General features: G+C 41.8%; 3 protein-coding genes and 1 pseudogene across 12 annotated transcripts; 1 reads left to right on the forward strand and 3 right to left on the reverse strand.

Moving 5' to 3' along the window:
• Positions 1 to 440: 440 nt before the first annotated feature.
• On the reverse strand, positions 441 to 19,524 carry LOC113587897 (tripartite motif-containing protein 16-like). 8 transcript variants are annotated; one of them, XM_035525132.2, is made up of 6 exons: positions 18,919 to 19,509; positions 17,942 to 18,037; positions 6,408 to 6,653; positions 6,071 to 6,230; positions 3,195 to 3,254; positions 441 to 2,682 (listed from the first exon to the last, which is right to left on the reverse strand). In XM_035525132.2, exons 1-6 carry the CDS (start codon positions 19,507 to 19,509, stop codon positions 2,156 to 2,158), a joined length of 1,680 nt encoding a protein of 559 aa, XP_035381025.1. In that variant the 3' UTR covers positions 441 to 2,155. The 8 variants fall into 8 exon arrangements, with proteins under 8 accessions (XP_035381025.1, XP_035381029.1, XP_081572876.1 ...); XM_035525136.2 differs by having other exon boundaries at positions 6,387 to 6,653; XM_035525131.2 differs by having other exon boundaries at positions 453 to 2,682; positions 6,420 to 6,653; positions 18,919 to 19,524.
• An 11,721-nt stretch (positions 19,525 to 31,245) lies between these two features.
• LOC113587906 (GTPase IMAP family member 4-like) lies at positions 31,246 to 33,127 on the forward strand (annotated as a pseudogene). Its single transcript, XR_014124342.1, has 2 exons — positions 31,246 to 31,355; positions 31,439 to 33,127. The product of XR_014124342.1 is annotated as a GTPase IMAP family member 4-like (transcript).
• A 244-nt stretch (positions 33,128 to 33,371) lies between these two features.
• On the reverse strand, positions 33,372 to 39,733 carry ccdc134 (coiled-coil domain containing 134). 2 transcript variants are annotated; one of them, XM_081716753.1, is made up of 7 exons: positions 39,542 to 39,733; positions 35,837 to 35,973; positions 35,636 to 35,757; positions 35,388 to 35,472; positions 34,867 to 35,048; positions 34,399 to 34,470; positions 33,372 to 34,203 (listed from the first exon to the last, which is right to left on the reverse strand). In XM_081716753.1, the coding sequence occupies exons 2-7, from the start codon at positions 35,943 to 35,945 to the stop codon at positions 34,078 to 34,080; spliced, it is 696 nt and encodes a 231-aa protein (XP_081572879.1). In that variant the 5' UTR covers positions 35,946 to 35,973; positions 39,542 to 39,733; the 3' UTR covers positions 33,372 to 34,077. The 2 variants fall into 2 exon arrangements, with proteins under 2 accessions (XP_081572879.1, XP_026882665.2); XM_027026864.3 differs by lacking the exon at positions 39,542 to 39,733 and adding an exon at positions 37,976 to 39,453.
• Positions 39,734 to 41,766: 2,033 nt separating this feature from the next.
• On the reverse strand, positions 41,767 to 55,593 carry mei1 (meiotic double-stranded break formation protein 1). The gene is made up of 29 exons (XM_081716752.1): positions 55,456 to 55,593; positions 55,096 to 55,216; positions 54,744 to 54,794; positions 53,909 to 53,982; positions 53,631 to 53,736; positions 53,164 to 53,367; positions 52,720 to 52,868; positions 52,462 to 52,576; positions 51,146 to 51,262; positions 50,096 to 50,195; positions 49,785 to 49,919; positions 49,488 to 49,596; positions 49,270 to 49,355; positions 49,039 to 49,180; positions 48,700 to 48,811; positions 48,387 to 48,447; positions 48,109 to 48,206; positions 47,808 to 47,967; positions 47,545 to 47,692; positions 46,885 to 47,154; positions 46,603 to 46,771; positions 46,390 to 46,494; positions 45,678 to 45,788; positions 45,320 to 45,489; positions 45,082 to 45,166; positions 44,530 to 44,708; positions 44,212 to 44,293; positions 44,005 to 44,111; positions 41,767 to 42,006 (listed from the first exon to the last, which is right to left on the reverse strand). The coding sequence occupies exons 1-29, from the start codon at positions 55,591 to 55,593 to the stop codon at positions 41,833 to 41,835; spliced, it is 3,678 nt and encodes a 1,225-aa protein (XP_081572878.1). The 3' UTR covers positions 41,767 to 41,832.
• Positions 55,594 to 72,089: the final 16,496 nt, after the last annotated feature.

Genomic DNA, 72,089 nt, shown 5'->3' on the forward strand with positions numbered 1-72,089 from the left:
TAGTCCAGACATTAATCTAATTGAGAAGCCACTTATTTTTGGTGTTTTTACACTTTTACAATACGCTAGGATCGCATTTTTCGCCACAATGTCAACATTTCTTTCAACATTAAAACAACTACATAATGTGTGCACTGCCAAAGCAAACCACTTGCAAGCTCGTTTGTAGCCAAGTTTACTTAGTCAACCCTTTAAATCACAGCAAACAAATTGTCTGAAGTTCACGCAGGTGTTTCAGATCTGTTCTGCACAACAGTTTATACAGACTGAATGAGCTAACAAGCCCCATTGAGCAGTGCGCCGATGGCTAATAAAATAACATTTTACCCTAACCTGATTTTTCTTTATCGGGTATCGTATGACAATTAGCTTGGCTCGCTAACTAGCGAGTTAACATGACTACCTCAGCTTGCATTTGCTGTTAACCTTAATAAATCGCAAGTTACGTTAATAATTTTAAAATCAGATGTTTTGTTATAAATGTTTGTTGTAATAAATTATTTATATTATTTGTGATAATATATATGACATTATTTAGTGTAATGAGAAGTGGTTAATGTGATCTATTCCAATGTGTAGGCTATGCCTTACCAAGCATGCTGTAAACTCTGATCGGTATTTATGAAATATTTAAGGAAAATGTTGCATATGGAGCTTGTATGTAAAGGACGTTATAAAATACATTTTTGACAGAGAATATGGACTCCTGGTTATGCCAGGAATCCAAGAGCTACAATGCACTCCACATTCTTGAAGACAAGGTTAACTGGAGAGGTGTCAAACTTTTCCCTGGATTACAACCTCACCCAAATATTTACTTCTCTGTATTGTATATTCATATTAAAATATGTATTTAGGTTATTTAGAAGTCCTATACAGGCTGTGCTTATATTACCATGATCTAAAGATGGTAACAGACGTTGCTGAAGCCTGTCCTGGTTCAAGAATTAGACGTCATAGTGAGGTGACTGTTCTTAACCGTGAGCAGTTGGACTCTTCTGACTGCGCAGTAGAAGAAGTTGAACTTCCAGAAAGTTTCCATGTCATTTTTGAGGAAGACATCACTGTTCAACGAGTGTGTATTACATATGAGCTGTATGCCATACAACCAGCCATGTGTTTTAATTTATTTTATTTTAGGTGTGTTCCTAAAAAGACAGTAATATAAACTGGGTTTGGCACTCCCAGTCTTATTTCCAAAGTGGGACGTGAGCCAGAGACACTTTGGCAGTCGACATTCTAATATCTAGCAACAACTACTATAAAGTAACTTTCGTTTAAGTTAATGAACATACGGCCTGTCAATCATTACACATTCTTCAAAGTACAAGACTACAAGACTGTTTTTTGTTTTAAAATCCTTTGCTGATTTCCTCCTATTTTTAGTCATTGCCAGCTCCCACCTGTCAGGTAAGAGAGACTGTCAGACAATGGCTGCCAACCAGGGAGAGTGAGGGCTATCACGTACTTGGTAACAGGCCTATACAGCCAATCACCACCTTCCTAACAGGCACGTATAGACAGTCTCCACTTACTTTCAAACTGTGGCTCATGCAACATTACAGACAAAGTAAGTAGGTTTTTGGTCTAGGTGAGCAGGATTTCCCAGTGAAGGATGAGCAGGTCAGCATTGGCAGCAGAAACTACAATCTGCTGGTAAAGAAACATTAAAGCTAACAGCCCCTCAAAGACTGGGAGCTGGACCAGAAGCCCAACCCATAACAAACAGTCTGAGGGACTGACTTGTATAAGCACACAGCTCTAGTCATCCAATGTCCAAATATTATTGTAGTATTTCCCAACAGTATAGTTCTCTAGTCTTTACTGTGGCAGACCAGTCCCTAGAATGTTCTCCTACAGTGATGTTGCTCTGTGAATGTACATCTGCATATCTGCCATTCTAGAAGTGAAAGTTGTGTAAAATATTACAAATTATTTCTGTTTTTTAAGAAAATCTATTTTCACTATTTATGTGCATGTTGTTCAGCAGAGTACCTGATTCTAGATAGAGTCTAAACCCAGACTAGAGGGGCTGACCTAGACTAATGAACAATATCAATTGTCTGAGGATCAGAGAAGGGTCACAATTAAGCAAATGAGCACTGAGCATTAATTTTTAAATCTCTCCATTATTAACCACAAAATACCATAAACATTATTTTACATCACATAACCTGACAGTTGAATTTACACCAACTTTGAACCCAGCATAGATGGGCTGAGTGAATGTGGCGTGGACTGTGTGTAGGACGGTCATTGTGTCAGAGACCCTGTAGAATGACAGAGTTCCTGCACTGTGATCCACATGCACTCCTATTTTAGAGGGTGGTTTTCCTGGGATCTTAGTCTCAATGTTGTTGTGCCAGAAAGTGAGAGTGGAAGCACACCGCAGACTCCAGGACTGAGAGTTGTGTCCAAACTTAGAATAAATGTCCTCTTGTTTCCTGTTGATGCCTTTATATGAGACTGATATACTCACATATCCCTTACTGCTCCATTCAACCTCCCAGTAACCTCGTCCACACACACTCTCCTTACTCAACACCTGAACACAGCGATCAAATCTCTCTGAATGATCAGAGTATCGCTGGACTCTCTCATTACGTGTCACCACTCTGTTCTGCTCAGACAGACTGAGGCGATGATGTGCTGTGTTGGGATCCAGAGTCAGCTGACAAAAATCTGAAACAAAGAGCATTCGAGATTTTATTTATAAAGTCTATTCATGTCAATAAAAATATACCTCATCTGCATCTGTCTCCCTTCTCATGTTTTAATAATGAAAATATAAAGATTTTACCATGGTAACAACTGCATAATAACATTAAAACCAGTAGTACAAATGTGTATCAGTGAGTGGTGCTTATACGTGCATGAGAGAGAGAGAAATTGTGTGTGTGTGTGTGTGTGTGTGTGTGTGTGTGTGTGTGTGTGTGTGTGTGTGTGTGAGAGAGTGAGAGAGAGTGGGAGAAAGAGTGTATGTTTATTTTTACATGTGTGCGAGAAAGAGGGAAAGTGGTGTGTGAGTATATGACGGCGAGTATAAGAGAATGGTGTGTGTGAATGAACATGTATGCATGTGTGAAAATGGTGAAGTTATTTAAAAGAGTCTAGTGGATTTTAGGTGTATGTCCTCATGTAAACAAATAGAATAAAACAAAAACAGTGCGTGTGTGTGTGTGTGTGTGTTTTACCTTTAACGAAATCTTCTCTGGTCTTTGGCTCTGAAGGTAAAATCATCTGAACTGCTACAGCTGTGGAGAAACAGAATCAATATGGTCCAAAAGAATGAATGAATGAGACCCAAATGATCCATCCAGAAAGACAGAAAATGATCAGAATAAAAGTGGGATTATACAGTGGTGTGAAAAAGTGTTTGCCCCCTTCCTGATATCAGATCAAACAAATTTAAATATTAGACAAAGATAACACAAGCAAACACAAAATGCAGTTTTTAAATGAAGGTTTTTATTATTAAGGGGGAAAAAATTCCAAACCAACATGGCCCTGTGTGAAAAAGTATTCTCCCCCCCCCTCCCCCCAAAAAAACATCCTCAAAAGCTAGACATCATGCTGCAATCCAAAGAAATTCAGGAACAAATGAGAAAGTAATTGAGATCCATCAGTCTGGAAAAGGTTATAAAGCCATTTGTAAAGCTTTGGAACTCCAGCAAACCAAAGGGAGAGCCATTATCCACAAATGGTGAAAACATGGAACAGTGGTGAACCTTCCCAGGAGTGGCCGGCCGACCAAAATTACACCAAGAGCACAGCAACGACTCATCCAAGAGGTCACAAAAGACCCCACAACAACATGCAAAGAACTGCAGGCCTCACGTGCCTCAGTTAAAGTCAGTGTTCATGACTCCACCATAAGAAAGAGACTGGGCAAAAATGGCCTGCACAGGAGAGTTCCAAGACAAAAACCACTGCTGAGCAAAAAGAACATAAAGGCCTGTCTCAGTTTTGCCAGAAAACATCTTGATGATCCCCAAGACTTTTGGGAAAATACTCTGTGGACTGACGAGACAAAAGTTGAACTTTTTGGAAAGTGTATGTTCCATTACATCTGGTATAAAAGTAACAGCATTTCAGAAAAGGAACTACATACCAACAGTAAAATATGGTGGAGGTAGTGTGATGGTCTGGGGCTGTTTTGCTGCTTCAGGACCTGGAAGACTTGCTGTGGTAAATGGAATCATGAATTCTGCGGTTTACCAAAAAATCCTGAAGGAGAATGTCCGGCCATCTGTTCGTGACCTCAAACTGAAGCACACTTGGGTTCTGCAGCAGGACAATGATCCAAAACACACCAGCAAGTCCACCTTTGAATGGCTTAAGAAAAACAAAATGAAGACTTTGGAATTGCCTAGCAAAAGTCCTGACCTGAATCTGATTGAGATGCTGTGGTATGACCTTAAAAAGGTGGTTCATGCTTGAAAACCTTCCAATGTGGCCGAATTACAACAATTCTGCAAAGATTAGTGGGCCAAAATTCCTCCACAGTGCTGTAAAGGACCCGGTGCCAGTTATCGGAAACACTTGATTGCAGTTGTTGCTGTCAAGGGTGGCCCAACCAGTTATTATGGTCAGGGGGCAATCACTTTTTCACACAGGGCCATGTAGGTTTGGATTTTTTTTTTCCCTTAATAATAATTTTCATTTAAAAACTGTATTTTGTATTTACTTGTTATTTGTCTAATATTTAAATTTGTTTGATCTGAAACATTTAAGTGTGACCAACATGCAAAAAAAAAAAAAAAGATATCAGGAAGGGGGCAAACTCTTTCACACCACTGTATGTGGATTGTGTGTTCATGAAGAAAACATTCTCTAATCTTTCTGTTAATTATGGATTTGGCAATCAGTAAATATCAGGAAGATTCTCTCTCTCTGTATCTCTATCTGGCTTGTGTTCTTTCTTTATCTCCATCCCTCTCTCACATCTCCATACAATTACTTTTGTTGTCTCTCTCTCAAACACACAGCATGCATTTGTAAACAAAATGTGTGTCACTGGCATTTGATGCAACAAATGTTGAAAATATTTACAAGACTACAACAGGATTTCATTCACACAATACCAAGAAAATACAACAATATTGTATTTTCTTGTGTGTAGGTAAGTAATAGATAATATGGTTCCTTAGTAACCATAGTAACTGTGCAAGGGCAAATCATGAATGAACATGGTGACACCATGAACAAATATAATAACTACTGGAAACTAATATTGTGTAATGGGGCAGTGGTTAATTCCCCTTGCCAATCAGACACCCTATACCGATATTAGTGACTTTATGGAACATTGAGCGTGATTGGCAGTTGTGTGCGCTCCCCAACATGGGGTGGTGCTTAAGTTAGAATCACCCCATTTGATGATCTTACCATGGCAATGTTAAGATGCATGTAATGGTAGGTAGTAATGCTGTATACAGATAATTATAATTCATTAAGAGCCTATTATCCAGTTATTTGTGTTAATATTTTGTTTACTTATCAAGAGGTTTTCGTTTCATGTTTTCATTTTGATCCTTAAAACAGGTCCTGGTCTGTGCTGTAAACTATCTAGCTAAATGATGATGCTGTAGTCTGCCCGGATATAACAGCATATAGCTAATGTCTGCCTCTACCTGATATATTGATCTCATCTTTAGCCTGAATACACAACAAAGACTGAGCACCAAGGAGCCACTTTCTCCCCCGACATCGCTCATCTCTTCATGTCCCTGTCCTTAATTAACTATTTCATCTTTCTCTAATCTTTTCAACTCTGCTATTCTGTGTGTGTTTGTGTGCACATGCGCATATTTGCATGACTGTTTTGAATATTAGGAACATTGAACACTAGAAATATTTGAAGATATTCAATGGTTTCAAACCATCTACAATATAAGTCCAAAGACAGAACTGCATGAATGATATTTACCAGCAAAGGGCAGCAGTAATGGTCCAACTTCAAAGAGATTAAATCCCTTCTATAAATTTAGGTAATCTTATAGCTTTCTTCACCCTGTCACTAAGTAGAGATTTCCAACATTATGTTTCAGAGCAGGACAGCTCCTCTTACCATGTGGAGGGATTTTGTTGAATTCCTCCATGCAGAATTCCTCTAGTCGCTCTTTCAGATCAGAGAGAGATTTCTTCACTCCATCAAATAAGAGATGTTGATGGACAGGGATGCTTGTAGAGTCCTCAGATCCAGAAGAGACAAGGAGAGACTGGAATTTCTACAAAAAGAAGAAAACATTAGAGAAAGATAAAGGTGTACAAGAGTAATGAATGATCTCACACCAAATTACAACACAAACACATTTGTTGTTAGACTGACAGTTATATTTATTGTGGTCTCAATGAGCTTTTGGGTAGAGTCATTATATAGGAGCAGGTTCCTCTGTAGCCAAGACAGAGTTTGTTACCTGGAGGAAATGGGTGTGATCCTCTGTGTGGTAGAGCTGCTCCAGCTCAGGGTTTCTCCTCTTAAGATCAGCAATCTCCTGCTCCAGTTGATCCAGGAGTCCTTTAGCTCGACTCAGTTCAATCTTCTCCTGATCTCTGATCAGCTCTTTTACTTCACAGCACTTTTTCTTAATGGAGCGGATCAGCTCATTAAAGATCTTCTCACTGTCCTCCACTGCTGCCTGTGCAGAGCGCTGTTAGGAGACACAGACAAAATGGAGGTCCATCTAAAGCTGAACTATCATTCACTCTCTCAGTGTGACCCTGGATGATTTATAGTGCACAATGTGGTTGTGTAGGATCCCAAAGTGTGTCAACACTGGTCTCCTCACTGGTTGTCTGGAGGAGAGGCCAGACTGAACTCTGAAATAGCTGCTCCAGCAGCTCTGTACTCAGTACTCACCTTAAGAGTGTCCACAGCCTGCTTCAGCTCCTGGACTTTCTTCTCCTTCTCCTGGATTGTCTGCTGCCATTTCCTCTGCACCTCCTTTAGAGCACTCTGTGGATGAGTACATTTTATGTTTAGAACTGTTTGAATATTGTTTTCCAGAAACACTTGCACATGTAAGTTCATCAGTGATTAGAGGCAAGGACACAAAACACTGAGAAGTGTGACATTGACAAATGGGCAAATCCAGAATCATTGCCACAGGATCGTACGGGGTCGAAAAAACATAGGAATCAGTCATAGAACCCAAAACCAGAATACATATCAAAATAAGAGTTTACAGAAGCTAAACACAAAAACATGGAGAAAAATTAAAGATAGAAAACACAGAATCAAACACAGTGTACACTAGTACATGAAACATCTAACAATGGCCAAAAACAAAACACCTACTTTGGACAAGTCATTCCACCCTCCAGCTCTGCACCTCAAAAATCCTATTCCCATCACTCTTAGTTCCAACAAGAGGAGAACACGTCCCATGTCTCAGCTACCTCGATCGTCACCCCCAGACTTCTAATCAGTATAACCTGTTGTCTTTTCAGCTTTGTGTCTTTAATCCAGTTCTTTCAAGACAGTCTTTGTGAAGTACTGCCATAGTTAATTGCTTAAGGGTACTGAGCAGTTTTTCCATGTTCATTCCCTTTTGTGTTTTTGACCATTTTGTCTCACCTGTGGTTTTTGGAATCACCCTTTTGTACTGCTGTTGGAATTCTTGTTTTTCCCTCATCTGTAAAAGGCCCCTTGAAGTCTGGGCAGATGTCACTGACTGGCCTGATTAGTCCAGTAACATTACTGAGTCTGATCAGCTGCAACACTTTCTTACTACCAACAATTTTTTGTGGAAAAAAAATAGACACATAACGAATAGATTCTAAAAAACTTGGGTAATAACATATACTACTCTTTACCTTTAGTACCCTTTCTTGTACGTCATTTAGAATTATTACCATAAATTCCCCTCTTGAATAGCACAGCATTATTAATTTTGGATCGATGTTTTAATAAAAATTGTGTACATTTTGACTGAGACTTTTCTCACCTGTTTCTGGATTCTTTTTTCTGCAGCAGCAACTGTATCGTAGCCTATGTTTTCTTTAACAGATGTAGCTGTTAGACAAAACAGATGCAGCTTTGTTCAGTACAACAATAGATCTCAATCAGTTTGTCATGCTAAGAGCAGTTGTGAGCAAGAGTCAACCACCTTACGCTTTTTTTTTTAAGGATGGAAGTTCATAGTGAGGTTTGAGATGAGCTTCAAAGAAGGAGGTCAGACACAGTATACCGTGCCCTTCAATACAGTTTTACCCATCATATACTAAACTGTTTTAAAAATGACAAGCTAATTTTAATGTTTAAAGTTTGAAGTTCTGTACTGCACTATAGTATCCAGAAAAAAGTGAGTAGCTTGGGTACCATTTGTTAAAACAAATTTTAGGTAATACAAAGTAGGGATGTGATGGTGGAGTTGTCTGTGTAGGGTTAGGGCCACTGACCAAGTTGTGTTACACTTTCTCTTTTATTTAATATTTCTTTAAGTGAAGCTTTACACAGCATCCACACCCTGGTCTCAACCATAATCTGACAGTATTTATTGTGTCTACTGCCTCGAGAAAGTAACTAACAGTTAAAATTTAAATACAATTTTTTGTATATTTGTTGTCCTCTGTCTTTTCCAGGATTACATTTGAATAGTGAATATGATTTCACCTGGACTACTTCCTCTGGTACTGGTCCTCAGTTTTTCAGCCAGTTGGTTGTTGCCCATCTTCTTCAAGATGACCTCCGTCATATTCACAGCTCCAAATGTGCCATATTTCTGCACCATCTTGTCCACAGTGTCATGTCTGTCTGCATTCTCCAGCTGAGACTTTGGGATGCGTTTGTCATCTTCCACACTGTTAGTTAGATACCACTGGAACTTCTTCAGTTCCGTTGTGACCAACTCCTCTAGGAAGTCCAGCAGCTGTTCTGGAATGTTGGACATCCTACAGGACAACAGACTCCAGATTACTGAAGGTTCGCTAACGTTCAAAGTTTTATCAATAAAGTTTACTGAGCAGGGATGATGAGCAGAAATTAACGTGTGTGTTGGGTGAAGTGTGTTGTGTGGGTGATGGTGAGAAGAGTGAACGTGAGCATGTTGTGTGGGTGATGTGAGAGGAGTGAACGTGAGCGTGTTGGGTGAAATGTGAGTGTTGGTGATGGTGAAAGGAGTGAATGTGAGTGTGTTGGGTGAAGTGTGCTGGGTGGGTCATGAGGACTGAAAAGTGTTGGTGTCCATTGGGTTTTACCCTGTTTGTCATCTATCAGCACCACTGTCTGTAGTTGTTATGAAGGCACTCAGAGTCTGAGCTCAAACAGACATGGTGGCTTATTTTATAGGTCATAGACAGTCATAAACTGGGGTGTGGTGAGAAGTTCAGCCCAGCTGATCTTGATATAAATCAATCTGTCAAACAAGATGCAGCTTCCCAATCAGAAAAGACAGTGTTTAATGGGTTCAGTTTTTCCCATTAATATCATTAGCATTCTGCAACTGCAAGTATGAAACATTAGCTCTGATATAACTACTGATATGGCATCTGGATTTTAGACTCTTCCAGTTTAGACAACAGATCAACATAGGCTGGCCTTTACTGGTAGGTAATAAACCTTCACCCGGTGCCCATTTGGTTATGCCAACTCATGAGAGTGTATCCTATACTTAACTCCCACTTGGAAATGATTAATCATGTGCTTGGCCAGCTCACTGAAGCCAAGATCTCCCTTTTCAAACTGTTGGACCCACAAGTGTGGCAGGTACAGGGTATCAACTATATCAAAGTGGTGATCAATGTTTCTGAATTCTGCAGCTTCTTGAGGGTCTGCCAGTTCAGTGAAAACCGACTTCACTCAAGTCGGTTCTCAATGAATGACTTCATTCAAGGACTCCCTGTGCACGGGCCACAGAGGAGTTAAAACAACATACCAGGTGGAATTCAGATGGTATTCTGACCTCACAAGAGGTTGCTTGGTATGCTGCTAATTTTCAGTCCTCAAATCCAACCCTACTACATGAAAGACCTTATTCTGGTAAGACCTCCAACGTGACTAGGTTGGACCACATTAAATAAATGAGTAGTAATTAATTTCTTCACTTCTGTGGCTTCTGGTCACATGACACGTACTCTGGTCCTGTCAGCGCCTCCCTGTACCATGTTGCCGCTCAAACCCCACCCATAACTGGTCAAACCACTCTTAGCAGGGTGACTAACCAAACTTCCCAATCCGAGGATATACAACTAACAGTAATCGTGTGCTTCTTTTGTTACAATGACCAGGCTGACTACACTCCTGACTGAAAAGATATGGTGAATGTCAGGGAAACAAGAGGAGACACATTAAAGTACAAAGTCCACCTGCCTTTGTGTACCATTACAGCAGCCCAGGCCTTTAGCTGGCCATAAATTTGTGCATTTGCACCCATAGCAAAGACATATATTATGTAATATTAAGAAATATTAATATTGTTCCCATCCTTGGCTGTACTCTTGCTGTTTATGCTGTGTAAATGTAGGTCTGGAGCCTATTGTCACTGAAACAGGGGCTGTTATGAAATTAATGAAAAATGTCTCAAAAAACAAACAAACATTCATTCATATGAATTACCTAAATGAGAGAATAAGGCATGTCATAACAGGAAACATGTACCCGTTAGTGAAAGTCTCCTGTTATGACATGTACCATATTCTCTCATTTGTTAGCCTATAAACCACTCTGGATTTAGTCATATGATTTACAACCTTGATTTTATGAGATAAAAGATTTCAAGGTTAAATTTGTCAGTGTAGCAAACTGACCTGGCAGTGTAGCCCTGTGCACCACTGTAGAGCATCAGGAAAACACAGATAAACAACAGACACCAGCTGTTGTCATGGACATTTTAAACTTATATTAAGACTTAAATAGTAGTATTAACAGTGTGTCAGACAACACTGATTACATAGTAAAAAAAAATTACTCTGTCAAACAGGATGAGTTCAACATCACACAAACTTATGTTCAATCCAAAATATTTACAATCCAACACTGTGTACAAACATACAAGCACATAGTCAGTAAATAGTTTTTTTCTGAATCTGGTCATTTGATTGGCTCCTACAAGAGGCCTGTTTTAGCATCATCATCATCATCACACACAGAAGAACAATGGTACAGAATACCACTGCCGACTGCCACGCCATCAATGCCAGTGACGCATATGGGCTAGGAAACTGCCAGGCAGCCCAAACCTAGACAGGAGCAACTGAGGGCTAAGGGCCTTGCTCAGGGGCAACCTCCCAATCACAAGCCAAGTAACCCCAACCACTGAGCTACCACTGCCCAGCCTGTTTTATCAATCTGTACCATTCTCATAGGTCAGTGAAGCATTACAAGAGACTATGCAGCTTTACTGAGGACCTCCCATCTCTGTCTTCTCTCAGTCTGAAACCTTGGTTTATAATGAAGCCCATAATTACCATCAATGCGAAGATAATATCCATCCAGAAATCCAAGAAGCAGTCTTACCTTTACTGAGTTCAGTCTATAAGTCTTCAGTGAAACTCTAAGTGTTTACACCTAGAGCAGAAAATATAACTTTAGGACAACACACTCAATCTCCATTTCTATATTGTAGATTCTTAGTAGTACTACACAGATCACATATATACCTATACACACAATCATCTCTATAGTAGTCCACCTGTACACACATTCTATGCTTCTTCAACAATAATCTGGCTGCACCTTTCTTCTCGTTAGACAATCCAGATGGAGCATTTTTCAGTATAAGTACACAAGTGTACTGTGACATTTTGAGGCAGGAATTAAACAAGTGAATTTAAGAAATGGTTTATTTGCATACTGCATACATCAAGCAGAGAAAAAAAAGGCTTAGCAAGGTCACTGAACTTTGGTACCTGTGGAGTTTAAGTAGGCAGACAAATAAGCAACAGGTTTGAGTGATAATTCAGTAAATGGGTGATTGGTAGGTGTGGGTGTTATGTAAGGTTTGCTGGACTGGATAGAGGAAAGGGTTGATATCAATGCACATTTGGATTTGATAGGTATGTTTTTGTGTTTCCTAAACTGATATTGTTGACTGTATATAATGCCCATCAATTTAATTTCAAATGGCGACTTGGGCACAAGGAATGACTTGGGTTGTGACACACATTCTTATCCACACAACATATGAGCTCAGATAGATTTTAAAAATAATCTCAGCCTTGTGTTTTAGCATAGATAGATAGGTAGATAAGAAGTATTTTGTCTGTCATGCAAAGAGATCTGGCTTCATGTATTACAGGCCAAGGGATTGAGCAGCATAACAGTGTATAATTGATCTGTAACCTGTAGAATTAAGCAAATCAGACAGGAAGCATGAGTGTATTTCCTTAGAGAATGTCCTTCTTTATCTTTATTAACATCTCATTGATTTTATATATAAAGTATTTCTCTTCTGTTCTTTCCATACAAAACAACTTCAACTTCAATGTATCTCAGCATACACATTAGTGTAATTTACCCTGTTACAATCATTTACAAAGTTGCAGTCACTGCTTCATTATTTCCCACCATATCCTAAGAAAACAATAGTTTCACCTGTATTTCCTGTGTATAAATGTACATATACTACATCGGTATACTAGTATTCTCATATGCATCACTGTGTGACTTTAGCTACACAGGCATTAGCCTGGTATTGCATAATCTCCATTTTAATTTCGTTTCACATAAGAACGCTCTTCTGTTTAACTCTTACAACAGACTTGGAAACTGTAGGTTAGCTAACCAAACTAGCCATCTATCACTAGGTATTAACATGGAGAAAGATTAACATTTCCATGACAGACGAAAGTCCACCCCCAGTCAGCGCACTGTAAAATCCATCCCAACGATTTACATTACAACAAAACCATTCATAGGAAAATTACACTATAAAATGAAATATTGTGTTAACATCCATTAATCCGAATACTCGACGCTAGCTCGGCACCTACGGCAAATGCTAGCGTTGTAAATGGTGTTTTTAAATGAATAAACTCGACATTTCACTTACTTCATGCTATTGGTGAGTATCCTTTACATTTTCTAGAAAGTTCTCAGATGGACTGAGGGTTTACAGAGAACTAACCTGTATTAGAATTAGAAAAGCAGGAAGACATAAATTAGCTTCCCCAGAACAGACCATTCCTTAGTAAGGTCTCTTATGTTTTGCGCAGCTACTGCGCCCTATCTGCTGTCACAGCACCCTCTAGTGGCGCAGTTGGCTTCCTTGTTTGTCATGAACAGATGTTCGTGAAAGAGTAACAATTCCTCTTTGGTGTAATTTTTAAAAGGAAAATAAAGAGAATAATTTGAACCAAATGTGACCATACATTTTGGTATGTCACACATTGCTAAGAGGTGGTGTGCACTGTAGAAGATAGGAGTACTGAACATCACACAGCTACAGCGGAGCTCATTATTTTGTTGGAAGCATGAGACTAAACAGCGAAGCGCTCCTGCTTCACACAGATGTCATGAACGGGCTAGACAGAAGATAAAGATGATGGGAGAAAATGCTAAAGTTTCTCACTGAATGGGATGCACCATCAGACATCTCTTAATCCCACATTACAGTTTTGTACCATACAGGTGACTGGACCTTTTCTGGTTTTCAAACAAAACTAATTTCTGGTTTTAAAATCAAAATGTTAGTTATTAGAATTTGTGTAAAAAAAATAAATAAATAAATAAAAATTAAAAAAAGCAGAAGGGCTGCAGGTTTTTGGAGTTTATTTACCTGGTATTTACTTTACTTTAGAGGTAGGCTCCTGTTATAATTACACATGTATCTATAGGCAGACACTCCCTTGGTACTGCTCTCGCCTGCAGACTGGGTAATGCCCAGATTGCAGTTTTCCAGACAGAAATCTGGGTCATGAGTTGGTGTTATTTTTGCCTTAAAGAAAACCTTTTTGATGCAAGAGTTATATATTATCTTTAAAAAGATGTGAAATATTACAGCAAGGGAGGCCCATCAGAAGGGCCAGCTTTGGAAAGAGTAAACCCTTCCTCTCAACACTCCACCCAATAACAAAGTTATAGTCACCTTCAGAGCCATATGTCAACTGCAGTGAGGCAAGGTTACAGTGCTCATGAACCGCAGAGTTCAGACTACAGCACTGAGGTAATAAAATAATATTGTAAGCAGAAAAGTAGGGATGGTCCAGAATAAACTGGTTTCATGCAGGAAAAGCCTCTGTAGGCTTCAGCATAAATCCTGAGGAGGCCTCTTTGACAGGCCTCTAGGGGCCTCAGTCGAAGGGAGAGCCTTGGTCCAAGGATGGGACAGCTGGCCAAGCACCGGAAGAAATAATATGGACATCATCAGAAGAACCAATATGTGCAACCGGTGATATAGAATAGGATCACCTTTTAAAAAAATAGAAGTAGTTCAGGATGAACCTGATGGTACCAAGAACTGGTTGGTGTAAGTGCTGAATATCAATTTGCATACATTTAATGATATTTGGTTTGGAGAACAATAGTGGAACCTGGACAAGTTTTTATGAAAAAATAAAAATGGTTATGAAGAAAATGTATAAAAGATGTGCCCATCTGAGACTGTTAGATGTTCTCCGGACAATGCCTCACTTGTAACACTGAGCTCAGAATAAAGACAGGACCAGCTCTTCTGTTCAGTTAGTTCCAGAGTCTGCATCTTTATTTATATTTAGTGTGTATTGAGTAAACAGTCTTGAACTTAGGAAGATCTAGGAGCGACATTAATTGGTGGTCTGTACCACAGGGATCAGTTGGCAACAGACACGCCGTCGGCAGGACAAAGCACCAGCTGACGGATGACCCAAAGCTACATTGTTCTGTGACCAGGTTCTGAATCCACACACGCACACTATCAAAGGTAAGCAGAATACCTGTTAAAGAAAATTCTGCATAGGTGATATTCAGACCTCGTCCACAACGCTGTGTAATCAGGTTTTGGGGGTCTTAAGGTTGAAGAACGGGAATTGAAGGAGTGAGAATCATTTGGTAAAAATATAAAATAAACAAAAAAAAAGTGTAATAGTTAGAAAATCAACGAGTAAAAGTGAAAATGTTTTCACAAAAACTTACTATAAAGTTTAATGAAAATGATGAAGTAAAGAAAAATGCACAGTGAATAAAGAGAATAGAGAAAGATAGAGAAATCGAGGTAGAGTGAATAAAGAGATAGAGACTAAAGAGAGATATAGAAGTAGAGAGAATAAAGAGAGATAGAGAGAATAAAGAGAATAGAGATAGAGAGAATAAAGAGGGATAGAGAGAGAATAAAGAGAGATAGAGAGAATAAAGAGAATAGAGATAGAGAGAATAAAGAGGGATAGAGAGAGAATAAAGAGAGATAGACAGAATAAGAGAGATAGAGATAGAGAGAATAAAGAGAGATAGAGAGAATAAAGAGAGATAAAGAGAGGTGAAGAGAGATAGAGAGAATAAAGAGATGGAGAGATAGAATAAAGAGCGATAGAGAGAGAATAAAGAGCGATAGAGAGAATAAAGAGAGATAGACAGAATAAGAGAGATAGAGATAGAGACAATAAAGAGAGATAGAGATAGAGAGAATAAAGAGAGATAAAGAGAGATAGAGAGAATAAAGAGAGATAAAGAGAGATAGCGAGAATAAAGAGAGAGATAGAGAGAATAGAGAGATAGAGTGAGAGAGAATAAAGAGAGATAGAAAGAGATAGAGAGAATAGAGATAGAGATAGAGAGAATAAAGAGAGATAGAGGCATAAATTGAATGGCATAAATAGTGGCATAAATTGAATGAAGATGAGGCTGTATTTCCTCATCTTAGCTTAAGGGAAAGAATAAGGAGGATTTGGAAAAGGGCTCCGTTGGTTGCAGTTGTTGTTTAGCCAAGTACGTGTAAGAGCACCAGTTGGATTGGAGCAGTTACCGTGGGGACCGTCTGAACCACTGCCAGTTCTGGATGATGGGAGGCAGTGTAGAGGGTTAGAGAGTTTTGTAATGATAGACAAGAGAGCGGTTTATTGGGAAGAGGGCTGACTACTTCCATATTGGTAAGAGATAAATGTTAAATGTTTTGTCCGTAAAAACTGTTTGTCTTGATGTGGTCATCGTGAATTAATGATGACCCATCACTCTGCTGGGTGAACTATCATACTTTAATGAAGGTGGGCCCATGTGCAAAACACTTAGATCTCAGAACAGGTAAAACAAGAGAAGTAAAAAAACAGTGGTGGTGAAGCGAACCCTGGCCACTTTCATGCAAACCAAACGAGCTCCCGCTAGACTACAGCATCCATAAAACGACCTGCCCGTATATCGCACTTCAAAGGAATGGAAGAAGACAAAACGGGAGGAAAAATTAAACACCACACCAAGTGTGGAAAAAAGGAAAGCAAGGGACACCACAGGAAGACCGGCAGCTCCGATGCACTGAGGAAAACCAAACTCTGAACTTCCCAAACTAAGACAAGGAGGAACTTTAGTGGTTAACGGAAGCCTCGGGAGAGAGATAGACTCAAGAGGGGAAAACTAGAGAAGGGAGGGGATGTTTAAAAATGGACACCTTCGCAGAGCAGAAGAGAGGTGTAGCACAACGGCTTACAGACTGCAATACCCAGAGTTACCAGCTAAGCACTTAGCTCGGACCTGAGTGACGGGGTCACTGGTCTTTTATAGACCTAGCCCAGCTGTTGGGTGTTAAGCCTGATTAGTAGCGTGCCTGACTCGAGGCCTCCCTCTGGTGGCTGGAGGGGGCCTCAGCCTGGTGTCAACCCTTACAAAATCATTTCACCTTTTAAAGTGAAATTATCCACATTAATTTCAGAGTAATTTTGTTTGATTTTTTCAATGCATTATTTGTTATTTACTTCTTCAGTTAATACTTGCAGTTATGTCAAATGAAATTGTTGGTGTCTTTCTCACAGATGTAAATTTTCAAGTTTCAAGTTTGGTTTATTCGTCACATACATAGTCATACACAGTATAACTCGCAGTGAAATGGGTGAACTCGCAGTGAAACTCCTTTAAATTTTGTTTGTACTTTTTGAAACATTTCAAAACTACAAACACTTTTCATGAGTTTGTTCTGCTCGTATTTCATGAATGAGGCCAAATTTTTATATTCTTACAACTCCTTTAAAAGACCACCAAGATATATCAACTGAGATTATGTTCCACTAATTTCACTAAAAAGCAAGGTTCATATTGGAAACTAAGATGTTAAAGAATAAGCAACAGCTAATATGAAGGTGTCAAAGACATAAATACAGTGAAAGCTGAGTTTCTATCTTGTGATCATTTTTTACAAACTCAAGGAATGCAGCTTTAAAAAATGTTGTTTATCTAGCCTGCTGTCATCGGAATCTGTCATAAATGTCATAATGCTACATGTGACGTCGATGGTGGACAACGACTCAATAAGTTGAGTTGTAGGTGAAGCAAAAAGACAAAAAGGCATGTTTTCTGTGACTGCAATAATTCAATGTACAGTGGGGCCCCTGTGCACAAATAGCTCAAAGATTCCAAAATATTTTTTTAAAATGGACAATATGTGTCAACTTTAAAAGGGCACATTGGAAAGGACCATTAGCATATAACCTTATCTGTAGTGCACATGTCACACCTGAAGATTACCACAGCTATGGGATGTGGAAAGTCATGATCACATGACAACTGTATCTTAAAACTGCTGTTTTTCTAACAATATGAACATGTAGAGAAACTAAAGAGAGGTGTTCAAGAGCCTCTGTGTATATGGAAGTAAACAGGGTAAGTGCAATTACTTCATTACTTTGCCCATTGTGTGGGAGGGCTGCTCCAGCTCAGTGTCTCTCCTCTTAAGATCAGCAATCTCCTGCTCCAGTTGATCCAGGAGTTATTTAGCTCGACTCAGTTCAGTTCAGCTCAGTTCTCCTGATCTCTGATCAGTTCTTTCACTTCACAGCACTTTTTCTCAATGGAGCTCAGTAAAGATCTCTGTTCAGTACTCACCTTAAGAGTGTCCACAGCCTGCTTCAGCTCCTGGACCTTCTTCTCTTTCTCCTGGATTCTCTGCTGGAATTTCCTCTGCTCCTTCTTTAGATCACTCTGTGGATGAATGCAATATATTCATCTACGTGTGAATTATTGCCAGGATTGTGAACAATAGTGATACCTTGTAGCAAAGGCTGAGTGCAGAAATCACATGTAGTCTCGAACGGAGGTTCTACAGGCAGCAAACATGTGCCCTGACCAAAAGACCAAAGATCAAGATCTCTGGCACAGCAGCTCTCTGGCCCATTTTACCTTTCTGAGTGATGGCCTCAATAACACCACTCTCACCTTCAGGGAGTGCTGATCTCGGTCACACTGCTTTCACCTGCACTTCATCTGTACCTCATTCATGCAACACCCTTGCAATTAATGTGTCCCTCATGCATCCAACATTCATCTAGAATCACACCCATGTCCCTCAGCAGGGGTGCCCCACAAAGCAGGGGAGGGTCCTTAATCAATGACCTCACAGTACCATTCCATTTCTGACACCATTTGTAGGGTTCAACACTGGGTGTGGTTGCTACCCTCAGGTACAAACCTAAATAGTGCAAATTCACTCCTGCTTTGTGTCACTGTCATGTGAGCAATTTATTAATCTGTAAAAGGCTATTAGATGGGTGTCAGCTGGGCAGATGTTCACTGACTGGTCTGACTAGTCAGCAAACATTACTTAGCAAGAACAATGTAATTCTTCCTTATCTTCAACACTTTTAAGCAATATTAATATAAACATATAATGGATAGAATTAATAGATTCTAAAAGAACATTGGGGTAAAATACTATTCACTATAAATAACCCTTTTTATAAGTAATTTGACAATTATCCACACAGATTCAACAGTTGAACAGCACACATTTTGGAATTATGATTTTCTAGAATTTAAACAAAAATTGTGTCAAAAATTGAATATTGATTCAGTTTTTTCCTCACCTGTTTCTGGGTTCTTTCTGTTGCAACTGAAACTGTATCATGGCCTCTGTGTTCCTCCATTGTACACATAAAGTAGATGTAGCTTTGGTCAGTGCGACAGTAGAGTTTGATCTTTTCATCATGCTGAGAGCAGATATGCTGTTGTAGTTGTGAGGAGGCATTGACTATTTTGTGCTTTTTCAAGCCAGGAACTTCATAATGAGGTTTGAGGCAAGTTTCACAGAAGGAGGCCTGACACATCAAACAGAACTTGATGGCTTTCAGTTTTCTCCCAGTGCAGAAATCACACTCCACATCTCCAGGTCCAGTGTAACAGTGAGCAGGAGAAGCAGCTTGGAGTTCTGGCTTCTTCAGTTTCTCCACCACTTCAGCCAGCATGTTGTTTCTGTGTAGAACAGGTCTTGGAGTGAAAGTCTCTCTGCACTGAGGACAGCTGTAGATTACCCTCTGATCATCCTGATTCCAGCAGTCATTAATACACACCATACAGAAACAGTGTCCACAGGGAATAGCCACTGGATCCTTTAGTAGATCCCGACAGACTGGACAGCTGAACTGGTCCTGATCTATTAAAATACTGGCTTCTGCCATTTTCTTGCAGCCTTATAATGACAGAGTAGTACTCTGTTTAATCTCAGAGTAAATCAGTCTAATCTACTCTGAACTTCCTGGTTCTGTGATTCTTAGAGTGTCATAGGCGGAGCAAAACAAATACCAAGAAGAATACCAGTTGTTAAAGGAAAAAAACTGCATGACAAAGTACAGGGAGAGAATGTTTGGTGCATAGGTGGTTGAGAATCTCTGTGCTTTAAAAACATGGATTAAATGCACTTTGTTGATGTGTTTGTGTCATCACAACATCACATATGATGTATCCAGGAGGCAGTGATTAGAAGGTCACAGTTCAAGGCTAGGCACGAAACAAGATGGACAAGCGGTTGCATACACTGGAGGGATTTTTAATAGAAACTACAGGAACTCAAGCAAAAACCACAAGAGCATAAAACAAAGGCAAATGATAAGCAAAATTCGAACCTGATAAATGATGACAACACAAGCTAAAGAAGTAACAGATTATAAACCATAACCATAAAACATTACAAACCATATAAACCATTTTAACTTTAAATATAGTACTTAAACATTATAGATGTTTTGCCTACCTGTCCATCCACAAATGTACAGTCATCACATGCTTATGTACAGGGAGGCCCTAAAGCTGTTCATGCTGTTGACTACTCTGTTATTAAAGGCAGTAGAAGAGGCCCAGAAATTTATTTAGAACTTTGTGCACCAAGAATCAGTGTTTGGCCCCATTCATTTTATCATTTACATGCTGCCCACTGGACAGAATGTAAATAATACATCTCTGCATTTTGGCCCATGTTCTTCCTTCACCCTCAGTTGACTATTGTGATTCCTTTTAAAGGTCTTCCTATTAAAAATATAAATAGACTTCAATACATTAGAAATTCTGCTGCTAGACTACTGACGCACACACATTGACATTCTATTGAGTGTCCTCTCTCAATCTCTTCGGGCCTGTTCATGTGTTACATTTTTCAAATCTCTATAAAAAAACTTACATTTTCATTTAATACTGGTCTACTTTCGCCTTCAGTTTTTTTCTTCCTCTCCCCTGAGTTTTACTTTTGTGTAGCTACAGTGAGTATGAGAAAAAAACAAATATATAAATGACACTACTACAAACCTTTCATCTGTCCTTGACTTCTCTTGCATCTCTGAGCTGTTTTTTTTATATTTGCCTGTTTATGCGTACTGTATGTTCACTAGCCTGACAGAAGACTTCACCACCTTATTGAGTTGGCAGATTTGGGCTCCTTAAATAACAGTGTTGCTACACAGGGGCAGCACCATCAGTGGCTCAAGTCCTAGGGGAGTATGGTCAAGGAACTAACTACGCAGACCCAACAGTTTGGCAAACTTGTTCTATCCGTTGCTCATTTGAATCACCACCTGTCATCACTTATGCCAGATTAGGAGCAAGACTTCACTACCTCTGTTGAAATAGTTCTCTCCCATCTGCAGAGCCTGATATGTTGGAAATCCCTCTGGCTGTTGTTGGTTTCTGCTCTTATCCTCCCATTATTTTCCCAACCGTTTCCATGTTCAGACACCTGCTGTATAGTGCTGGCGATCTCCCTGCTTAGGTGAGTGTTAGAATGGGCTAATGCTGTTTGGGATCAAGAGGGAGACACAAGAACGAACTACATTTTATCACGTATGTTAAGCCATTTTTGATCACCCGTGTAAGGGAAGAGCTAGCGGTGACTTGTCGTTTTCCCTGAAGCGTGGCTCCTGAGTAAGTGCTTGGATTCTATCCATTTTCTGCCAGCCTGTATCTTACTGCAAGGTCTTAAATCCTGAATTAGTCATTGAACCGACAGGCTGTGATGACTCCAGAATGCTAGAGGAATTTATTGCCCTGTCCATCTACCTGACAATCTCCTCTAAAAGAAACCTAGATGCCCACGGTGTACATCCTGATCTCTCTCACAGTCCTCCAGTTCACCCCTGTGTCTGTCTGATCCTGAAGACATGTAGCTCAGTAGTCTGCATCTCTCCAAGGAGGAGAAACGAATGCAGAGAAGCAGACCATCTGCTTAATGTATGCATGATCTGTCCAAGCAGTTGGTCCTTCCAGTCCAGGCTGTTCTCAAGGGCTGATCCAGTGGTGGCTGGTCAATAAAGGGCGCTAGGGCACCACCCCACCTAGTACAAATTATTTTCATTTTTTATATAAAACATTTTTTAAATAATCAATAACTACTTAATTTAAGTATGAGTGTGGTAAAATGCACAATAATGTGTAATATATAAAATACATTTGGGGAAATTAGCTTCCTGATTCATTCATTCTCTCTTCTGGGGCAATGCAAATACTCTCCATCGCTGCAGCAGTGCAACCAATTGCTGACTGTTGCTGAAACAAGATACAAACATAATGACATAAATTTAGTGTTCTTGAATCTGTTACCTAAAGGACGCTTCATTTATCGCCCCAAACAAAGTCAGTGGTGGAGTAAAAACATCTGAAGGTATTAATAACAAAGTCATTCAGTGGTGGAGTAGAGACATTGGCGTATTAATAATGATGAATGCGGTTAGTCAATACATGTTTCAGGCCTTCCCGAATTCAATTAGATCTCAAAAATCATTCAATTAAATCTCAAAAAATGCCATTGATAAATGAATAAAGAGGGAAGGGGACTTACATTCTATGAGGCCCAAGGGATAAGAACAGGCTCACGGGAGGACAGGGCCCTCTACCAAAGTCAATGGCACAGTCATAAGGGCAACGAGGAAACATTGCAGCAGCTTGCCCCTTACTAAACACCTCCATTAATTTGGAGCATTGTTTGGAAATAGTAGCAGTGTTCTGGAACTCTGGGCTCTCAACAAAGGTGGTAGCAATAGAAACACATGAACTACTGTGCACAGGATGTGGCTATGCAATGGCATGTGACCACAGGGTCCCATATGGATGCTAGAAGACACTTTGGGCAAAAGCCTCGGCTACATCACAGCTACAAAGTTCAACATCGGACTCCGTGTTCAGTTCACCCTAAACTAATCTTATTTCTACTGCCCATAATACATAGCAAACCAGTGGCATGTTTGGGCATCCAGGCAAAAAGAGTGACGAACACCAATGATTAAGCACTAGGAGATGTTCTATGGGGTAGGGAAAGGTGTTCTAATGAATCACCACTGTTTACTGCAGTAGCTTCATTAAACCACAGATTTACACTGAATGACAGAGTAGATGCAGAGATTATTAATCTCACAGTAAACATTCTTGCAATTTACTCATGTTTTTATGACGATTTCATGAATGAGGACCATTGAACAATGAAGAGTGTGGTGGTGAAGGGCAGACCCTTATGACTGAGTCATCTGGGTTTGTTCCTCTGTTTGTAACTCTCTGATTACAGCAGGAAACACACTACAGAAGTAACAACTCTTCACCAGTTTTAATGAACTCAATATGGTTAATTCACCAGTTTTAATGAACTCGATATGGTTAATTCACCAGTTTTAATGAACTCGATATGGTTAATTCACCAGTTTTAATGAACTCACTATGGTTAATTCACCAATCTTAAATTGTTTATTTTTTAATTCAGGTCTTTGACGCCTCTCCTGGCACAGGTGGGAACAATGCAAAACGCATACACTAAACAGTGAAGAGCGATGGAGAGTCAGACCTTTGTGGCTGAATAATCTGGGTTTGATCCTCTGTCTGAGACTGAACGGGATATGTGCCTGCATTAAAAGAGATCTTTCAATACTGGTAAGTCTTAAGTGGGACACTTTTGGGTTAAAGGAGATCAGTGCTGTTGATTTCAGTTATTTGGTACGATCTCATGACAAAGTTTGGAGACAGTTTAATGTTTTTCCTGCAGTAAATGTAACATTCTTATTAATGAAAAAATTATATCTGATCAGGTAGCAAAATAACAACATATAGAAACAATAAAGAAAATGAACAAATGGCTATAATGGGTAACAAAAACTAATCAGATGCCCAAATGTAGTCAATAAACCACTGAGAAAACGTTTGAGGTGATGCAAACTTAAAGTTGTAAATCCTTGCTACTTCATACAGTGAAATATTTAAAAGCAATATTCTGGATCTTAACAATGGCATTTGAAATGCGAACATGCTAGTTAAAACAGTGAGCTCACCTTAAGTAATGGCAGGTGATGCTGGTTACCATTGACTACTTAGAAGCAGCTCTGTGCTTCTCTCTGGTGGCCACAGTCAGTCTAACAGATGTCCCAGCCCAACCTAACTCATAATCCCATTGTTAGGACATAGTATGTCTTTATTGAGCTGTATTTATCGACCTCGCTTTGTAGTCTTGAGTGACTAAGAGAGAGGGGCTCCCCTACATATGCTCATACTGATAGTTCCTGCTTCAACATCCTCTTTACATTTACGTTTACATTTATGGCATTTAGCTGATGCTTTTATCTAGAGCGACTTACAAATATAACTGACTACAACTTGAGCAATTGAGGGTTTAGGGCCTTGCTCGGGGCCCAACAGTGGCAGTGGTGGGGCTTGAATCAGCAACCTTCCAATTACAAGTCAAGTACCTTTTTAATTTTATAGATCATATAGATTTTAACTTTTTTGTTCCTGGTTTTTCTCTGGATTGATTAAAAATGAGACACATCTACCCCTTCACCTTCTGTTCAATGTAATAAAAGTGTAATAAACTAATACCTTTACAACCTTGAGCAGAGTCTACATTGACCCTACTTGATTTTTTTACCACTTCATAGAAACACGACAAATATAAATGCCAACCTCACACTCAACAAACAAATGAACAAATATAAACTTCACAGTCAACAAATAGGCCTAAAGAAATATAAATTTAAACTTCACATCCAACAAATAAATTACTAAATAAAAATGTCAGATGGATTTTTAATCAAAAGCCATCACTCAGCAGTGAAGTTCTCCTACATCCAATATTACTTTGAAACCAATGTCATATCAGAAAGAACTTATTATTACTCAGAGTAACTTTCATCTTTCATCAAAAAAATTTTTTTATTTAAATTCAGCTCACCATTTTTCAAGTTACACAGCAGCATATTCCTGCTTTCTCAGTATGAATTTTCCACCCTGATTTTCCACACCTGTCCCTCGTTTGTAGTCTTGTTAAGTTCATGTATTTAAACCCTGTCTTGAGCCCTGTGTTTTTTGCTGTTCATTGTTTATTGACTCCGTGCGTGCATGTATATTTGAATCGTGTTTGTTAAGTTTGTACTTCGTGCCTTTGTGTTTCCTAGCCTTCGTGTTTCTTAGCCCTGAGTTTTCCTAGCCTCTTTTGTTATAGCCTGCTTCTTGTTTGTCTTTGTGTGTTTTTGTTTGTTAATCATGTATCCCCGTACTCTCCGCATTGGTAATTTGACCCTGGACCATTATACCGACTCTGATTCTGGATTTGCCCTTAATAAATCTTGCTCTTCTCTGTACATGCATCTGCTTACTTACTGCTCACCGTTACACATGTTTTAGGTTTAATTACAAATCCAGTTTAGACCGAATGTTTTACCTTAGCAGAAAATATAGTCAGAAAATCGTTGACTTGGCAAAAAAATATTAGTATGTACAAATTAAGTTCAAAACATAACTGTATGAATAGAACATCACAGAGTGAATAGGACATCACAGGGGGAATAGGACATCACAGGGGGAATAGGACATTATAAGTGTCAGGGTTAAAAATAATTCTAGCCATTTGATTCAGTGAATGGGTGTGTAACGTGTGGCGGCCTGAGTGCCGCAGGGCGTGGAGCAGGACGCACAGACTTCCTCGACATGTGTTTGAATAAATGTTCATCCAACATAAAGGACAAATGTGGCACTCACGTGAAAACATAAACAAACAATGAACATGAGCACACTAAACACTAATGACTTTTAACATTTAACATGATATTTAAACAATCAAGACTCGATACATATAGGTGCAAACACGCTACAATAACAATGACCAATGCACCGCACACCTTGACACGGGTTTAAATACACAGACAAGACAAGGTGCAGGTGTGTGCAGGCATGGCCACAAACATATCCTCCCAAGTCACGTGGCGGGCCAAACCATGTGCCTCGTGGGAGGTGAGCGTTCCGTGACAGTGTGCTAATGTGAAAATGTACAAACTGAAGTTAGATATTCTGCAGTGAACAAATGTCAGAGTTTCAAAAATTGTTTTTATGAATCACTGCGTAAGATCTTCAAAATAATATGAGAGTCATTGCTCACAGTTTAATGATGGGTTTTTTATTTGTTTGTTTGTGAACCTGAATACAGAACCTGTATCTTTCTTCTCTAAATTTTAGGATAACAAGAAAGGATGAACTAATTTCAGAATAGTACAGGAATAACGGTGGTGTCAAAAATATTGTAGAATGTGTTATTTAAATAAATTTCCATTACATCACTGTTTCCATTCATTGTGTTTTAACATACATCGTGTGAGAGGACCTGTGGTGCTGAGTGTCTATCCTCCTTGACCGGGTGGCCTGACCAGGGTTGATTAAGTCCTTGCATGTACCCGAGCAGCCTGCCCCAGATCAACTCTCTTAATCCAGAGCTATCTTGAGGCTTTCTCTGCTGCATCTATTGTTTCTATGATGGCTCTTCTTTTGTGCTGTCCTGTTGTGACCAGAAGGCTGAATGCTTTAGAAAGTGAGTAGCCTATAGATTATCCTGCACCTGACTTCTTTGGACAGGCATCTAGCAGGCCACACCCCTCTGGACAGGCATCTAACAGGCCACGCCCCTCTCAACAGGGATCTAGCAAGCCACGCCCCTCTGCAGCACCGTTCCACCTGGTCTGCACTTTTCTTCCTCTCACTGGTCTCCCACATTCTTTCCTAAATTATGATGATTGAGTTTAAACCCCTTTACGCACTGGCAGTTTTAAGATCATTTTTGAATGATTTGTACTTGTTCACTTTAACACTAATATCTGAAATTGTACACATAGCACAATGATCATTCAGGATTCAAATTGAAGCAGACACTTGGGACTAGACATCCCTTCACATCCAGGCTTATTTGTCCATCATTTAGGTTCCATTTGAGTTCATCTAATACAGAAGAAAATGTCAAAAAACCATAAAACGCCTTTGATTCATTTTCACTCATACTCTACATTTCCTGATTCACCAGGGTCTTGTATAATAAAGTGAACAGTTTTGAGCATATACATGAAATGACTAAGTAGCTACACAATGTTTTCCAGTAGGTGTCCTAGACTTCTCCAAAGTGTCCAAAAACCTCTCCAAATGCACACAAAGTTACCAATCACTATACATCAAGTTTGCATGTTTCTTTTTGCTAAAACATCACAGTAAGTTACTTCAGAAAGTTCCACAACAATATTAGCTTTATAGCATCATTGTTGGCATCATTGGGGGAAAATACTGTAGCTAATACTGTAAATGCTGTAATACTGTAAAGAAATAGTATACTTTCTCATTTATACTTACAGTTTGTAGCAGGATTACGAATTTTTCCAGCAGTGAATGGAAACATCGAAGCTAGTCCATGCTGCCAACCAAGCTAGTCCATGCTAGCAGCCAAGCTAGTCCACACTAGCAGCACCCAAACAACCCCACATAAACTTCAGCTAAAATAAGCCTCTTCCTTTCCATGAAGTCCAAAAGTATTGGTGATCAAATCATTCTTATGGTTGTACCAGGTTCGACAAACAGCGTCAAACCGATGCGCTACGCTATCTGTGAACAACTCTGAAGCACTGACAGAACACAGTGCACAGACCTTTAAACATTAAAGGGATGACTAAATAAGGCAAGTGAGGACGCTACGTTTTCGTCTAAGCCTTCTCTATTTGATGAAACTGCTGCCAATCAAGCTGCTTGCCCTAGAAACACTTGGGAACACCTGGAAGTAAATAATAGTCACCCGCCCCCTCCACTTCCCCCACACTTCCCCCACAGGTATTGCCCACACCTTGTTAAATATTAATGAATTATAACTTTGTGAAGTTGTCAGCCCATGTGTCTCAATCATTTATCATTTGGCTTTTCACTTGTGATGTTTAGTTTTTGAGATATAAAACGTTTACATGGGCATGTAATCAGATATAAACTATTTACATGGGCATGTAATCAGATATAAACTAATTACATGGGCATGTAATCAGATATAAATAGTTGACATGGGCATGTAATCAGATATATACTATTTACATGGGCATGTAATCAGATATAAATAGTTTACATGGGCATGTAATCAGATATAAACTATTTACATGGGCATGTAATCAGATATAAATAGTTTACATGGGCATGTAATCAGATATAAACTATTTACATGGGCATGTAATCAGATATAAATAGTTTACATGGGCATGTAATCAGATATAAACTATTTACATGGGCATGTAATCAGATATAAATAGTTGACATGGGCATGTAATCAGATATATACTATTTACATGGGCATGTAATCAGATATAAATAGTTTACATGGGCATGTAATCAGATATAAACTATTTACATGGGCATGTAATCAGATATAAATAGTTTACATGGGCATGTAGTCAGATATATACTATTTACATGGGTGTGTAATCAGCGTGAAGTTTGCACCCCATCACACCAGTGATATAATCAATCTAATAAATCTTTAATAACTCAAAACTCAAAAGATTACAGGAGAACAAGTGAAAATGTTTACAGCACAAACGTATAGGAACCTATTTATTTAATATCAGACATATTTGGATTGTCATACAAGTCATTTTAAGGTATTTTACCAAATAAAGTGAATCAAAGTTGCATTAGCACTAACTAATGAGTCGGTGCAGTGTCACCTTAAAACAGAGCCGGACTAAACAGACAAAACAAAATCAGGTCATGATAACCATTGTGAGAGAGGGAGACAATGCCAGAGCCCCTTTCCTAATGTGTGGCTCCCACTGTGTGACAGAAAACCCAAAAAGGACCTGCATCAGGACAGTGCCACCTGGAGGGAGCATAGGAGGATGACAACACCCCAGCAGAAGCCAGACTGAAATAGAAGCGCACCAGTACTTTGAGTGATAATGTGCATTTGTTTCTAACTTTATCTGTTCAACCTGCTGCAGGAGTTGTTCAGAATTATGACAGTAACAGTTTGGGCTTAGAAATGTGTACTTTTTGTAGGTTTGTGAAGTCCGGCTGGTTCTGTCTGAGGGCTTCGTTCTGAACATCATCCATCCAGACAGTATCATGGCAGAAAAGGAAATCCAGAGAACAGCAAAGGGCACTGAGGACAGTGATGATAGTGATGACAGTATTAATGGAAATCACCCTGCCTTCTCTGCTGTGGAGAGGTTAGTGGAGCTAATAATTTAGTCACTGTTCAGAACCATAATGTAGCGTGGGGAGTGAGGCAGGATGCAGAGACGAGTCATGACGAAAAGTTTATTAAATACAACAAACAAAATGAAACTAAAACACGAGGACTAAAACTATGTGAACAACACAAAACAATACAAGCAATAAACAGATTTATGCACAATAACGACGACTCTAACAAGGGCCAGGTGAAACACGTAACTGACTAACAAGGGAGGCGCGTGGCTATGTAGACACACACACACACACACACAGGACATCACACGGGCATGGGGAGGAGTCTAGGAGTAGGGGGTCGTGCTGTGTTTCATAAAAGTCTTACATGTAATTGTTGTACGTGTATATTTACTGTACAACAATTTTTAAACAAAAATTAGGCTTACTTGGCTCTGACAGTAATCAGTTGTAGAAATATTTATGAAATAGTCACCATTTCATGAGTGGTGGTTACAGGGAAATATAAAGGGTTGGTCCCCAGGGATGTAGTTTTCTCCTGTAATTATGTGACAATACAGTTGTTTAGAAGATACATATAAAATATGAAATATAAGGTCCCTTATTCATTGTTAGGATGCAACACAAATTTAAACACCAAAGATTTTATTTCATGTAAACTTGAGGGGTAACATACCCTTGTAACACCCCCTTGCCATTAATTACTTCTGATGAGAGACAAAACCTAATACCTTATTATGCCTTATATGCCAAAAAACAAAAAACTGACAGGAAAAATATGCATAACCCTTCATCCACATGGGTCTTCCTTCCACAGAAAGATGGAAATGGAGAATGAAAACCAAATTTTGGGCAAAAGAAATGTGTATGGTTGCCCAGATCAACTTACTCATTGGCTCATCTTACCCCAATCTCCCCTACAATTAATAGTGCTAGAAAAATATTCCGACACAGTGTAAACCCCTTACTCCATATATGGGTATAACAGTAAAGTGAATCTCAGTCAGTGTAAATGTAACGGTAAGCGGTAAGAAGGCGGACTCGTGCAGAGAAGAGTGAGATATATTATAAGCAAATCCAAAATCAGAGTTGTTAAGGCAGTCCAGGGTTAAAGAGCCGATACATTGGTCAAGACGGGTAGATTCTCGACGCTTACCTGGGATCTCGTCGGCGTCAAAATACACGGGAACCTGCTTTTTCCGGGAACGATGACATGCCTGTGTACCCGCAACGGCAGGGGATTTGCTGTCTCTGGTTTGGTGACGCTGAGACGTAACAAACTCGGACTGTGTGGAAACAGCCGGAGTTTCATCCCAGGGGAACAACCACCTCCCAGAATCTCACTCTCTCGTTGCGTCCTTGTTGGGCTGTTCAATGTGGTTGTTTATTGACTCCGTGCATGCATGTATATTTGAATCATTGTGTATGTTACGTTTCTACTCCGTGCCTTTGTGTTTCCTAGCCTTCGTGTGTTTTTGTTTTGTTACCATGTATCCACGTACACTCCGTGTTGGCTCTATGACCCTGGACTACGACTACGACTCTGATTTTGGATTTGCCCATAATAAATCTTGCTCTTCTCTGCATATGCCTCCTTACCATTCACCGTTACAGTAAACCCCTCATTCCATATGTGGGTATTACAGTAGAGTGCTATTCAGTCACAATGTAAACCCCTCACTCTATATGTGGGTATTACAGTACAATGATATTCAGACACAGTGTAAACTCCTCACTCCATATGTGGGTATTATTAAAGTATTGAACTTTCACTCCAAATCCTGTTCTTCACAGAAACTACAGTGGTGAAGTGGTGGACAAACCAAAGACAGACCTCCAAGATACTTCTTCTGCTCACTGTTATACAGAACTAGGCAGAAAAATCTAATAATAATATTTACAATATATTTATGAATTTAAAAAACCTTTACTGACGCAAGGGTTTAAATTTGCTCTTCAAGTAATTCATATATTTAAAATATATTTACACTAAATGCTGCTGGCTCCTCCCCCAGTGCTGCTGATTCTGCCATCAGGATTGCTCCGCTTGGTAGAAGAGGGTCTAGAAAAGGTTCTTCAGGAAACACAATGCTTGAACAGAAACTGTTCAAGAGTAAAAAAAACGCTACAAAGAGAAAGTAACTAAGACATGTGAAGAAGGAACCTGCAAGGTTGGAGGGAGCGAAGTGTGTGTGATTGACACTCCAGATCTGCTGGACCCAGACCTCACTGGTGATCAACTTCAGCATGAGAAAGACAAGCTTGTGCATCTCTCTCAGTCTGGTCTCCATGCTGTTCTGCTCGTGGTTCCTATTGGAGAAAAGCTGCAGAATGAGGAGGAGATGCTGGAGTTCACTAAAGGATTATTTGGTCCAAACATCCAGAATTTCATCATGGTGCTCTTCACACATGGAGATGAGCTGGCTTTATGGCTTTATTAACACCAGCAAAGACAAAGTCCAAGTCATCGATTTACTGAGAAAAATTTATCTTATGGTAAAAAGACATGGAAGACAGTTCTGCATGGCTCAACAAAGAAAAGCCAGTATACAGACTGACACCAACTGTGAGTTTGCAAGAAATAATTACAGTATTAAGGATATGATGGAAATGAATCATAGTGATCTTACTGGTCTGTTTCTTTTCCAGTTTCACAGGCAGCTGCTGGATGGATGCAGCTTGGTGATGGAGTTCGTCAGCTCAGACTGGTGCTCATGGGAAAGACTAGAGTTGGGAAAAGTGCATCTGGAAACACCATCCTGGGAAGAAACGTGTTCCAGTCTGCCGCTAACTCAGCCTCTCAGACCAGAAAGTGCTGCTGTCACAAAGCCCTGAGGGCAGGCAGAGAGATCTCAGTCATCGACACACCAGGAATCTTTGATACCGAGCTGAGCAGAATGGAAGTGGTCACAGAGATAATGGGCTGTCTCCAGGTCCTCATGCCTTCCTCGTAGTGATCAGCCTAGCAGGCTGCTTCACCCGTGAGGAGAAGAGCACAGTAGACGAGGTCAAGAAGACGTTTCAGAACGCAGACAAATACACAATGATCCTTTTCACATACAAAGACAACCTGAAGCAGAACATTCAGCACTTCCTCGAGAATGGAGACCCTGAGCTCCGGGAGTTAGTGGCGAAATGTAGAAACCACTACCACTGCTTAAACAACACAGCCGCGAGCTACAGACAGTTCAAAGAACTGCTGGGGAAAATCGAGGAAATGGTGGCTGAGAATGAGGGGCGGTACTACACAGATGTGATCTACCAGGAGCTGGAGAGCACCATTCAGGACATTCAGGAACAGAAGCTGAAATAAAAAGTGGAACAGTGCAAAAAAGAGAATCCTAAAGTCTTCCTGACCGACTGGCAAAAAATATACTGGAAACTAATAGGGGAATCCAGATATGAAGCACAAAAGTTTGTGTGGAAGGACAGACACATTTTGAAGCTGGCAAAGGTATTTGGAGTGATGAAGATCTCAGATGAGGAGAAGGAGTGCACAATAAACACCACGGTGGAGAAAGGAATCCGAATGGCTCAGGCGCTACAGACAGCTATCAGAGCCTCAGTCAAACTAGCCAAGCAAAGAATGTGCGCTATCCAGTGACACATTGGCGTCATCCTTAACCTGAACATAGGCTCATGTCATTTAATAGCTGCTTGGCTGATGCATATGAAATGTACCCCTTGTATCTTAATATTTGCTCTGCTGGTATAGTGTTTAAAAATACTGCTCTAAAATGATCATACTTACAATGATGTATATACGTGTAATATATAGTGTATGTTCTTAATCACAGTGCAAGTATGTGTGGTAACTAGTCTATGTTCATAATGTGCAATGATAGTACATAAGTGTAATATCTAGTCTTCTCACTGCCATATCTAGGTAAACATTCTAAATTTTTTTAAACATTATCCCAATTTTCAGACAAATTTGGTTGTTAATTCCCACTATGAGCTAGCTACGCCCCCCGAGATAATTTAGCTTCCTTTGACTCAGGGTCGAATCAGGGAACACATTATGGTAGGATGAGTCAGGCAACACATGAAAATGGGGTGAATCGTAGACCCCCATGATGATGGGGTGAATTCAAGGAAACTTGTGTTTGAATTTCATTACCTTTAATTCATTGGTGGTTGTATCATTTTCATTCATCTCACTAAATAATGGATCACAATGGAATCCATTGTCTTTGGACTTTTTGTATCATCTGTTTTGGTATTTATTACAGGCAACACACCATAAGAAGTGTGGGAATGCTGTTTTTCTTTTTAAATACGAAATGGTCTAATAAAATCAATACAATACCCTTCATCTCATTGGTGGTTGAATCATGTTCCCTTTATCTCATTGGTGGTTGCAACGCTGTGATCTCCTGAGGGAGAACGTGGCATCATAGTGCCATCTAATGGCCATAAAGAGAATTGCAGCAAAAACTTTTGTTCCCACCGTTTCAGATTCAGATACAAGAGGAGGTTTTTTAATGATTCACACGGGACACTAGACAAAAACTTAATACTGCCCAACACACACGCATACACACATTCTAATAGAATCTTTAACATAAATGAGCCTACATAATTGTCATTTAAAACTTTAATCAAAGTTTTTATACATTTTTAAAAAATATAACCTTCCTAAGAACTGACAGGTACCAAATTCAGTCAAAGATTTGTACATCTTCAAATATTCTAAACAAGCTCTAGCTATTGAATTCAGTTAAGAAACATTTCCCATCAAATCCTCTTCTATAGCAAACCTGCCTGTGTGAGGTCTGATGGTAGCACATCCCAGCAGGTTCATGTTTCCCGCAGCCATCTCCCAGTCACTGGTGATGCAGGCTTACAGAACTACAGCATCAACGATGTAAACGACTGGCTGTAAAAACACAGCTCTCACTGTTATACTAGTTTATTCTGTATTTCTTATTTATATGACTTTATAATAAGTTATTTAAGTTCAATAACTTCTTTTACATTATGTATTTTCAGGATTAACATCAAAGTGAAACAGTATAAAATCAGTGTGGTGTTGCACTGTCATAGCTGAAGATGTCCTAGAACACCCATCACAGGCCACACCCATGACTACGCCCATGGCCACACCCCTTAACCAGCAGGCTTCTCTTTGACATGAAGTCCATCATTTCTTCTTTTTTGCTCACCTGTTGTACCCTGCCTGACCTCTGACCTCCACTGATTCCGAGATCTGTGTGATCTACCGCCACCCCCCCCCGCCTCCCTGAATGTCTCTCTGGCTACAGGTCAGCGTTTGGCCACAGGCGGCGCTATAGCTCAGTGCGGGAGCGAGAGATGCGGGGGCCTTTCCTCATCTCTTTCCTCTTCTCCTCCTTCCTCCTTCGCTTCTGCTCTTCACGAAGAAGTTTCTGGAAGGCCTCTGCAGTGTGGAGCACCTGAGAGAGAGAGAGAGAGGAAGGTCATTGTAAAGATCTCTATTTGTACACTGTTTCTATCATAACCTATTTACACAACTTTTAAAATGACAAAGATTAAGAATAACGGTGTATGAGAATGCACGTGTGTGCGAGTACATGTCTGTGTGAGAGTACGTGTGTGTACAAGAGCGCATTTGTGTGTAGTGATCTCACATCGTCTCTCTCCGTACGGTAGGGGTTAGTGAAGTCTGGAGACTTCTCTGTAATTCCCAACTCCTGTGACATCTGGAGGGGGGGTTGAACCAATTGGGAGAAGACAGTGAGGGTAGAGATGGGGAGCACGAGAGAGAGAGAGAGAGAGAGAGAGAGAGAGAGAGTGAGAGACTACCTACACTGAGAGCAAGAGATTACCTACACTGATCATGTCTTTCTATCAAATTGTGAGCAGCAAAACTGTTCAGTAAAGTCAGAGCAACACTCGTAGGAAGTCTGAGTGTTATAGTTTGTGGTGGCTTTAATTAAAGGTGGTATCTGTGGGTATTTTAATTAAAGGTGGTATGTCTGGGTACTTTAATTAAAGGGGGGTATCTGTGGGCAATTTATGGCTAAGCAGCTGTGTTTAGCTGATGACTGTTTGCAGATGCTATTTCTGTCCCCACTACCCAGAGGTGCCCCACCCACCAGTGTGAGGACGTGCTGATGGGCCCCCCCGCTGAACACCCCGGTCTGGTTGCAGAATCGCAGACCCCAGCGCAGCAGACCCCCCCACTCTGTGTTACGGTCGTAATAATGATGCACGATCCGCGGAAACCGCAATGCTACGTCACCGAAGAACGCTGTGTTCTCCACCACATGGGAGTACGCTGGGGGGAGACAGAGACTTTGAGAGCAGAGCAGTCAATGCAGCTCAAACCACACACAGCAGCAGCACATTATATATATTTACAGAAGCAAGACAAACACCTCACACAAGATTTCATAAACTCATTAAAAACCTACATTCTATTTTCTCAAGACAAACTGATAATGAAGATATATTGTGTGGGGATTTTAGGAAATTAGTTAGTAGTTTATAAAAACAGTCAAACTACATCTTAAACCATCCCAAAGTACATACAATTTGTCTGTGTGAGATCACGTGTGTATTACAGTACGTGTGTGTGCGCATAGAGCACAGTGAACGAGGTCACACACACACTAACCCTCTTTTATTTTGTCGTCCAAAGGGAATGGATCATCAGGCTGCATGTTAGCAGCTATGAGAACAGCTCGGGAGTCCTCCAATACCTACACAAAGTTTATTGTTGATAACAGCCATTTCAATAACAGTTGAAATTGCAGTATAAGACAGAACAATACTGCACATAAAGGGGACCAGAGGGACAGGAGAGAAGAGGAGAGTGAGTAGGAGTGAGAGGGGACAAAGTGAGGGGAGGAGAGTGAGAGGAACCTTAAAGAGGCCTTTGAGCATGATGTCGATGATCTTGTACTGCTGGTTGACGTCATTAAGCTCCACCAGGTTCTTCAGTGCATTCAGTTGATCCTTCCTCTTAGTCTCAAAGAGACGCTTATCTGATACACATTTAGGAAGAAGACCCTACACACACACGCGCGCACACACATGCACACGCACACATGCAGGGTAGGATACAGATCTCCAAATTGGAGTCATGTCTGGGCTGGTGTGTGTGTGTGTCGGACTCTGGTGAGCACACAGAAGCAGTGGCTGCCAACAGAAGCACAGCGCAAACACTCAGCATGGCCAGCAGGGGCTCCACTCCAACTCACCTGAAATACACACAGAAAAAACACATTGGTTAATGGAACAGAGGCAGGGAGCAGTGTGAAGTAAAGCCGGTCTGAGGTGTCTGGTAACGGACTAAAGACACCAGCATAAACCCTAATCCCTAAAACATAGAAAGCCAGTGGTGACGCAAGAGGTCGTCATCAACAATATCCTCACAGAATCAGAGCACAAACACTCACCCACAAACAGTCACTAAAAAGAACCAGGGTGCCAGACCTGGTGATATTGACCAACATCTAGGGTTCTGGGTGTAGAGTGGATATACCATTCAAACATAAGACATACAGCATTCCGTAACAGTTGTTGTGTATTACATTATCTGAATGTATTTTAAGCGCTCTGGTTTCAGTGCTGTAGATTTTATGCTGAAGTTTAAGCGCTATATGTTTATTACTGTATTTTAAACACTATGTTTAATGGTGTATTTTAAACACTGTAGTTTTAGTGCTGTAGTTTAATCACTGTAATTTTAGCTGTGCTAAAGCTCCTGTTCCTGTGTGATCAAGGTGTGCTGGACTGAGTGTCATCGCAGGACCACAGTGAGGGCGGAGTTTAACTGTACACAGTGGAACATAGAGTAGCTCACACTTTACCAGTTTTACAACCATTTGCCAAGCATGGTGCTGATTTCCATGGCAACTATGAATAAACAGAGAAGAAGCAGCTGAATGGTTGTCATCTCCCTCCCTCCTTCTATCCCTCCCTCCATCTCTCACTCTCTCCTGCACCTTCAGCCATTTATTTTTTTCATTCTCTAAGCAGTGCCTTGTCATCTCTCCTTCTGTGATTTTTTTGCCTCATCTCAAATCTAAAAATAAAAGCCAGTGAGATTAATATTTGATGTGTGCTGATTTCTGAGTTCTGAAGAGGAACATCCTACTGAACTATGAGCAGCATCACTAATACAGACCTAGAGGGAGGGAGGGGGAGAGAGAGAGAGAGAGAGCTGCAAGGAGCAGACAGATTTTCTACTTAATATTTCATCCTTCTGCTATAGTGACAGAGGAGATGATCAAGCAAAGAGACAGAACGAGAGAGAGAGAGAGTGAGAAAGCGAGAGAGAAGCGGACCAGATCAGTAGTTCACTTTAGATTTTAGCAAACCACTCCTTACTCAATAAAATGCTTTTGAACCAGAGTACATTAACAGTATGAATCAGGATAGATTAGAGGCAACAAGATACTTAAAGACTGGTATTATAGGCATCCTAAAGTAGGTTAGATTAGGACCGTGTGAATAATATAATCCCAGACACACCGCATCTAATCTAGCCTTAGAGACGCAATACAGAGCTCCAGGAACAAAACTGAGATGTTTGAGTTTGATGCGTGGCTCTGCATAAACAAAGCTTCCTGTTCCAACCCACCTTCTTTTTCTGGTCTAAAATAAACCTCTCCATTGACACTGTGGCAAGCAAAAATGTTCCCAAACCAGTTCTTCAAAAGCACCTAGACGTGAACACTATCACTTCACGGGTATGCTGGGCTACACAATATTATCGCTTGTTGAGATTTACGCCATTTTGCTGATGCTGTTATCCAAAAAACCTTAATTGGTACAGAGCAGCTCATCTGGTCTAGATTTAGACTTGGTCTAGAATCATTTACAGCATTTAGCTGACACTTTTATCCAAAGTGACAATTAGAGTAATAAGGGTCTTGCTTATGGGCTGAACAGTGGCAACTAGGTAGTGGTGGGGCTTGAACTCGCATCCTTCTGATTACAAGTCAAGTACTTTTACCACTGATCTTATTTATTCAACCTCCAACCAATCAACTTGTTTTACTGTGGGCTTTTAGCATCCTGTCCTCCAGAGTGCATGGTGGTTGATTGTTCAGCAGTCACACCATTGTACACAAATGCAGCACCTTCCTGTCCCACTGTGGGAGCACAAGGTATACCAGAGGACCAATCAGGAGCTGTCAACCATCTCCAGGAACACAGGGCCAATCACAACTCGCATGGAGGAGATAATGGACTTACCGTAACTTGCTGGTTTTGCACCTGGATAAGAGACAGCAGAGCAGGGTGCCTGTCTGAACTGGAGTGAGCATGCCCACACACACACACCACTCCCAGTCCTGGGGGAACTCAACTGAGCTGAAGCACATGACTCAACACTAAAGGGTTTGGTATAAAACCAGCTGAGTGTGTTGGGAGTCTGGTAGTGCCAGCGGTGGGACAGACATCCACAGGCACAGCCCATGGTACAGAACCTTGAGTGCTCAACATCACCTGCAGCCCAGATTGTTTTTTGTAGCACTTTAACTTCATCTGAGCAGGGAGTTAGGGGGAATGGAGTTTAGCTCCAGGTCAATAAGGAGTTAGAGAGGATGGAGTAATTGCAGACTCGGCTTGTGACAGCTGGCTCAGGGAACTGTGGGAAAGTATTTACTCAGAATTTTAAAAGGCCATGTTATCCTAAAATAGAGCGAGATGTCCGGTGCAACGGCTGTAAATCTACACTCCTGCTTACACTGGGATCGCATGCTGTGCTGAAGTCCCTGTGAGCTGGAGAAACCTTCAGTTACAGACTAAAGACCTGCTCATAGCCTAGACCAAATGTTCATCCATTCCCTTTAACTCCAATAAAGCATTTCACAAAAATACAGCAAAACATTCTAAACTACTCTAAAGCTCAAAATATCTTCCTTTTATTTAGGTCTGAGAGTGGAGTGTTCCTTTAAAACCTTCCTTTGCTTGTATCAGGTGTATACGTTAAAGAACGCAGTTACACAACGTAGAGCTGAGTCTCCTGCACCTAGACTGACCAGCAAGTAAATTAACCAGATACATATTAACTCAGTGGGTTACGATGCCTGCCATGAACACTCCAGACTCTTCGCAAAGCCTGCCGAATTAGGAGAGAGCGAGCAAAGCACATTATAGAGCACGGAATGGGGTTTAAAGTTGTACGTTTAACGAACACCTTCCCTCTTCTTATATCGCTGGCCTACACGTACACGAGGACGGCACAGCCCTACTGGACCAGGCGCCTGCGTTTAGGCTGTCCACTGCGTGGCGACTGATCAACTTATGTATTTGTATTAGTCTGCTCTGTAAATATGTACGTTGTAAATCGCGCAAGTCATCCAGCTATATATAAACCGAGCTCCATTTAACACCACCGAGGGTATTATACTAGCCAGACTGAAAGAAGGGATGTTCTTGCAGTCTTGTGAAGATGTGGGTTTCAGCTAGGAGCTTGCTGATGCAGCAACGTTTAGCTGAGCACAAGTCCACCTTTCCAGCTTTTAGAAATATAAAATCACGTCTGGCGTTACTTCGATTAGTAGCTGGCGAACGGTTCGGCTACAGACCTGGTGCATCCCTACTTAGCCGCCGTGATTCACGGCCGACCAGAAAACCGCATCCGATCCGCTTAGGCACAACCGTTTCTGCCCATCCTAGCAACATCTGGAAAATGGTCGCGGGACAGATAGAAGAGTGACTCGGTCACCCCGAGCCCACGACTGTAATACTTAAGTGATGTCAACCGAGCAAACACCGCACGGGAGGATGAATGACACGAGCTCGTGATTCACTTACCTTTTAAGCAGCCGCGGTAATTACACCGCACAAATATCCCTTATTCTTCTAATTTACACCAGTTAATGTATGACTAAATGTTCAAGTGACGAAGTCGAATTTGCAACTGTAATTTACATACTACCCGCGTGCACCAGTCCGCCGCTGCCACGCGTCTGTCGGTTGAACGTTTGACAGCTAATGATCTAGTGTTTCCACACGGAGTGGTTTTACTAGTACACAGCGCTCTGCCCACGTCTCGCTCCGCCACAGTAGCGGACACGTGCTTCAGTTCAAGCACAAGGCTTTAATTTCAACACTTCTCAAATGTTAAAGTTTGTAACGTTTAACAAAACACCAAAATGAGTTTGGTCATTCCAGAAATTAGCAAGCTTTTCTTACCGCGTAAAGTGCATGTAATAAAAGAACAATGTAATGTTAATATATCGCGAAAATCATAAACACATCCGCTTATAAATTAATAACTAAACATCTGACCAATGTTAAATCATCCGAACGCAATTTCATTAACAATCAACAATTTTACAACTTTTTCCAGTTAGGACACTGCATGTATCTGGGCTCACGATCCTTCCAGGCAAGACATGGCGGTTCAGGAGAGAGCAGGTCCACTGATGTTCTAGTTACACACTGAAGTCTTGTGTGTTCACTCTGAATTCAGCAGCACAGATGAACAGAGCTCCCACTCTACTGCCACCAGGTCAAGGTACAATACACATGTGTAGTCATGAACACACAATCAATCAATCTCTCTCATACAAACACATGAGTGCATACAGGATACACTACAGTGCTGGTCCTGGTCTCAGAGGGAGTAAGCTGACAGAGTGTATCCAACAAAGTGTTTATGCTCTGCTTTAACTTTTCAGAAAGAGAGAAAGCACTGCACTAGAGAGAGAGAGAGAGAGAAAATATAAGAAAGCAGCCCCTAGTTCATGGAATATGTTGCACCAGTGCTCTTAAGATTCAGGCTGATACAGCCATGGAAAAACTCTGCCCCGTTACACAGCAGAGGATACAAACAAACTATTAAAAGAAAACCCAGAGACCCTCACAGCAGACTAGTAAATCAGGAAATAAAACCACCGTCACCAATCTCATACAATATCAGAAAATTAGAAGACATTTTAAATAGGAAAAAATTGAAGACATTATCTAATAACCCAAAATGATGCAGATTTACACACAACTGCACATTCTATTCAAAGAAAAGAAACGCAACACTTTATACAGTCGCCGTCCACGTTAATAGGTACACATGTTCAATGGCTCATTAAGTTATCTATTCAGCCAATTACATGGCTGAAAGTTTCAAGTTTGGTTTATTCATCACATACATAGTCATACACAGTATAACTCGCAGTGAAATGGTTGAGAGTGCTCTGTCCAAACTGAGGAAAAGAAAACAGGGGTGCATAGAGAAATATAGATATTCTATATATGTAAAATATATATATGCAAAGAGAAATATATATATTCTATGTATGTACAAAATATATTAACAATGTATGTACAATATATGTATATTATGATTATATACACAATGTACAATGTATATGGTTGTGTATATATGTACACAATCTACAGAATGTACAGATCCATTTTGTAGAATAACATTTACATTGAAACTCAATGTATGTAAGTGTGATATGCTCAAGACCACTTGCTGAAGTTCAAACTGAGCATCAGAATGGGGAAGAAAGGTGATTTAAGAATGTGACATTTAATGCCAATTTAATATTTAAATGCCACAGCCTGGGTTGTGGTGGAACAGAAGATGTGCATCATGCATGTGATGTTATGTCAATATGGACCCAAGTCTCTGAGGACTTTTCTCAACACCTTGCTGAATTTGTGCCACGAATTAAGGCCATTCTGAAGGCAAAAAAGAGTGTATATCTGCCTGCACAACACGGGGGACAGTAAGTAGCCCGCCCACACACACACACACACACACAATTGTATTGCCCTATTTGTAAACACCTTTATGTATTTATCTTTTTTCATTTATCTTCTCATTCATGAGCATTATTTCAGTAATATTGAGGAAGACAATGCAGGACATAACCATGGGGCTGAGTAAGGTTTATCGGTGTAAATCCAGAACTGTGATCCTGTAACAGTCCAAGGCCCAGTAGCTGAGACACAGAGGCAAAACTAGACAACACAAAGAAACTAAACGTAGCAACAACATGAACAGACTCAAGACTTCCACAGAAAAAACACTGGAGCAAAAAGGGAATGCAATTAACAATAACCGACATACTAAAACAGTGTGTGTCTGTGTTACCTCAGTGAACAATAGTTTTTGTGTGTGGGTGTGTGTGTGTTACCTCGGTGACTAGTAGTTTCAGGATGTGTCTGGTGTTCTCTCCTAGCTCTTTTACTCCTCGCCTCTCAGCAGCTTCACACACGCACGCAACATCCGACTCCCACTGTATGTACCCTCTGGACCAGCGAACCAGCTACACACACACACATTCATGCATATACATGTAGTCATATATAGACACATTTACATTTTTGCCATTTGGCAGATTCTCTTATCCATAGCGACTTACAAAAGTGTTGTCATTTTACTCATAAAATGTATCTTAGTACAGTACGTTAGTCTAACATAGTAATGAACTAGAATATTGTTGAAATACAGGGATCAGTGCTGATGTCTAGAAGTGCAAAATACATATAAGCTCATACAATAATAAGTGCAATGATACAATGATACTCAGCATAAGAGCAGGGTCAGTGGTCATCTAAATATTCCACAAATAGATGTATCTTCAGTCTTTGTTTGAAGACTGCAAGGGACACATTGTAATGGCACTCAAACCCAAGACAGATAGGTGATGACCCCGACACTCTGCTGGGTGAGCTACAACACTTTAATGATGGCGGGTCTGTGTGCAAAACAGTTAGATCTTAGAACAGGTAAAACAAGAGAAGTAAAAAAAACAACAGTAGGGAATTGAACCCCGGCCGCTTTGTTGCGAGGCGAATGAGCTCCCGCTAGACTATGGTGGTCAAAGCAATGAAAGGCAACAAAACCGGAGGAAAAACTAAACACCACGCCGAGCATGGAAAAAGGGAAAACAATAGATGCCACGGGAAGAATGGCAGCACCGATGCACTGGGGAAAACCAAACTATCAAACTTCCCAAACAAAACCAGAAACAGGGACGAACTTTAGTGGCTCAGGGGAGCCTCAGGAGAGACAGACTTGAGAGGGAAAACTGGAGAAGATGTGCAAAAGCACAGGCACCCTTTGCAGAGCAGAATAGAGGTGTAGCACAAGGACACACAGACCTCAATACTCAGTTATCAGCTAGGAGCTTGGCTCAAAACTTTAGCAAAGACCCAGCACTGAGTGACTGGGTCACTGGGCTTATATAGACCTAGCCCAGCTGTTGGGCAACAAGCCTGATTGGTAGTGTACCTGACTCGAGGCCTCCCCCTGGTGGCCGGAGGAGGCCTCGGCCTGGTACCAACTCTTACACACATATTGCATTAACGTGTTTTTGGTGACTGGATCACATTCAGTTTCATTTGGCCATATGAAAAGCCAAATGTAAACACCCCAGGATGCAATGTGACTGAACTGTGATCATTTTGCTCAAACCACATTTGGAGGTGGTCAGACATGGAGCTGTCCTGACAGAGGATAGGCAGGATGAAGTTGTCCTGACAGGTGCTCAGTGGTTTACTTCACTTGTAATCGGAAGGTTGCCGGTTCAAGCTCCCCCACCTCCAAATTGCCACAATTGGGCCCCTAAGCAAGGGCCTTAACCCTTAGTTGCTCAAGTTATACTCAGTCATAATTGTTGCTTTAGATAAAAGCGTCAGCTAAATGCTGTAAATGTAAAGACATGAAACACATGTTAATGTAAGGTGTTAACAGGCACACAGACAATATGCATGTAGACATGAATGTGTGTGTGTGAGAGAGAATCTGAATCTTTCATTCACCAAGTATAAGGGATACATTTTGTCATGGTGTCACACCAGACATGAAAGTGCGAGTACAGGTGCAGGTACAATACAGCAGAGAAGGAAAAACAAAAGTAGAAATAGATATGTATGTAGTGTGTGCGCGCATGTGTTCTCACCAGTGTCAGTAAGCTGAGAGTGGCTGGGTGAGTGTGTATTCTCACCAGTGTCAGTAAACTGAGAGTGGCTGGGTGAGTGTGTCTTCTCACCAGTGTCAGTAAGCTGAGAGTGGCTGGGTGAGTGTGTCTTCTCACCAGTGTCAGTAAGCTGAAAGTGGCTGAGTGAGTGTGTGTTCTCACCAGTGTCAGTAAACTGAGAGTGGCTGGGTGAGTGTGTGTTCTCACCAGTGTCAGTAAGCTGAGAGTGGCTGGGTGAGTGTGTGTTCTCACCAGTGTCAGTAAGCTGAGAGTGGCTGGGTGAGTGTGTATTCTCACCAGTGTCAGTAAACTGAGAGTGGCTGGGTGTGTGTGTGTTCTCACCAGTGTCAGTAAGCTGAGAGTGGCAGGGTGCAGTAAGAGACTTTCCCCTGAGTTGAGCAGAGAGTACAGCAGGAAAAGATTCCATGGCTGACACACCACATGCTGGACTATATGAGCACACACAGACAACAGAAAAAATTAAACATAGAGTTTAAGATACTTTATACACACACACACACACACACACACACACACACACACACATACCTAGAGTTGGCCTCCTCCTGTGTAAAAAGTCAATCAGTGATCTCAGACAGTTCACAGACACACCGAGCAGCATCTCCTGCTTCTGCGCATGCACACACGCACACACACGCGCGCACACACACACGCGCGCACGCACACACACACGCACACGCACACACACACATGCACACACACACACACACACACACACACACACACACACACACACAAGTATTGAAATAGCCTTCAACAGTAATGCGAAGAAAAAAACTAAACACTGGAGAGAGCAAAAACAGATATACTGATTGTGTGTGTGTGTGTGTGTGTGTGTGTGTGTACCTGCAGTAGTAAATTCTGCAGGGCTGAAAGCAGACAGACAGTTCCACTGTAGCCCAGTGGATACAGAGATCCATCTACAGGCAGCAAGGGGCGCTGCAGCCCTCCACACTCTGACACACACACCACTGGAGAGGAAAAGTCCACATCCAACATGACCTGCACCAACCGCACACGACACACTAGTTGGAGGGGAGAAGGGGAGAGAGGGGAGGGACAGGGGGAGAGGGAGAGAGAGAGAGAGAGAGAAAGAGAGAAAGAGAGAGTATACAAACAGCCTTTGTCACAACACTTACTGATGTAATGTGTCCAGCATTGAGGCTGAATTAAATATACTGCCTTCTATGATCTCTTATTTGGTCAAGTATTAATACAGTATAATTAAAAACCTTGATCAATATGGCCATCCAACAATGCAGTGCAACAGAGAGGTCTGAAAATTTTATTTTGCTGGTGGCTACTGTCTTTGGACATAAACAAATATAAATGAAATGTTGTTTAAGGTTTTAGATGTTGCAGGTCATTATAAAGAATGTGTGTGTAGGTATGTCTTACTGAGTACTAGGCTGTCAGTGTTTCTTTTGCAGAATGCAAGGGTTTTAACAATACTGTCTAGGTCTAAACGCACACTTTTTTGGACCTGTAACACACACACACACAAAAAGCATATGAAAGCAGTCAACATTGAATGGTTCTGAGAGATGGTGTGTCTGCATGTATGTGACCTCCAAATTCTTTACATAAATTTAAATAAACAGTGGGGTGTGTGTGTACGTGTGTGCACGTGCCTCACCTCTGTGGAGTGTGTGTGTTGCAGGGTAATGACAGAGCTGAAGAGAAGGAGGGAGCAGGAGAGGAGAGGTGGTGGAGGAGAGAGAGGAGTGAGTGATGAAGACTGAGAGACATTCAGTAGAGACTCAAGAACCTCCATCACACCTGTATTACATAACAGCATGGACAGAGCTGATACATACACACACACACACACACACACAAATAAATTAATATATGTATAAGACAACTCTACATAATTTTAGATGCACTTAAATTTTGAACGAGTATGTGTGTGTGCGTGCGTGTTTGTGTGTGTGTGTGCATGTTGCCTTGATCAGTAGTGTGTGTATGTGTGTGTGTATGTGTGTGTGTTTTACCTCGATCAGCAGTGTGTAGAGGAGACATGGCTAGGCAGAAGTAGAGGTAGTTCAACGCTGGCAGCAGAAATTCTGAATTACTGCACCTCATCTTTCCAACAAGATTGCTCACTGTACACACACGTACACACATGCACATACACCCACACACTGCACCATTAGACAAACATGGCCTTTAAAGTGAATCTTCACCCCAGAATGTTAATGGAGCAAAACTGCTCAGTTAAAGGGAACTTTAACTCCAGAGATGTACTGTGCACCACACTGAGCAAATGGATGATTTCTTTAATATTTTCAGTTTCAGTTTTTTGAAGACATCATATTCAAGTTTAAAATCACCTCCTGAAACAGCATGTACCCATGTACTCATCTGAATATGGTCAGATTTTATTTGTAGGTCTTTAAGTTTCAAGTTTCAAGTTTGGTTTATTTGTCACATACATAGTCATACACAGTACAACACGCAGTGAAATGGTGGAGAGTGCTCTGTCCAAACTGAGGAAGAGAACCAGGGGTGCATAGAGAAAAAATATATATATACAGATAAATATATATTCTATGTATGTACAAAAATATATTAACAATGTATGTACAATATATGTATATTATGATTATATACACAATGTACAATGTATATGGTTGAGTATATCATAGTTAAGTGTATGTGAGGCTCAAAAAGTTCACACAAGTGTTTGTGTGCATGTGACCTCACCGTGATAAAGCAGTTTGAAGTCTGTGTTGTCCATGTCTCCCTGATCTGAGGAGCTGTAGTGAACTACACACAACATCTGGAGCACCAGAGACAAGCAACCAGGAACTTGGGGGGACAGAGAGAGAAAAAGTAAGAGAAGGAGACAGAGAGAACGAGTTAGAGGAAAAAAAGGAAAGGTGTGTGTGTGTGTGTCTGTATGTGTGATCCCTCTGCCTGTGCTGTTGTCAGTGCTGTCACAGGTGTCTCTCTGCAGGAGCTGCAGCAGGGCTGGTTTGAGCAGGGCCGAGAGAGAGGGGCTACAATCTTGCTCCGCCTCCAGGTACCGCTGCAACACGCCCACTGCACGCTCTGCTACTGTGCCCTCAGAATCGCAGACTACACTCTAAAGCAGGTAAGAAAGTGTGTGAGAGAGAGAGAGAGAGAGAGAGAGAAACTGATCTCACCAGCAGGATTTGTGCAGTGGTACAGTGAGAGAGACAGCAGAACTGATCTCACCAGCAGCATTTGTGCTATAGGAGGGTTTCTCTCCAACAGCTCCAGCAGGACTGAGTTCTGTTCTGGATCTGAGTGGCTGCATCCCTCCTTTCTAATCAGACTAGGTTCTGATCCACCTGCCAGCCACCCAGCCAGAGCCCTTGCTCCGAAACGCTCGGCCAGTTCAGGGTAGCGAAAGATGAAGCGCAGGAGTGAAGGATGAGGTGAGGAGAGAAGAGAGAAGGAGAAAGGAGAGGAAGACAAGGCCTTAATGATGCTGTTCAGAGGAGTCTAAGAGAGAGGAGGAAGATCTGGTTTAAATGACAGCTCATAATGACAAAACTCCAGTTCACATATTTGGTTGAAAAATATTACCCTGTACCACCATGCACTGTACTACAGTATATTTCACTACATTACACTCCTATTACACTTTGGAATATGGCAATATCATTATAAAATGAAATTTGTTAACCAGTCGAGATCAGGCCTGCTCTTCTTTTGCAGTGTGTTACCCAGTCTAGATCAGGACTGCAGTTGTTAGTGTGTGTGTGTTGCCCAGTCTAGATCAGGACTGTAGTTGTTACAGTGTCTGTTACCAAGTCTAGATCAGGACTGTAGTTGTTACAGTGTCTGTTACCAAATCTAGATCAGGACTGTAGTTGTTACAGTGTGTGTTACCCAGTCTAGATCAGGACTGCTGTCCTGTGTGGCTGTCAGTAGATATAGTGCTGACTGCAGTACTGATGGAGGGAGGGAATCACACTGCTCCTGCATCACAAACATAAAGTGCACTACAGAAGAGAATACGGTAGCATCAGGCAGCAACCTGCAAAACACACACACAGTTTTATGTTCTTTTTTTCAAGAAAGGCATAAAACCAAAACCAAATGTACACATACTGACAAGCAAAGCAAAACAACAGACACACACACACACATACCTGTCTCCATGCACCAGTGAGAGATACAGCAGGTGCAGTAAGCAGTATTGTGTGTTTTGGCTGACTGTTCGAGCCTCACTCAGCATCAAGGGCCACTCACACACTCGACAGCACAGAGACGGCAAACATTCCCGTAATACATACTCCACCTCCTCCACACCTTGGAGCAGGAAGAGAGAGACAAGATCTGTGACAAAACTAATGGAAGAAAACAAACACACACACAAACAAACAAACTGGACTCACTCACACAAATCGCCACCAGCCTGGACAAATGCACACTAACACAAATTTGCACAACCTTGGTGGTGGGTGCTGGTGACAGGGTCTGGCTGTGAAAGCAGACATGTGCAGAGTTTCAGAAGAAAACCACAGCAAGCTGCATTTAGAGATTCGTGTCTGTAATGACACAGAGACCCATCTAAGCAAAAGCTTTTCTTCCCTAAAAGGAAAACTGTCACATTTAAATTTAAATCATTTCCTTTTAAGTCTGACACGCACACAGCACACAAAACATGTGCACTGTATAATGATGAATGCTGTTTGTATTTGTGCAAGACTGTGTGCTGTGTTCTGTACCGATTTCCTGAACACAGTACAGCTTGGTTTTCTACAGCCAGTCGAATGAAACCAGATGAAGCTGAGAGAGAGAGAGCAAGCGAGCGAGAGAGTGTGAGAGAGAGAGAGGATGGGGGGGGAGTAAGAGGAATGAGCAAACACATTAAGTGGGATATGAAGAGGACTGATAAGTATTCCAAAAAACAAGTTTATTTAAACAAACTCTCTAACTGTTCCTGAACTGTGATCTTTTCAGTTTTCTTGTTCTCACCAGTGTGTGTGTGTGTGTGTGTGTGTGTGTGTGTGTGTGTGTGTGTGTGTGTAGGGGTCTCACCAAGCTTGTTAGCAAAGTCGGGCATTAGTGCAGGACAGAGAGAGAACTGCAGAGACAGGATTGAAAACAACAGCTGCAGCACCTGAGGACAGGGGCCTCGCTCACACACCCGCTACACACACATCACATACACACACCTCAGACACACACACACACCACATACACACACCTCAGACACACACACACACACAAAAAAAAGTACTGTGAAGTTAAGAGTAAGAAGAGAAGCGCAGTGACATTACTGTGTACATGTCAGTATTCAAGGTGTGTATCATGGTCTGTGTGTATGTGTGCCTGTGTGTTTGTATCTCATGGTGGATATGTGTGTGTTTAACCCACAGTAACAGTAGGAATGTAGACTGTATCACAGCACTGCAGCAGATGCACACAGAAAGACTGCATCATGTCCTCATTCTGTTTGTCAGGTGCTTTAAACACATTCTCCCTCACATTGACCTCAGTCACACACTCCTCCGCCAGCCTGGACACACACACACAGTCAGTGCTAAATTAATCTAAGATAAGAGCTAGCTGCCTTAAAAAATAGTGAAATCTCCTGAATTGAGTTACCTGCAGGCATCCAGAAAACAGACCAGGGCTTGGATTAAAAGCACTCCTGCTTTAGAAGACTGGCCACCAGAACCGTAAAAACACCTCTAACATGCATACACATGCACAGACAGGGTAATGATCAGGCACCCATCATGAAATATGTAGCAAAGACCAACATGTAAAGCAAAATATATGGCCACACTTACTATGTCCCCCAAACACACACACATACATACTCTGTGTTGTGAGGTAGTGTGTAAGGGCAGCTCTTTGCATCTAGCTGTCACAGTCTCCACAATCCTCTTCAGCTCTCCATAATGCACTGGACTGGACTGATGATGCGTCCTACACACACACACACACACACACACACACACACACACACACACACACACACACACACACACTTATTTATTTGGGTTTTGCTCCCTTATACTATGAGACATAAAATCAAGCTGGATCAGTGGTTTAATGATAATCTGTGCTTGTGTGTTTATTTGTGTGTGTGTGTGTTCAGTCATTTATGTGGTCACCTGAGCAGTGCAGCAGCTGCTCGTGTAGCCTGAGTGGCTACCTGGAAGCAGGATGAGGCCACACCCCCCACCACTACCTCAGCCACGCCCACAAACCCTGGGCTAGTGGGGAACAGACGCACACCTTTTGGCTGCCTGAAAGACACAAAATAATCTTAACGAAATCATAGTTAAATCAGAGATACACAGTGGGATGAAAACCTACCAGTAAAATGTGAATACTGTGTGTGTGATTAAGAGTGTGTGTGGGTGTGTTTCCTCGCAAGTATAACTGTAACCAGCCATAGACACTGTTTGTGTGTGTGTGTTACCTCTCCAGTATAGTTGTAAGTAGCCGTAGACCCTGTTTCTGCACCTCCAGATTAGACAGCTTCAGTGCAGCCTTAAGACTACGAACAAGAGACTCAATGCCTAACACACACACACACACACACACACACACACACACACACACACACACACACACACACACACACACACACACACACACACAGAGTGCTTGTGTCCTCACTAAGGTACCTACGGAGCGTGTGTGTGTGTGTGTCTGTATATATATATATATATATATATATATATATATATATATATATATATATATATATATATATATATATATATATATATATATATAAAAAGACGTAACAAATATTATATATAATATACATATATAAAAACTTAGTACTTATCAACTGTGTTGTTACTTATCAACTGTTATTGTTATTTATCAAATGAGTTGTTACTTATCAACTATGTTGTTACTTATCAAATGTGTTGTTACTTATCAACTGTTATTGTTAGTTATCTACTGTTACTTATCAACTGTGTAATTTATCTTATTACTTATCAATTGTGTTGTTACTTATCAACTGTTTAATTATCAACTGCTTTTACTTATCAACTGTTATTGTTGCTTATCATCCATCGTAGTTACTCATCAATGGTGTTACTTATCAACTGTGTAATTACTTATAAACGGTGTTGTTGTTACATAACTGTATATGCTAAGTATTTTAAATATTGCACTACTATTGATTCATTGAACTTTTTGTACTCTTTACTGTTCTGTATTGTACTTGTGCTCATGTTCTAACTCTTTCTAGGTATCAGCATTGGCTCCTGTATCTAACAGTGTCCTCATTCAATGGTTTCTTGAACGCTAACCTACTGCACTGACTAGTATACATTCTATGAGTAGATGACAAAGTACTTTTGTAAATCGCTCTGGATAAGGGCATCTGCTAAATGCTGACAATATAAATGTAAGGGTAGTTATCAACTTCATTTACATTTCGTAAGCACTGCAGGCATGTTCATGTGTTTCAGTACTGAGGTTAGGGCCACAGAGGAAAGCAGTGTCTCACCGTAGACAGAGTGGCAGTGAGAGAAGAAGAGAGGCTCCTGACAAAGCAGGTGCAGGCAGTCATACACACACCACAGCACCACCTCACTGCTGCTGCTAACACACTCAAACAGGAACTCTATCCCACATAGACAGAGGGTGGCACAGAGAGGAATGAGAAACAGGTAGGTATGCTGACACAACAATGATAAGAATATACAGCTTTTGGAGGGCAAAATGGACCCGTTTCATTTCCAGTAGTTTTAGACAGATTTATCCCCAGCACTGTCACATTCTTAACACTTTAATACTAAAACTCTTTACATGAACTTTACATCGTCAAATTTACATAAACAGCTGAGAAGGCAGGGAATGCAGGGAAGAAGGCAGGGAATGTTTAAGCCATAAAACAGAAGCTGACCTGTAAGAGATGAGTGAACATTCATGTCCTATAACTGTATTTTGTTTTTGTCCTGTATTACTATTGTTTATTTAATGACATTTTGCACTATATTGGACTGTTTGCACTTGTGTAGCATGTTGTCTGTTGCACTGTTGTTTTTATGTTGCAACCATGGTTCTGGAGGAACATTGTCTTGTTTTTGTTGTGTACTTGTATATAGCTGAAATTACAATAAAACCTCTTAAACTTGAAGAATTCTACTTATGATGTAACAATAGCATTTAGCACATTCTGACAACAGCTGTGCAATCCAGAATCCGGGAATACTAGATCATTCCACAAAACTCTCTTGTATAGGTTATATTGGAGAGGTCAGTCCAGGACTTGGGAAAACTGGTACAGTGGTTTGTTGTAAAACTGATTCAGGGCAAAGATGTATAGTATCAGTTCTTCAACTAAATTTGATCTAATGAGATTATGATACTTTGCAACTTACTGCTGGTTTTGTAGTGTCAGTATGTCATGGAGAGCTAATGTATGTCCTAGTATTCCTGTCCCTGATACCAGTGTAGTTACTCTCACAGTCTAAATGCTGCTGTCAACTTCAGAAGATATATATATAAACATTTCACAGTTAAAAAAAAATAAAACGAACATTCCTGCACCGATGAGAGGTTTAAATGTTGCCCTTAGACAGATGGACAAGACACAGTGGAAACCAGCAAGAAGAGTTCACTACCACCTGAAAAACATTCCCACATACTCATTCTACAACCCATTAACAACGTTGAAAAGAAATCTACCACTAGTGTCTGCCTTCACAGATACTGTCTGGCTACTTTTCTTCCATGTTTGGTAAAGTCATTTCATTTGATCAGCTGTAGGGGGCGACACACACGAGGGTGCGAGCCTGAGTGTAGTGCAGTGGTTCTGACCAGGTATGTCCGCCTGTATGAAGGGGGCACAATACTGGCTGGGCGAGTGGACCAGCACAGAACTCACGCACTGAACACTGGCCACCTGCAATGACTCATCACCACTCAGCAGCAGCTGAGAGAGGGAGACGGAGGTGAAAGATGGATGAGAAAGATGGGGGGAAGAGTAAGAGATCATTCAAAAAGACTGAAGTCTGAACACCTTACCAGCAGACAAAGACAGACAAGATAAATTTGCGTGCGTGCGCACATGTGTACCTTCTTTAGGGTGAGTGGAAGAGAGCAGTGCTGCAGTTTGAGTTGGGTACAGTGTGACTCTTCCTCTTCATGCTCCTCTTTCTCACTGTGTGTCTGATTCATCAATAAACACACATTTTCCGCATTCCGTAAAACCAATAACAGCAACCCTAAACACACATACACACACACACAAATGTATTAATGCGCAGATGGTTTCAATAACCATGTAACACTGCCATGCTACTGAATATATCAGACTGAACACTTCTTTCTTACATGCTTATATATCCTCTTTTGTTCTAATATTTTCTTACATTCGAATATTTTTACTATATTTTTGTGCTTATACTCCTGACATACAAAATTTTTTATTTCTCTAGTATTTTTTCTCTTTCCCTCTCTCCCCCCACCTATCCCTCTATATACCCCTCCACTCAACACTCCCTCTCCCCCCTCTCTCACCGAGGCTGTTAATGGTGAGCTGGAGTGAGCTGGCATGTGTGAGTGTTTGCAGCAGTAACACACACACTCTGTCTCTGAGCGTGTGAGACACAGACTGGACTGCAGCCTCAGACGCCCACACCCCACGCAGCACATAACACACTGCAGCCTTAAGCTCCTCATCAGGGTTCAGCAATCGTAAACACACAGCCTCTAGCACACACACTGGGGAGAGCGAGTGAGAGCGAGAGAGAGAGACGCAAGACAGAGAGATGCACGGGGACAGAAAGGAGACAGAGAGACAGAGAGAGAGAGAAAAGAGTGAGAGCGAAAGTGACAGAAAGAAAGACAAAGGGGTCAGAGGCAGAGAGGGAAATAAATGTATCAATATTAAAAAAACAGTCTAGAATATCCAGTGTGTGCTACACTTATTCATAATCATATCAATTTGTTGTGTGTGTGTGTGTGTGTGTGTGTGTGTGTCTTACAGTGGACTGTGGTCAGCATTAGGGCTACATCAGGAATTGCATCCACCAGTTTCCCCAGAAACGTGACACACAGGAGAAAACCCCTCACACCAGCTCCCTCACACAACTCAGAGAGAAAGAGAGACAGAGAGAAACATGGAGAGAGAGAATAGAAAGATGGAGAGAGAAGAAAGAGAATAGAAAGCGTGAGGCAGACATAACAGCTACAGAGCAGGGCATGTCTCTGTGTGTGTGTGTTTGTGTGTGTGTGTGTGTGTGTGTGTGCGCGTGTGTCTCACCTGTGTTTGAAGTTCATGTAGAACATGTTGCACAAGCTTTTCCTTCTTCACTTCCAGCAACAGTTGAACCAGCACTAACACAGGTGCACACAAACACATACAAATACACACACACACGTGCAGGTTTATTTTATCTCATGCTGAAAGTTACAGAGTGCAGTGCTCCCTGCCATGACCATCAATAACATTAGAGAAATAATATATAACAGTAGAGACTTGACCTACAGGAGTGGTCTATAATGATAGAGACATGGTCTATAATGGTAAAACTACGGTCTATAATGTTACTTCATAGACAAAAATAGGCGTCTATGATGGTACAGATGTGGTTTATATAAGAGGGCTTCTGTAGCATTTGAAAGGTGGTCTATAATGGTACAGTTGGTCTGTCAGGATAGTGATAAGGGCTACAGTGGAAGAGCTGTAGTCTGTAATGCTACTGAGATTATGGCTGTGTTCGAAATATTCTACTACATAGTACTTACATACTGACTGTGCCCCAAATCAGTACTCTTTTTTGAGTTCTTTTCCAGTACTCAAAAGATACCCAGATGATATGCTACTCCAGCCAAATATTCTAGTACATGACCAGAGCTATCTTCATGTGTACTCTAACCTGTCATGTTAAATGGTGGCAAAGAATCTCTCAAAAGTGGGTGGAACCTTCATACGTTGATGTGACCTCATAGTATTGTTTGCGTTTTTCACATACTGGACACTATACTGCAGACTACAACAGGGACCAGTATCCCATATATACTGAGTACATTACACTGTATACAGTAATGTAGTATGCCATTTCAAACAGATGTCATTTTTCTTTGTGTCCTCTCACCTTGCATGACTTTTTCTAGTGTGGCTGGTTCTCCAACAGACTGTAGCATCTCTGTAGTGGATGAAACATAAGAGAATATGGGAGGAAACCTAACCCACCCAATACCCTGCTGATTCAGGGAACTGTTAAGAGTTGCTAGTTTATTAGCAGTACAATATATAGTCCCCTACAGTTTATTACAAGAGAACACTCCTACCACCTTTCTAAGTAGGAGGTGGGGAGTGTGTCTTACTCAGTAAGGACGTGAAATACAGAGGGGATGTGTCTTACTCAGAAAGAAGGACATGAAATACAAAGGCGGCCTGTCTTACTCAGTAAAGAGGATGTGAAATGCAGAGGGGGTGTGTCTTACTCAGTAAGGAGGAGGTGAAATGCAGACACACCCTTTCGTCCTGCTCCAGGATCTCCCTCATGACCCCAGCACTCTTCAGAAGCTCCCCAACACCCGTCAGTGCCACAGACCTCCGCACAGTCTACAGCAGCAACATACACAACACCCTCAAAACAGAGTCTAGAACAGCTGAGCCACAAAACTGAGTCCAGACAGTCTAGAACAGCAATGTTAGACCACAAATCAAACTGCTGTTAGCTTACTAGACAGTTCCTACTTCCATACAACCAGCACGAGCTACTGACTAAACAGCAAAACAATTTAAGTGGACAGTTCACAGAAGGCCTAAAACTAGTTTTAAAACAAAAAGGTAAATATTACCGAGACATCCTCTCTGTCCATCATTTCTATAACGCAGGCGATACACACCATTGCACCGTCACAAGCTCCCGCGCGTACAGACCACCTCGGATCGTGTCTGAGGTGAATTTTCTCATAGGTAACGTCCACCGTCGTCATTTTTATTTTGAAGCAATTTACTCACCATGGAGTAATTTACCTAAAGATTTACCTCACAATGTATACATTAGGGATAATGCAAAGAGCTAGCTAGGTTACAAAAGCTGCTGGTTTCCCTTTTAATTCAGGTACCTAGCTAGGCAGCTAGCTAGCTAACGTTAACTTAGTTAACGTAGTTCGTTGGTTAGCTCGATGTTCGACCGTATCATTGCAACTAAAAAAAAAGAATAAAGAAACATTTCAATTCCTGTGGTGCAGTAGGCTACTTTTATATCCGTACATTCGTGAGTTCATAGATAACGCCAGCCAGGCCAAAACACGCTCCATTTCCTGCTGGTTAACTTTAGCTGTGACCGTTTGGCTTAGCCGCACGCGATCTAGATCCCGACAGTCCAGCGACGCGCACGAGGTGAAGACGTATGGCGTCGTCAGGATCCGCGAGCGTTGTGGCAATTACATAATTGAATTACCTTATTAAATCTAAATCCTGTCATACATGCCTCGTCATTGCGTGGAATAATGTTTTGACACACATACACACAATGTCTTGACACATTGTCTTTTATTTATTGATTTAGCGTTAAAGAAAGGGGATCTGTCCACAGCTACCTTTAAACAACGTTTCGCAAATAATTATGTTAGAGTATCCACCAATTTCTTGAAAGCAAAAGGGAATTGCAGGTTCAGACAATTTAGAATGCACATGATAAACGTTTTCCGCAATATGTTTAAAATTAAATGTTGCAAAATGAAGACGCTTCCACAAGAAATAGCCACCATAAACCATCCACTAAACTGATACATTTGTGACATACTGACTGGACTGCCTTAGTGTAACATTTTGTGTATAAACAGAAAATAAAACAAAAATCCAAATGTTTTGTCTACATAACAGTTTTCTAAAGGTAGTCCAACTAAACATATACTAGGCCATATTATGGATAAACAAATATGTAGGCCAGAGGCGTGAACAAGCAAGATCCAGGGAATAAAATTATCCTGAGCCCGAACCAACTGAAACCTGAAACTAGATCACAACTGCAGTGATACTGACTGGGAGCTTTGTTGCTTGAGGCTGTATCGCTGTTAAATGCCGTTTTCATGTATTTACACCGACTACTACAAAATACAATAAAATAATGTATACTGAGCATGGTTTGTCTCATTGGATTATCATCTGGTTGGTTAAGGTAGGCTCTGAGTTCACTTACCTTTGTCTTAGATTCTGTGAAATTCAAGGCTTGTTGTCTAAACCTAGTTGTTAGTTGCTTGGTAGCAGTAATTACTACAGGTGTAGTTTTGCCCTGACCTTAGGTGTGAATTGAGGGGCGGGCTCAGCACTTATTGAATTGAGTTAAATTAGGACAACTCTGCTACTGACACATGTCTGTAGCAGTAATCAACATCTGGAGGAGGTTTGGTGGTGTTCTCAATCAGTTCATCTACATCTGACCTACAGGACTTCACAAACTCAGTTAAGTATCTTCTCATATTATCTCAATCCTTTATCTCATACATTCACAAATCAAGCATCTGAAATGTGCTTCACAATTCCTGTCCACATATCCCACAGGTCTCCTCGACACAATCATAGACGTCACAATCTCAGCAACCTCACTGACTCACAACGCTTCACACCATCACATATCGTGGTGGCAGGAGGGCTCTGGAATTGCCAATCTGCTGTCCAGAAGGCTGACTTCATCTCAGCATTAGCATCCCTCCACTTCCTCCACTTCCTGGCTCTGACAGAAAAAATGGATCACTCCTGAGAACTCTGCAACTCTGGCTGCCCTGTCCTCTGCCTTTTCATTTACGCATTCTCTGAGGCGTCTTGGCAGGGGTGGTGGTACAGGTTTACTAATGTCTCGAGAGTGTCGTTTCACTCCACTTTCCTTCTCTACACTTTCCATCTCCTCTTTTGAATTTCATGCCATTACAGTGTCTTTCCCCACCAAACTTCTTATCATTGTCATCTACCACACTCCAGGTTCCCTAGATCATTTCATTGATGAGTTCGTCATCCTTCTGAGTCATTTCCCCATTGAAGGAAATCCACTCATTCTCCTTGGTGACTTCAACCTTCCATCAGACAAGCTGCATTCCTCTTGCATCCTTCCGCTGACAGTATTTGCCCTCACCCTCAACCACTCTCCTCTGACTCACAAAGCGGGCAATGTTCTGGACCTGATCTTCACCAGTACCACCACAACATCAGACATTGCAGTTGCCTCCCTACACCTCTCGGACCATCACTTTGTATCCTTCTCTCTCTCCCTTCCTTCTCTTTCCATACAGTCCTCTCCAACATGTTCCTCCTTCCTCCGTCGCAATCTGCACTCCATAACTACCTCTTCCCTTACTTCTACTATTTTGTCCACCCTTTCTCACCCTGACTCTCTGTCCTCTCTTTCTTTGGATACAGTTACAAATACTTTCATTTCTACATTCTCCTCATTAATGAATCTTCTGTGCCCTCTCTCCTCTAGACCCGCTAAGTCCTCCCCACCTGTCCCCTGGCTAACAGAAACACTTTGCTGCCACAGGAAAGAACTAAGGACTGCAGAGAGGTGGTGGAGGAAATCTCGCGTAGATTCAGACCTTAGCTCATACAAGTCTCTCCTTTCCAAGTTCTCACTGGAAGTAACATCTGCAAAGTCATCCTACTACAGAGAGAAATTCGAATCATCATCATCTGATCCACGCAAGCGCTTCACTATTTTTTCTTCTCTCCTTAATCCTCCCCCTCCCCCTCCTTCCTCATCTCTTACTCTGGAAGATTTTATCACCTTCTTTGAGGAGAAGGTTGCAGCAATCCACCAGTCCTTTTCCTCTGTTCCCACTCCTCCAACCAATGTGCATTCCCCAACATCCAACTCTCTGACTTCTTTTTCTCCTCTCTCCTCAGATGAAATTCTTCAACTCCTGGCTTCCAGCAATCTGACTACATGTCCACTGGATCCAATATCTTCTGCTCTGTTCCAGACAATCACAAGAGATCTGCTTCCTTTCATCTCTGTCATCATCAACAACTCCTTATCTTCTGGATACGTGTCTACTGCATTCAAAACCGCCAGGGTGGTACCAATCCTCAAGAAGGCCACACTTGACAGCTCCAGCATTACCAACTACAGACCGGTATCACTTCTTTCTTTCCTCTCAAAAGCCCTTGAACAAGCAGTTTATAATCAATTGTCTCTTTTTCTCACCCAGAACCAGCTGCATGATCCCAATCAGTCTGGCTACAAACCGGCACATTCTACAGAAACGGCCCTCATAGCGGTGACTGAGAAACTTCATGCCGCTAAAGCTGCCAAACAGTCATCTGTTTTGATTCTTCTAGACCTTTCAGCAGCCTTTGACACAGTGAACCACAACATTCTTCTATCTGTTCTTTCCATGCTTGCTGTGACTGGCTCTGCTTGGAGATGGTTTCAGTCCTATCTGGATGGATGGTACTATCAAGTGACATGGAGAGGATCCACATCCAAACCGTGTAGACTCTCCACTGGTGTTCCACATGGCTCAGTATTGGGCCTCCTTCTCTTCTCTTTGTATACTCGTTCTTTTGATGATGTAATATCTTCTCATGGTTTCTCCTACCACTGCTATGCCAATGACACTCAATTATTTCTTTCTTTTCCACCCTCTGACACACAGGTCTCCAGACATATCTCGGCATACTTGACTGACATTGCGTCATGGATGACAGCCCCCCACTTTAAGCTCAACCCCAGTAAAACTGAGCTTCTGTTCATCCCAGATACTCCCAACCCTTACCATGACCTCACTGTTTCCTTTGAGAACTCCCTGGTATCACCATCCGGAGCTGCCCGTAGCCTGGGCGTAACTTTGGACAACCAGTTGTCGTTCTCAACTCATGTTTCTAATCTAACCCGGTCTTGGAGATTCCTCATTTGTAACATACGAAGGATTCGACCCTTTCTTTGGCAGGAAGCTACCCAGGTGCTTGTGCAGTCTCTTGTGATCTCAAAGCTAGACTACTGCAACTCGCTACTTGCTGGTCTTCCTCTAAGAGCCATCAAACCTCTACAACTTGTCCAGAATGCAGCAGCACGACTGGTCTTCAATCTTCCGAAGTTCACACGTTACTCCACTGCTGCGCTCCCTTCATTGGCTCCCTGTAGCTGCACCCATCAGATTTAAAACCTTGATGCCTGCCTACAAATCCAAAAATGGACCAGCCCCTTCATACATGACGTCAATGGTCAAAGCCCGATCTGTACCTCAAGTACAGCTCGGCTTGAAATACCTTGCTTGAGGTCTCATGGACGACAAGCATCAAGACTATATTCTGTCCTGGCTCCAAGATGGTGGAACGAACTCCCGCTTGCTGTCCGGACAGCAGAGTCCCTCACAGTCTTCAAACGCAGACTGAAGTCCCATTTATTTTCAGAATATTTAAAGGACAACTGACACTGTTCCCTTATTGACTGACTAATTTAGAACTTATTGTAGGGCACTATTTATGTTTTTTAACAAACTCTAGCACTTATTGTTTATAGCACTTATCATTGTTTAAGATAGACCTTATGTATTTTACACTTTTAGGTATCAGCATTCATCCCTGTATTCTACAGTATTCTAGTTCATTGGTATGTTTAATTCTAACCTACTATACTGTACTTGGATATATTCTATGATCTCGGACAACGATGAGAGGGCCTACCTGGAGGAGATTAAACACCTGGAAAACTGGTGCCAGGAAAATAATCTCCTGCTAAACGTCAGCAAGACAAAGGAGCTGATTGTGGACTTCAGCAAGAAGCAGGAGCAGCACTACCAACCTGTGAGGATCAATGGAACCAATGGAGAGATTAGATAGTTTCAGGTACCTTGGAGTTGACATCTTGCAGGACCTGTCCTGGTCCCACCACACCAACTCCCTGGCAAAGAAGGCTCGTCAGCTGCCTAAGAGACTTCAGACTGCCCTCCAAGGTACTGCGGAACTTCTACACCTGCACTATTGAGAGCATTCTCAGGGGGAACATCACAGTCTGGTTTGGGAACAGCACCAAGCAGGACAGACAAGCACTCCGAAGGGTGGTGCGTTCAGCAGAGCGCATCACTCATACGGGGCTTCCTGACCTGCAGACCATCTATTACAAGCGGTTCCAGACCAAGGCCAGGAGGATTGTGAAGGAGCCCACCCATCCCAACAATAGGCTCTTCTCTCTGTTGAGGTCCGGGAAGCGCTTTCACTCGCTGAAGACCAAAAAAGAGAGACTGAAGAGGAGCCTCTTCCCACAGGCAATTCGGGCCCTGAATCAGGGAAACTGATAAACTGTAGGGACCACCACCACCATGTGACTGTAAATCTGTAAATTTGTAAGCTGGAATTGTACATTGTGTACATATCCATTTGTACATTGTGAATATACATATTATATATATATTGTACATGCATTGTTATATTATTATTATTTTTTTTTTTTGTGTATATATATATTTCTCTCTTTATACCGTGTATGTACATGACAAATAAACCAAACTTGAATTTGAATAAATGACAAAGTCGCTGTGGATAAGAGCGTCTGCTAAATGCCATAAATGTAAATGTAAATGAGCACAGCTGATGTTCTGGTAACCTCAGAACCACAGTCAGCAGCAGCAGCTCTCTCTCTCTCTCTCTCTGAATATTAACAGTGTGCTATTACAACAACATTGGCCTATTATTTCTAGGGTTAGAGTTATACTACCGTTTGGGTGCATCTTATTGCCAGTTGTACCTTTATTGCCAGCTGCCACAATAGCAGTTGATCAATAGCATGAAAATAAATAAAATGCGCCCCGCGCGGTTGCTTGGGGGCGTGGTTGGTGCACGAGCTGCCACACGTAAATATAACTTGGAGACGTCGGTCTGCAAGACATTAAGGTAGATCTCGGATTTTATATTCTTGACAAAGGAAATTCTTGGAAGGGATTGAATTTAAACATATCTCTCGATTAAACTTGTTTGCAATGCTACAAACATGCATACTGGTATCATTAGAAATAAGTCATTTTATTCTCTTTACTCTCTCAAACACACACTCATGCACACACACTAGAGTTTAACTTATTTGGATGTTGGCTATGAAAACGAAGTTGGTTTCACTAATGGCAAGAGAAAGAATAACAAAGTCCAGAGTTTCTCAGGCCCTGTCAGAATGTTAATAATGCTCAATCAGTTGCTTCTGTGTGCACTGAATTCATGTCTGAGAAACTGGCAAGATGAACACAGATTTTCCATATGTCTTTTATTCTCTCCTATTAATTAACTGCCAGTTCTCACAATTCTGATGAGTTTTCGTCAGTTGCTGTCCTATTATAAACACTTTCCACCCGGACATTAACCACATACTCACATAGTTTTTAATGAGATAAAGCTGCTGTAATGCTTTTTTGTATATGAAATCACAGTTTCCCTCAAAGCTCAGGTGGGTGTCCAGAACCGTACTGAGATATTTAAAATTACTCACTGTCTCTATCGGCAAACCCTTAATTTCTACTGGTAGAGATTCATTTAATTTCACTTAATTTCCCCTGCACATGAAGTAATCTCCTTTGTCTTCCCTACAGTGATGTGCAATTCCGGTTACACACCACTCTTGAAAGGCAGTGACATAATTTAAATATTGTTAAAATGTGCATCATTTTATGTTTATAAACATATAAACACAGCACAGACTAATTTAGCTTGATAACCACTGATGGGCTTTTATCTTACTTTAGAATAATAACACAAACTCATTTGGTGACCTTGGAGTAAATGTGTAAATAATTATTAATTTCTCTGTGTGTCTTTCTCTCTCTGTCTGTGTTTTTAATACCACATTTCTAATCAACATCCTCTTCCTGTTTCTGTATACCTTGTTACATATTTCTCTACTTACCCCTCCACTTCCCTCTCTTTTCCGTATCTTTCCACCATAATGTCTGCATCTATCAGGAAACTCCCTCAGAGGAGGCAATCTTTAGGCCTTAGAGTGATGGTCAGCGACTCACCCACCGAAGGGGAAGAGTCTGAATTCAGCAAACATTCTAGCAAAACAGTAGCTAATGTAAGAATCAACTATCTTCCCACTCACAATAACATTCTCCCCACCTACAAAAACATGCCCTCCACTCACAATAACATTCTACCCACCCACAGTGTCATTCTCACCACCCACAGTATCATTCTCCCCACCCACAGTAACATTCTCCCCACCCACAGTAACATTCTCCCCACCCACAGTATCATTCTCCCCACCCACAGTAACATTCTCCCCACCCACAGTATCATTCTCCCCACCCACAGTAACATTCTCCCCACCCACAGTATCATTCTCCCCACCCACAGTAACATTCTCCCCACCCACAGTATCATTCTCCCCACCCACAGTAACATTCTCCCCACCCACAGTAACATTCTCCCCACCCACAGTATCATTCTCCCCACCCTCAGTAACATTCTCCCCACCCACAGTATCATTCTCCCCACCCACAGTAACATTCTCCCCACCCACAGTAACATTCTCCCCACCCACAGTATCATTCTCCCCACCCACAGTAACATTCTCCCCACCCACAGTATCATTCTCCCCACCCACAGTAACATTCTCCCCACCCACAGTATCATTCTCCCCACCCACAGTAACATTCTCCCCACCCACAGTAACATTCTCCCCACTCACAGTATCATTCTCCCCACCCACAGTATCATTCTCCCCACCCACAGTATCATTCTCCCCACCCACAGTATCATTCTCCCCACCCACAGTATCATTCTCCCCACCCACAGTAACATTCTCCCCACCCACAGTAACATTCTCCCCACCCACAGTATCATTCTCCCCACCCACAGTATCATTCTCCCCACCCACAGTGACATTCTCCCCACCCTCAGTAACATTCTCCCCACTCACAGTATCATTCTCCCCACCCACAGTAACATTCTCCCCACCCACAGTAACATTCTCCCCACCCACAGTATCACTCTCCCCACCCCCAGTAACATTCTCCCCACTCACAGTATCATTCTCCCCACCCACAGTAACATTCTCCCCACCCTCAGTAACATTCTCCCCACCCACAGTATCATTCTCCCCACCCACAGTAACATTCTCCCCACCCACAGTATCATTCTCCCCACCCTCAGTAACATTCTGCCAACCCACAATAACACAGTCACAGTCACTATACCTGCAGAGCAACAGCACAATCTGAGCATAATAGTATAATCTGACAACTGTATGAGTCTCTCTCCACCTCATCATGTCTTTTTCTGCCTCTAACCTCTCCCTCCATCTCTCTCTCTCTCTCGCTCTCTCTCTCGCTCTCTCTCTCTCTCTCTCTCTCTCTCTCTCTCTCTCTCTCTCTCTCTCTCTCTCTCTCTCTCTATCTCTCTCTAAAGTATGCATCTCTCTGGCAGGCTGTGGAACGTGGGGACACTCCGGCAGTGCGGCCCCTGCTGTGCGTGAGTGACAGAGGAGACAGGGATAGTGAGGATATGCGAGAAAGAACAGTGTGAATGAACAGGGGCTCGTCCCTCTGGACATAGCCATCCTTACTCACAATTCCGTACTCATCCAGTTGCTTGTGAAGGCAGGAGCAAGGCAAAACCCAAATGGTGAGTGACAGCTATCCGGCGTACTGTACTAGTACACTATTATACTACTACCATACTCACTACATTAACATGCTAATATATTGCCGACTGAGATACTTTCTTAACATAATGTTGTTATAATATCATACCATAATGCCACGCTGCCTAGCATACTACTATACTCTCTCGTACCACCAAACAAGAGTTAGGTCCTACGGACATATTTGCATTTGTTGCTGGTTTTACACTCTAATCCTGCCTTTAGTGATCAAACCATCTGAGTGGTCAGTGAAGTTGGATATACTTGTCTCATTGGCTAAACAGAAGGTGGAGGAGAGTAGGGCAGACCTGTCAGTCAGAGCGAGGGTGGGGCTACAAGCCCAGGCCCACACCCAGAGACGGCTCGATGTCTGGACTCTCCGACAGGGCTTGTACACACGCATGAGAAAGAAAGTCCACATGATGGCTACAAACACACACACACTCACACACACAAACACACACACACTCACACACACACACACACTCACACACACAAGCACACAAGACTCACACACAAACACACACACACTCACACACACACAGTGTACATGTTTAGTACTGCGACTCCTGTGAAATAGAAGTCTTGAGTCTTTCCACTCTAGAGCCCCCCAGTGTTGCTGCCCTCCTGATCATGCGTGAGAGTGCTTTGAGTGTGTCCATCAGAAAACCAGTGGGATGTGAATCCAGCCTCATCACCACTTACAAGGGTGTGTGTGGATAAGTGTGTGTAGGTTGAAGGTTGTACTGAACTTTGTGTCTGTGTGTATTTTTTCCCCATGTTGACAAATACCTCTTCCTCTATTTCTCTCTCTCTCTCTCTCTCTCTCTCTCTCTCTCTCTCTCTCTCTCTCTCTCTCTCTCTCTCTGTGTGTGTGTTTGTGTCTGTCTGTCTGTAGTAGAGTGGAGTTCCTCTGCTGGTTTTATCCCACTGACTGGCTGTGGATACGTTACTGACACCAAAAGCCCTTTGTTCCACATCACAGGACCGAAGACTATAAGTCACAACATGCATGGTGTGAGGGTGAAGTGGTGTTTGTGGTGGCCTTTGTAGGGGGTGGAGTATTATGTGAAATGGTGTTTGTGTTGGTGTTTGTAGGGGGTACAGTATTATGTGAGAGTAAGCGCCTACAACATGAAAGGCTGGGGACCACCACAGTGCAGCAGGCCACCTAATGCTGCCCCTTCCAGTAAGTATTAGAAACTACACCCTGCTAATTGTGGTAATGCTATAATGATGGTTAATCCCACACTAAAGTTGACCTTTTAACATTTAGTTTTTTCATGCTGAAATGATATCCATGTTTGACTGCTTCACAGCTTGGTTACTGAATTTAATTTAAAAAAAGATGACATCAAGTGGCCAACTTGAAGTAATACCTCTTCAGATGCCTTTCTCCTTAAAGTCTGCATGGCCAGGATAATTGGTTATGTCAGACTGCATCACTTCTGCCCCGAGCAGTGTGGATTCAGCTAAAATTGATTGATTGCTTTTATTAGACCATTTAATATTTTTAGATAAAGCAGCATGCACCATACTTTGAAGCATTAGTAAGTTAGACCTTTTGCTCTGTTGCCTCCTGCAGGTTGGAGGGAGTGCAGCAGTGTGAGAGTCAGAGGAAGCACTCAGGAGGCTGCAATGAGTTTACTGGAGCAGATCAGAGAATCCACTTACAGAGGACCCTGCACAGGTAATCTAACACACACACACACACACACACACACACACACACACACATATACACACACACACACACACACACACACACACACACACACACACACACACACACACACATATATACACACACACACATACACACACACACACACACACACACACACACACACACACATATATACACACACACACACACACACACACACACACACACACACACACACATATACACACACACACACACACACACACACGTGCTTGTGCATGTGTGAGCACGTACACACACAGTCCTACACTGGACAAGAATAATGCTCAAGTAACAAAATACATATTATGGCTAATCTATTGTATTTGTTTGTAGTTGTGTGTCTTTGTGTATGTGTGTGTGTGTGTGTGTGTGTGTGTGTGTGTGTGTGTGTGTGTGTAAAGAGAGAGTCTGAGTTCTGTTAAATGTTTATCTGTTTCCCATGGACTCAAACAGCTCTTCCATTCCACCACCAAGTTTGTACGTATTTTGCAGAGGTAAGACCACAACTTCACTTTTCAAACACATATACACACAAACATCTTCGACACTTGACTGTGTGTGAGGAAACTTTGACTCAGCCTCTGTGTAGGGTGGAGGTGTGTTGTTGCTGCACTGGACTCCACTAGACCACGCTGAGCAGAGATGGTGCAGAAACCAGTTACTGCCAGAGCCAACTGCCCTCGACTTACTGAGAGAGCGACTCAGGGTAGACATATTCACACACACACATGCACAAACATAAACACAGCACCTCTGGGCACATGTACACACAACTAATATATTAATTTGATTACCTATATGTAATAAGAGTTTTTCTAGCCCTTGAATTTTCCCTGAAACTGCATGAAGGCAAACAAAACTCTCTTTTTCTCGCCACCTGTAGGAGGAGCTGTGTTATCACAGGCAGTGTTCAGAGGGCTCGGCCTGGTTTGTATGTGGGGATCCTCAAGCTGTGTCGCTCTGTGGAGCAGCTCAGGGTCCTAGTGCCCCTACGACTTCCCAACCTGTTGTGCCACACACGCGTCCGCACAAACCCACATGTCTCCCGGTAATGCAGCGCTCCACCTGCTGCGTTTTTACCCTGTAAAATTACGTAAAAAAAACGGAGAAAACGTCATGTCTACGCTGTAGAGAAAATGTCACGTGTACTCTGTAGGGAAAATATCTACTCTATAGAGATAATGCCATGTCTACACACATGCCATGTGTAGAGCCTGTCCTTTAACATTCACTCAGGCTTTGGCCCAGCAAGTGGTATTTTTCTATTTTTCTGCCTGCAGGGAGGAGTGGAGCAGGTTACAGAGACAAGCAGCGAGTGGAGCTGATGGGAGTGGCCAAACAGTGACTGGCAGCTCAGTAGCTGGGAATGAAGAGTTGATTGACAGCTCTGGAGTTGAGGAATTTGTGAGAGCTCTGAGGTCTGCAGTTACACAACTGCTGACCAAATTCGACATTCCTCTGCACAGGGTACACCCACTCACACATTCACACACACACTCACACATTCACACACATTCACACATACGCACACACATACAGACACACACGTGCTCAATTACACACACATACATCCACATACATTCAATTACACACACTTACACAAATACACATTCAATTATACACACACACACACACACACACACACACTCTCTCTCTCTCTCTCTCTCTCTCTCTCTCTCTCTCTCTCTCTGTTCAGGCATATCAGTATGGCGTGTACACTCAGGAGCTAGTCCAATTGGGGGATGAAATTTCTTTGCTCCTGCTGCTTCCTCAGTGCCAGTTATTGGTCACTAGAGGGCAGCCAAGCCCCTCTGCTCAGCATGCCTCTGCACAAACTGGGTAAGTGCGAATCTAATCCTGCTAGCCACACCTACACCACTCCCACACCTACACCACATCACGTCTACATCTACACCTACACCACACCACACCCAGACCTACAACACTCCCACACCTACACCTGCACCACTCCCACACCTACACCACACCCACACCTAAAACTCTCCCACACCTACACCTGCACCACTCCCACACCAACACCACACCACACCCACACCTACAACACTCCCACACCTACACCTGCACCACTCCCACACCTACACCACACCGACACCACTCCCACACCTACACCACACCACACCTACACCACACCACTCCCACACCTACACCACACCACACCTACACCACACCACACCCACACCTACAACACTCCCACACCTACACCTGCACCACACCCACACCTACAACACTCCCACACCTACACCTGCACCACTCCCACATCAACACCACACCACACCCACACCTACAACACTCCCACACCTACACCTGCACCACTCCCACACCTACATCACACCACACCACACCACACCCACACCTACAACACTCCCACACCTACACCTGCACCACTCCCACACCAACACCACATCCACACCGACACCACTCCTACACCTACACCACACCACACCTACACCACACCCACACCTACAACACTCCCACACCTACACCTGCACCACACCCACACCTACAACACTCCCACACCTACACTTGCACCACTCCCACACCTACACCTACACCTACACCACACCACACCACACCCACACCTACAGCACTCCCATACCTACACCTGCACCACTCCCACACATAAACCACACCCACACCGACAGCACACCTACACCACACCACTCCCACACCTACACCACACCCACACCTACAGCACACCTACACCTACACTACACCTACAACTACACCTCACCCACACCACACCACTCCCACACCTACACCACACCCACACCTACACCACTCCCACACCTACACCTGCACCACTCTCACACCTACACCACACCCACACCACACCACACCACACCTACACAACACCCACACCCACACCTGCAACACTCCCACACCTACACCTACACCACTCCCACACCTACAATACGCCCACATCTACACCACTCCCACAAAAACACCACTCCCACACCTAAACCACACCCACACCTACACCTACACAAATACCTTACACCCACACCACTGCCACATTTCACCACTACCACGTTTATCACAAATCCTGTTGGATGTTTACCAAAGTAGCAGCAGTATGCAGGAGCTTAAGTGTTGTTCAAACTCTCAGGCTTGCATGTGCACATAAGCAGGTATGGACACACAGTGCCATAGTGTTTGTAGCTCCGCGCTCCCTGTAGTGGCTCTCTGGGTGTGTTCAGGATGCTTTCTGGGTGTGCTGCTGTCCCTTTACTGCCATGCCTGGGTGCGTCTGGAGCTTGACCTCTATCTGTCCCAGCATGCACTGCAGGAGGCACTGGACTGCAGAGAGGTGCTGGAAGCCAGAGAGATTAGCACACTTCACACACCTCTCTCAGGTGTGTTTACCTGATAACATTCAGTATACACACACACACACACACACCTCTCCCAGGTGTGTTTACCTGATAACATTCAGTATACACACACACACACACACACATAGCTCTCTCAGGTGTGTTTACCTGATCACACAAAGTACAAAACATAGCTGGCTTCTCATCTTCCTTCCTTCCTTGGATGTGTGTGTAATTGTATTATGTGTGTGTGTGTGTGTTTGTGTGTGTGAGTGTAGAGTCTGGACTCTAGGTGGCATGATTACAGATGGATACTGGATGTGAAGCAGTGTGTTTGCTTGCGTCAGCGTTGGGGGGGTGGTTCCTCTCTGTCTAGTCATGAACTCACTACCTGTCAAAACACTCAATGAAGAAGAAAAACAGGAAGAACGCAAACTCTCACACTCTCAGCCCAGGTAGGCCAGCTAACAATAAACACACACACACACTTTTATCATAGGTGGGCCTAAACACACACACACATACACACACAAACAGGATAGGCAGAGCTTCACTTCTCACACACATTAAACATCATTTAATTCTAAAGCTGTGTTGTCTAGCTGGGTCCCAGTCCACTCTATCCCAGCCTCCAGCACACCTACACACACACCACACACACCAGACACACCTACACACACACACACACACACACACACACACACACACACACACACACACACACACACACATACATAACACACACATAACTCTGGCTGATCCAGAGTTAATTCTGGAGAATCCATCTCACACTATTCTCCATGTGTATAGTGAAGGTGGGGCTGATCTGAGTGAAGGGCTGGCACTGAGCTGTGCTCCTACCTCTAGCCAAGTGGAGGAGGCACAGGCTGCAGTACCACAACTGACCACCAATCTGTGCAGTATACCTCCCAGGAACATGGTGGAGTGGGTGAGCTCCTCGATCAATGAGTTGATGATGAGTATTTGTTTCACTGATTTTTTAAAATGTAAGTGACACTGCTCTTCTGCATGAGCCGGAACTACTACTTTGTTGACTGTGTTTTGCTTTAGCTGTGTTGGATAAATATGTACAAATATAAGTAGACACAGCATGCAGTAATAATGGAAATCTGGAGCAGAGTGCTAGTCACACACACAAACACACACACACACACACACAGACATGCGAAAATGCTGGAAGTGGCTGCGCAGTCATAGGTGTACAGTGAATAGAACAGGGGGCTTAGGACACAACCCTGAGGAGCTCCAGTGCTGAGGGTGAGGGTGGATGAGGCGCAGTTGCCCACCCGTACTGATTGTGGTCTGTCTGTTAGGAAGTTGGAGATCCAGTCACACAGGGATGTATGCAGTACTAGATCCTGCAACTTAGTAGTGATTAGGGAGGGGATGAGGGTATTAAATGCTGAACTGTAGTTGACAAACAGCATTTTAACATAATTACCCTTCCCTTTGTCCAGGTGGGTCAGTGTGGTGTGGCGCAGATGTGCAATTGCATCATCAGTGGAGTGGTTCTGGTGGTATGCAAACTGCAGTGGGTCCATGGAGGCTGGCAGTGAAGAGGTGATGAAGTCTCTGACTAGCTTTTCAAAGCACTTCATCACGACTGATGTGAGGGCAGCAGGGCAGTAGGGTCGAGGGTTGAGGTTTCTTTGGGATGGGGACGATGGTGGATCGCTTGATATGCCCAACAGTTAAACACAAAAACAGACCAACAGTTAAACACAAATACAGACAGATATACCCAACAGTTAAACACAAAAACAGACAGATATACCGAACAGTTACACACAAATACAGATAGATATACCCAACAAGAAGAAAACAGCCAGGGAAACCCAGTATCAGACACAGGAACCCCATATCAGACACAGGAACTCCATATCAGACACGGAAACCGAGTATCAGACAGGAAGCACATACACACATATGACAGACAAAGAGCAAAGGGCTTGCACTGACCCAGTGTTTTAACAGATTTATTATTCTTTGAACATGTAATTGTTTTAGGTATTGTTTGTTCATTTGTAAATACAATAAGTAGCAGTTTTTGATTAAAATATTTACACTTATGGTTATGTAATTTTGCTAAGGCTGTAATTAAGTTATTGACATAATATTTATCTGCTTTGTTAAAGGAGATGTTTGTAAAGCCAAACTATACATGTTGAAATAATGGGAGAAATCCCAATCAAGTTTCTGTATAATTAGGTTACAGACATCTTTCCACAAACAACAGCAGTAAGAGCAGATCCAAAAAAAAAAAAAATGCTTTCAGGCAATAAATCACTAAATGAGCAGTTAATATCTATATAATGTTTTAGAAGCATAATATTTGTGTATATTTTTAAAAAGTAATTCTTTCATTTTGTTATTAAGTAAATTTTGTTATTAGGTAAATTACAATTTAAACCATATTATTGCAATACAACATAAAATATGAAACAGAAACTACATCCTTCTGCAATAATTCCTGGCTATTCTATGGTTATTGACCTGTACTTCAGTAAGAAGCCATTATCTGATCAATAGAGTCAAGAGGTAACATAGGCAGAGTGTTTGCCATGTTCTTGAGGAGTACTGCAAGCCCTGATTAGATTGCATCAAAAAGAAATCAAACTTTTATTGATATCGGATAAGATTACTCTTTAAAATTCCGAATAAGTCATTAATGTATCATTTTGATTAAATAACTGACTAATGATATACAATGAGCAAACCTGTTCTCGGGATGAGGATTCTTTATTATAAACGTTTAAATAAATTGCATATATAATACTTTATCTTTATTGTTTCATATATGTA

This window comes from Electrophorus electricus, chromosome 6, assembly GCF_041902795.1.
Source record: "Electrophorus electricus isolate QZ-2024a chromosome 6, ASM4190279v1, whole genome shotgun sequence".
NCBI lineage: Eukaryota > Metazoa > Chordata > Actinopteri > Gymnotiformes > Gymnotidae > Electrophorus > Electrophorus electricus.

What these genes read in the sequence shown, in the direction of transcription:
- LOC113587897 (XM_035525136.2), bottom strand. Translation starts at nt 19,509, where the DNA reads ATGGCAGAAGCCAGTATTTTAATAGATCAGGACCAGTTCAGCTGTCCA. An exon ending in AGGCTGTGGACACTCTTAAG is followed by an intron (nt 6,654 to 17,941) that starts GTGAGTACTGAA and finishes GTCTCCTAACAG; the next exon opens with CGCTCTGCACAGGCAGCAGT. An exon ending in CAGAGAAGATTTCGTTAAAG is followed by an intron (nt 2,683 to 3,194) that starts GTAAAACACACA and finishes TCTTTGTTTCAG; the next exon opens with ATTTTTGTCAGCTGACTCTG.
- ccdc134 (XM_081716753.1), bottom strand. Translation starts at nt 35,945, where the DNA reads ATGCTGAGTGTTTGCGCTGTGCTTCTGTTGGCAGCCACTGCTTCTGTG. An exon ending in GGACGACAAAATAAAAGAGG is followed by an intron (nt 35,049 to 35,387) that starts GTTAGTGTGTGT and finishes GTCTCCCCCCAG; the next exon opens with CGTACTCCCATGTGGTGGAG. An exon ending in ACCGTACGGAGAGAGACGAT is followed by an intron (nt 34,204 to 34,398) that starts GTGAGATCACTA and finishes TCTCTCTCTCAG; the next exon opens with GTGCTCCACACTGCAGAGGC.
- mei1 (XM_081716752.1), bottom strand. Translation starts at nt 55,593, where the DNA reads ATGACGACGGTGGACGTTACCTATGAGAAAATTCACCTCAGACACGAT. An exon ending in ACACTACCTCACAACACAGA is followed by an intron (nt 49,356 to 49,487) that starts GTATGTATGTGT and finishes TATGCATGTTAG; the next exon opens with AGGTGTTTTTACGGTTCTGG. An exon ending in CACCAGCACCCACCACCAAG is followed by an intron (nt 47,968 to 48,108) that starts GTTGTGCAAATT and finishes TCCTGCTCCAAG; the next exon opens with GTGTGGAGGAGGTGGAGTAT.